The sequence below is a fragment of the Plecotus auritus genome (assembly GCF_963455305.1).
Source record: "Plecotus auritus genome assembly, chromosome: 7".
Taxonomy (NCBI): Eukaryota; Metazoa; Chordata; class Mammalia; order Chiroptera; family Vespertilionidae; genus Plecotus; species Plecotus auritus.
In genome coordinates, this window is record NC_137774.1 from 173814181 (window position 1) to 173885384 (window position 71204).

At 49.8% G+C, this 71204-nt stretch overlaps 3 protein-coding genes across 4 annotated transcripts in view; 2 read left to right on the forward strand and 1 right to left on the reverse strand.

Annotated features, from left to right (window-relative positions):
* Window positions 1-682: 682 nt before the first annotated feature.
* Window positions 683-24812, forward strand: SLC45A2 (solute carrier family 45 member 2; the record flags this gene model as incomplete). Its single annotated transcript, XM_080678671.1, has 7 exons — window positions 683-1082; window positions 2904-3080; window positions 8850-9175; window positions 17252-17395; window positions 18098-18221; window positions 22140-22354; window positions 24588-24812. The coding sequence occupies exons 1-7, from the start codon at window positions 698-700 to the stop codon at window positions 24810-24812; spliced, it is 1596 nt and encodes a 531-aa protein (XP_080534797.1). The 5' UTR covers window positions 683-697.
* A 4198-nt stretch (window positions 24813-29010) lies between these two features.
* Window positions 29011-30851, reverse strand: RXFP3 (relaxin family peptide receptor 3; the record flags this gene model as incomplete). The annotated part of the gene is made up of 1 exon (XM_080679332.1): window positions 29011-30851. The coding sequence occupies exon 1, from the start codon at window positions 30385-30387 to the stop codon at window positions 29011-29013; it is 1377 nt and encodes a 458-aa protein (XP_080535458.1). The 5' UTR covers window positions 30388-30851.
* Window positions 30852-47708: 16857 nt separating this feature from the next.
* Window positions 47709-71204, forward strand: part of ADAMTS12 (ADAM metallopeptidase with thrombospondin type 1 motif 12) — a gene marked incomplete at both ends in the record, with an annotated part of 199821 nt that continues 176325 nt past the window's right edge. For both annotated transcript variants that reach the window (XM_080682502.1, XM_080682503.1), the window contains 2 exons: window positions 47709-47835; window positions 57026-57387. In XM_080682502.1, coding sequence (XP_080538628.1) covers window positions 47709-47835; window positions 57026-57387 — 489 coding nt within the window. The remainder of the gene's footprint in view (window positions 47836-57025; window positions 57388-71204) is intronic.

The window sequence follows — 71204 nt, forward strand, 5'->3', positions numbered from 1 at the left end:
GGTCCCAGATTGGAGAGGGTACAGGCCGGGCAGAGGGACACCCCCTCCCGCCCCCTGTGCAAGAATTTTGTGCACTGGGCCACTAGTTGAATTATAAAATGCGTTGAGTGCAATGCAGGAAACCATCACAGTGCTGACAGCTAGTGATTTAGAGGAGAGGTACAGCCTTCTGGCGTTTTAAGTCTGTTAAGTGACTCTTCAGGTGTGCGTGCAGAAAACTTGTGCTCAGGAAAGAATATTTATATCTAGAAAAAGTTTTAAAAAGGTATTTTGACAACATCTGCATTTAGGTCTTTATTGTCTCAAAGCTGTGTGTGTGAGGTTGTAACAGAATGGGTGTGTATTGGGGAGAGAGAGAAGAAAGAGAGAGAAACAGAGAGGGAGAGAGACAGAGACAGTGGGAGAGAAAAACAGACAGAGGGAGAGGGAACAGTGCGAAGGAAGATTCCTTCAGGAAAACACCCTAAGGAGCCAGAGGGCTCAGGGCAGCTCAGCTCTGGCAGGCTTTCTAGGCCCCACCTCCCTTCCCTCTCATCATAACTTGTGATCTGAGAGGCATGAAAGAATCTGAGCCCTTCCCCCAGCCTAACCCTCTCTCTTGGCTGCTCAGCCAGGCTCCAAGTCAAAACCAGCTCACGAATCGGAGGGGCCACGCAGGAGGTGGCGGGCTTGCAGGCAGGTTCCTCACCCAGTGGCCATGGGCGGCAACAGTGGACAGCCGGGCACGCACACGTACACATCCCTAGCTGAGGATGGCCCCTTGGCCGCTGGGGAGCAGCCCAAAAGACCCACAGGCCGGCTCATCATGCACAGCATGGCCATGTTCGGCCGGGAGTTCTGCTACGCGGTGGAGGCGGCCTATGTGACCCCCGTCCTGCTCAGCGTGGGCCTGCCCAAGAGCCTGTACAGCATGGTGTGGCTCCTCAGCCCCATCCTGGGGTTTCTGCTGCAGCCCGTGGTGGGGTCGGCCAGTGACTACTGCCGGGCCGGGTGGGGCCGCCGCAGACCCTACATCCTCGCCCTGGGCGTCATGATGCTCTTGGGCATGGCTCTGTACCTCAACGGGGACACCGTGATATCAGGTCAGTGCGCTTCTCAAGGCGGGCAGGCGGGGAAAGGGCCCTCCTGTGCCACTCACTCAGTAGGGGTATTTGGATTTCTCTAGGGGACACTTAACAATGGCTCATCTCTCCTAGGTTTCCATGAACTTCCAACTTGGAATGACCCAAGTTCTGTGGTTGGGGAGATTTTACTTTTAGAAACATGAGAAGCATTGTTGTTGGCTTGGTGCCTGTGTGTGTGTGTGTATGTGTGTGTGTGTGTGTGTGTATTTTAAAACAGGATTAAATTTTTATCTACTTTATCAAGCTTAATATTTTCACATATTTATTAATTGCCACGGTTTTTGAGCCCATTACATATTGCTCAGGACTTTGTCAAATTAACCAGCTATAAATATTTGCAATAAATTACCTGTGTGTCCAAATAAGGGTTAATCCTGAGCAGAGGTTTATGCGGAGCTGCTTCGTGGGTGCAGACATCGGTCTGCAGCTCCAGGGGACATTTTGACCAATTCTGGACAAAAAAGACGTGATGGTGAGCACTTTTTCTAGCCACTAACCAACCACCAATTAATCAGTAATTAATCAGTAATTGGTGGTAGTAGATAAAATGTTGCACTGAAAAAAGGATCTTAAATGTAAAAATAGCACACATGTTTAGGCCTTTAACTCCCAGGCAAGCAGAATGTCTGATAATGAGGCAGGATAATTAGTTATCTTTCATATATATTTAAAAGAGGGCATAAGTACATAAATGTAGGGTATTTCTGGAAGAATCACAAGAAAACCCGGTAAGACTGTTGCCTCCAGGGAGGGGTACTGAAGGACTAGTGGTGAGAAATGGAGAATAGGCTTACTTTCATGCTATCATTTAAAAAACGTGTGCATATATTATGTGTTATTCTTAAAAAATTAACTGAAAGCAAGGAAAATTAAGATTGGATGAATGAAGTGTGGCATATCCATAGAATGAATATTATTTAGCTGTTAAAAATTGTGAAATTGATCTTCATTAATTGGAATGCGAAGGCAGGGAAAGAGCTGGTTATAAATGAGCATGTGCACATGGTCCCGTGAGCCAGTGCTTCTCAAAGCCTGGTCCTCCAACTGCAGCATCACTGGGGCTCTTGAGATGCAAATCCCCAGGCTCTACCTCAAACCTTCTGAGGAATCATGGGAGAACCATGGAGAATCATGGGAGATGGAGTCCAACCATCCAATCCATTAACAAGTCATCCAAGCGCTGGTTAAGTGTGCTAAAGTTTAAAAAGCACTGCATTAAGGCACAAATGTACACCTCTCTCTGTATGCGTGTAAGTGCATAAAGGGACGTGTGAAGGAGGGCCATCACTGGCGCTAGGATCTGAGGTATTTCCCCAGATTTTCTATATCGTTGAAATGGTTTATTATAAGCATGCACAATTTTTAAAACCGCTCAAAAGAGTTATGATTCAGATACCATAAAAGTCACCATTTTAAAGTGTACAATGAAGTACTTTTTAGTATATTGTCAAGGTTCTGCAACCATCACCTTACCTAATCCCACAACATTTCATCATCCCACGAGGAAACCCAGTAAGCATTAGCAGTCACACCCCATTCTCTCCTCCCCACCAGTAAAGGCAACCACTCCTCAGCTTTCTGTCTCTATCGATTTGCCTTTTCTGGACCTTTACTGGAATAATTGTTAAAATCTAAACGAAATAGTAAAGTTTTTATGTGGAAAACAAAACAAAATGAAAGCAAAGGGAGATCATGTGATGACAAGAAGTTTGGGTGGGAATAAAAACGCGAGTCATTTCAAGCCAAGATTTCGGTGCCCCATGTTTATTTCTCTTTTAGCGTTGATTGCTGACCCACGGAGGAAGCTGGTCTGGGCCATCACCATCACCATGATGGGTGTGGTTCTCTTTGACTTCGCTGCGGACTTCATTGATGGGCCCATCAAAGCCTACTTGTTTGATGTCTGCTCTCACCAGGACAAGGAGCGGGGCCTCCACTACCACGCCCTCTTCACAGGTAGGGAATATTCCAGAAAGTCTCTTCTCCAGCTCCCAGACAGAGAGGCCCTTCCACTGAAGCCATCCCGTTGAGTTTTTCTGAATGAATGGATCACTTGATGGAATGCTCCCGTCACGCGGGGCTCTGCTCTCAGTGTATTTCTCTAAACAAAGTCAGCTTGTGACCAGGCTGCGGAGTTTTGCAAAGGAAGTTTACATAAGAGCTTTCTGAAGAGCCATCTGTGGAGACTTTACAACCGAAATGAAAAGAGGCCTTGTGCACCTTCCATTTTGGTTGCTTAAAAAAAAAAAAAAATCAGTAATGTAGCATCAGCATTACTTCAGAGCTTGTTAAAAATGCAGTTTCCTGCCCCCCCCCCCCCTTTCAGTGACTTTGATTCCGTGGGTTTGGGGTAGGGGCCCAAAACGTGCATTTTTAATAAGTACCCCAGAGGAATCTGTGGCAAGTATCCCAAGAACCACGTTTGAAAAACAGAAATAGAAACAAACCAAGCAAATAAAAAACCCCTAGGAGATTTCTTAGTTCTATAAAGCACCAGCATTTCCTTGACCTCCTGGTTTGAAAGAAGCCATGGCAGGAGGGCCGTGGGGCTATTCCAGGGCTGTTCCCGGGGCTGTTGCGGGCCTCCTGTGGCTGCTGTTGGTCATTCACTTAGAGCTGTGCTACTAACACTCAGCATGCATTTATGGGACTGCTCTGGGGCTAGGGTCCTACCTGAGGCTGCAGCACCATCCCGGCCCGGGAGGATTTTTATATCTAGAGGGTCAGGGAGACTCTACCAGTCTACCTTATTTGATCAACTTCCTAGCCCAGCCAATCTATCTATTTCTTATTTTGCTATACTTTCTCTCCTCTCATGGCCAGGTAGGTCCCAATGAGAAGCAGGATCTCGTGTTCTGTTGTTTATGTCTCCATAGCCAAGAGCAGTGCCCACACATGGAAGCCATTGGGTCCATATTTGTTGTCGGAGCACATGTTTGAATGGCAAACACTGGAGGACTGGGGCTGCCCAAGATGGAGTGCAGTTCCTCTCGCTTCGGGGGAGGAGGGGGAGCAGGAGTCCATTCCTGTCTGTCACTGGCCCTGACCATCCTCTCCACAGCATAGAGATTCAACTGCGTGCTCCTCATTTAACTCCCGTAATTCCTTCCGCTCTATCATAATGCGCTGAAATCAATTACAGCAAAGCCATGGGAGACTTCTTGGCTTTTGAACACGACACATTGAGAAGTATATTGCTCTAATATTTGGCAATGTGGCTCACTTCCCAGTTTATGACAGTGTTAGTCTAGGCCAGTGGTCGGCAAACTCATTAGTCAACAGAGCCAAATATCAACAGTACAACGATAGAAATTTCTTTTGAGAGCCAAATTTTTTAAACTTAAACTTCTTCTAACGCCACTTCTTCCAAATAGACTCGCCCAGGCCATGGTATTTTGTGGAAGAGCCACACTCAAGGGGCCAAAGAGCCGCATGTGGCTCTCGAGCCGCAGTTTGCCGACCACGGGTCTAGGCCAAACAACCTCTGCTTTGCTGCCTCTGATATTCGAAGATTGAACCTCTATGTTTTGATTACTTTCTCAAGGCTAACACATGATAGTGTTTCTATGAGTTTGAGAAAATATTTGGAGGTTTTCTGCTGATATTAGCATAAGGTGTAGTCTCATCAAATAAGTATAATTTTGATGTATTACCTTGTTTCGGGATCTTACTACATCTGATCTGAGCTTTGTATTTATCCCTTAACTGTTTTCCAGCCTCTCACTTCCTCCTGTTTTAATTGAACCAATACATAGCTTCCAGATTCATTTTCCTAAAAGACATATCTGACTGGGGCTCAGTGACCCGCCCAGCGACCGGCAGTGGCTTCCCAGTCACCTACTGCAGAATCAACAAATTACTAGACAGGGTTCAAAGCTCCCCACCACCTGTTGCCATCCTGCTCTTCACGCTTTGCTTCCCACTACTCCGTCCACATTCTCTGTGCTCTAGACAATTCCCCGATATGCTCCTGGGGCACAGGCCTGGTCTGTTTTACTTGCCGCGTCCCTCCCGCTCCCAGCACCGCCTGGCATATCACCGGTGCTCAAAATAAATATTAATGGAACAAAGGAGGAGTCTGCCCTTTCCCTTTCAGCTCCTGTGTTTTTACTCACATTGAAACTTCCTTCCCCCTTTTCTGCCAATGGACATTAAAGTGGCTTGGAAACTTGCACCCACTTCCTAGGGAGAAGACTCCTCCCTCTGTCCTAAATGTCAGGCAAACTCAATTTCTAACTTGGTCAGGGACTTCACCCACCAAATAACCAAAGGACGGAGGTTTATCAAGTGGATGAACATAAAGGTATCACGAGGTGGATGTCTCTCACAGGAAGAGAAGGTGGAGGTGACAGTTCTAACAGTTCACCTCCGACATGCCCAGATTCACCTCCTCTTGGGGCCCATGTGGGCTGTTTGGGCTGTCATAACAGAATGCCACACAATGTTAGTTATTAATGTTCTGGCAAAGGATCTCAGGCCTGGAGCAAGGAACCATTTAAAAGGATTCAATGCCAGATGTTAATATGTATTTTGTTTCCTCCAGACCCACCAGGCTTGCAGTAGTTTTATTGGTAATGATTCCGTGAGGAACCGGCCCCATAAACATCTTTGGAAGCAGAAGGGGTAATTTGTGAGGCTCAGCCTCTTTGAACTTGTCTGTTTCTCAGTACTTTAGAGTATGCATGAGGTTGGCTCTGGTCTGAGTTTGACGGCTGGACCCCTTGTGGGCCCTTCTTTGTAAAGGCTGTTATCTAATGTGGCAGCAGATGTCCTTTGGATGCTCCAGCTGATGGCCTGGTGATGGATTCCAGGGTCCCGAGGAGGTTGATGTTGTCAATAGAGATAAACACTGTCGGCTATAGATGTGAGAGTTGGTGTTAGCCTTTGTTGGGGCTAAAATGACTGGGATTTTTATAAAGACTATCTTTGAAGATAAAATCCTTAGTTTAAGGAGTGGAAGCAAACAGGAAAGCCTCCAATTAATCCCCAAAGCCCCCTTCCGGCTTTTATCATGTCTGACAGTGTGAATAAAGCTTAAATATTTGGATGATTTCCCCAATCGTCCACTAGTCCTTCAGGGCATGTTCTGTTGGAACTTTTAGCTGCATCCCGCAGTAGCTTTGGAACAAACAAAACAGGGTGGCCTCTTTTGTCTTCCCGCCCCATCCCCGCTTACCCAGTCTGGCCCCAAAGAGAACGGAGGATGGGAAATTCTAAGCTATTTGTAGCAGGTGTCAGGTTTTACCTGACTGATTATTAATGAGTGAACCGACAGGGAAGACATAAAGAACACTTTTCCCAAGTTCTTGCACTGTGTGTGTGTGTGTGTGTGTGAGGTGATTTTGCCCAACGGTAGACGAAAGAAAGTGTTCTGAGCACGTTTTAGGTAGGTGAGGCTAAGCTATGATCCATATCATATCAACTTATTACATTTTCAATCCACGATGGCTTATTGGGAGGTAACCCCCATTGTAAGTCAAGGAGCATCTTCAGTCATTCTCTTTTGCTTCTGGGTGAGGCTTCAGAGTTAGGGCTTCTGTAGGAAGTCAGCTGCTCACTGGGTTTTGGTCTTGGTTCCGCCACTGTGTGTGCTAGTGTTTTACGGTATTGTCGTGCTAACCCTCAGGAAAGTCAGACAAGCAGGATCACCGCCCCCTTCCCCCCAGCAGGATGCCATCATCACATGATGAGAAAGCACACAGGTGGGAATGGAAACCGGGCATAATTCCAAACCCCTTCTTTTCACGCTGTCACCCGTCACTTAACCACCGTAGCCTGTGGCTTTCTCATCTAATTCAACTTCCTGAGCTCCAGACATCCTTCTACCTCTAGAGCTTTTGGATTCATCGATGTAGTGAACTTTTATAAACTTCATTGCTAATTAAGAGGAATCTTGTGATAGTTATTAATAGTCAACATCATCTTGTTACCATGAACTAAGCACCAAAAATAAACTCTTCAGAACTTCTCCATTTAAGTCCCCAGCTCACAGTTCTAAGTTCTTATTTATTACAGGTTTTTTAAAATAGTTGTTTACTTATCTGCTTCTCCTACTTGGAATTGCCTTCTTATTTATGGTCATATCCTCGGAAACTAGTAGAGTCTTTTACATATTTTTTAGTGCTCAGTAAATGTTTACTGAACCTTACACAACCTGTAGACACAAAACTGGACTAGGGAATCCTCCAATTATAGAACTCAACTGACCTAATAGAAATCCATAGCTGCATATTTATATGCATGATCTAGTCACCATTCCATTGAACAGTGGATGATTTATTTTACATATCAATTCTTTCAAATGGGCAGGTGTCTTCTAGTCTACATTTCCTCTGCCCAGTGGAACAATAAATTTGAAGGAGAGAAGAAGAATAGAAGGATTAAGTGACATTATAACTACCACTGATCTGGTTGCAAATGAGAAATAGTTTGAAAAAAGGAATGTGTAAGTTTTTCATAGTGTTAATTAAGGTCAGAGGTTCTCAACTGGGGGTTATTTTGCCCGTAGGGGACATTAGGTCATGTCTGAAGACATTTTTGATTGTCATAACTGGTGGGGAGGGTTGGAGAGGTTGTTACTGACAGATGGTGGGGAGAGGCCAGAGAGGCTGCTAACACCTTAAAATGCACACCACAGCCCTGTACAGCAGAATTATCCAGCAGCAAATGTCAGTAGTGCCAAGACTAAGAAACCCTAATTTAGATAGACCCTTGAATAATGCTTTGCACTTAATACATTCTTGATTGACTTGCTTGGCTTATCACATGACCTCTGACACCCTGGGCATACCCACAATTGGGTAAAGAGAGTCATTGTCTCACGGTGACCTAGAGGTGCCACAAATCCCAGAACTGCCGTCTGAATCAGCAACAGATTGTGGCTGCCTCAAGGACCTCCCCTTCCTCTCCGATCCTGGGCACCTACCACCTACAACAGATCACCATATGTGTCATTTAGCTGTTTATGTATATGCCAATCAGCAATAACTATATCATATGCTCCTGTTAGTAGAGAACGCCTGTTTTACTGCATTGCCCATCATTGGCCACAATTTCCCATAATTCCACATTAATACACTTTGGTACTCAGGGCATGGCAATGATACTTTATGTCTGTAATTCAGTGGTTAAGCAGTTGGTCATCTGTCAATATCCTCTATGGCAAATTGCAACTAACCAGAATGTGAAGTGACCAGACTTGTCCCCTCTCCCACCATTCTTTGACCTTTGCAAACTTTCATCACCTTAGAAAGCTATTTAATAGGTAAATGACAATAGAAATAATTCTTTATATTGCTGTCAGAAAGCAGTTTTCTTTGGGGCTCTTTCCGGCCAGGTATTTCAGTTTTTAAGTGTAAGAGTATAGTTTGGAAAGGCCACAAGAATTCTGACAGTGGCAATATTTACCATGCCCTTGGCTAAGCCTGCACCGTTTTCTAGTTATGACTCTACTAGTAGGTTACTCTTTCATTCTCATCCCCGTATTCTGAGTGAAGAAGTCCAAGGTCACAGCACGTACATGCGAGAGCTGAGTCGGGAGCCGCCCAACCCTTCCCATTTGCAGGTGTCTTGTCCTCTCCCTGTGACCTCTGCAGTCACAACCAGGCGCCTGTGCTGTCCTCAGGGGGCATCCCCCCCTCCCCTCCCGAAGGGAAGGGCCCTGGCAGCAGGGAAAGGGAAGTTGGTTTGCCAAATATGCTAACACAGCTCTCGCTTGCTTTCTAGGTTTTGGAGGTGCCCTAGGTTACCTTTTGGGTGCCATCGACTGGGCCCACCTGAAACTGGGAAGAGTGCTGGGCACAGAGTTCCAGGTCATGTTCTTCTTCTCCGCCTTGGTCCTCACTCTGTGTTTCATCATCCACCTGTGCAGTATCCCCGAAGCCCCACTTCGAGACGCTGCAAAGGACATTCTCCAGCAGCAAGTCCCGCCGGACCCTCCATTGTCATCAGACAACACGTACGAGTATGGGTCTATTGAGAAGGTTAAAAACGGTTATGTACCCTCAGAGCTGACGATGCAGGGGGAAAAAAGCAAAAATCCTGCTGAACAGGTAACGATGCAAATTCTTTTTTCTTTATTTGAGGAAACATATTCTTGTTCTTGCCAGTCTCATTGTGTTTTATTATTATTATTATTATTATGCTTTGTCTTTGTTTTGTTTATTTGATATGAAGGGTTTTGTGAAGTGTAATTGGATCTCCAAGCCCTCACTAGCTATTATCTTCTATCCTTAGAACTGAAACTTGGGACTTCAAAGAAAAGTGTGCGCATTTTTCTCTTTTCAGAACATCTAACAGGGAAGATGAAGCCACGTGCAAAATGCCAGACTGTACATATGAGGCCATGGAAGTATCTTCAGTTCTTGCATTAGGGCTGTAAATGTGTTTCTGCGAGTGACAGTGTCCCAGCGTTGGTAACTGTTGAATTTGTATTTCATGAGCTGATTAGATATTCCTGTTAGTCCACTCCCAGTGAACTGCTCAATGAATTAATTAGCTTAAAATTTTTAAAGAAAACTCTATAAAATGCCAGAGAAATGGAACCAGGTTAAGATGAAAAAAAAAAATGGTCAAGGGGAAGAGACTAGACCTATATTGACCAACTAGAGTAGCTAGTGGTCCATGAGGCTATTCAAATTAAAATTCATTAAAATGAGATAAAATGAAAGCTTCCGTTCGTTAGTTACATTAGCCACATTTCGAACGCTCCATAGGCCCTCGGGGCTAGTAGCTGCTGTATAGAATGCTGCAGAGATAGAACGTGTCCTTCACTTAGCAAGCTCTGTATCCTCCTTCAAGCTGGGTTTGAATACCAACACTGTGCGGTGCCAGCACGGCCAAGGGTGACCCTGAGTGGGGGCGGCTGAAAGGCTTAGAAAAGACAGACAAGAGAATGAAAGCTGGGTCTCGGTGGGACGCTGCTTCCCGAGAGACAGCGACGACGCCCACAAGCCATGTCTTTATTTTATAGCAGATGCCACAAGGCAAAGGAAGGGCGTGATCCAGATGTTTACAACATTCTCGTGGGTTTCAATCCTACTCAGCTACATGCACCTGAACTCTGTCAAGCCCACCTCACTCAGGCACGTGGGGCCACGTGTTCAGACCATAGGTTCAAGCTTACAACTACAGCTGTTGCTTATAATTATGCTGGGTGGTCCCTGCCCTCCAAGCTGGGACTTGCACATGGCCATGAGAGGACTGTGCCCTCTTATCAGTCCAAGGCTTGAACCTGTCCAAACACTGTAGCCGCTCCCCACACAACACCTCAGAGACAGAGAACAAAGGATTCCCTTACTGGTAAAGAGGTTGTGGAAGACCTGACTGTAAATCCTGGCTCCCGCAGCTGCCTGACCTGTGCTCTCCATTCAGAAAATAACTGTCAGCTCTTGCTGTGGGTAGCCTAATGATGGGGAGCATAGGTGTTCAAAGCCCGCCTCTTCCACCTCTGTAATGTCTGACCTTGGCATTTACATTTAGCTAAAATGAGAAAGGAGTTTTACCTACCTACAAGGGTTTTGTGCAGATAATATGAGCTTATCCATGCAAAGTTACTTAGAATGGTTCCTCCCACATAGTAAGGTGTTAGGTATCGATGCTGTATAAGCCTGGTCAGATGCTAAGTGCCCTCAGCACAAGTAGGGAACAGACTAGATCTGCACTCGCACAGAATTTCCAAGCACGCTCAGTGAGTCTCCTTCTCCTCTCCTCCACGAGCTCAACTTCTCTTGCTGGGGCAGGAGCTTTGGGACAATCAGGTTAGGATTTCAGTTGGGGCTCCTGAGGGAGTCATTATATAGGAGACCCTCATTAAGTTACACAAGATATAAGTTCATTTCTCTCTCTTATTAAGGCCCAGCTGGATGGATTGGGCTATCCTACTGATTCCACCAGGGACCTGGACCCTTCTGTTTTGTTGCTTGCATTTTGAACATGGAGCTTTTATCTCAAGGTCCAAGATGGCTTCTGTTATCATTATCACGTCTACATTTCTGCCAGCAGGGAGGAAGAAAGGCACACAACTCAAAAGTTGCAATCATCACTTCTGCTTACGTACTGTTGACCAGAACTTAGTCAGTGGCCACACCAAACTACAAGTAGCATGGAGACTATAGCCATGACTTGGAAGCCATACGCTTAATGAAACTTCCGTTACTCCTAAGAAACGGAACAGGTATTGCCAACTGTTAGTCTCTGAGTTCACTAGCTCCTACTCCCAGCAGCTGCCTGACCGTGTAACCTAACCTCGCAGAGCGCAGCGTCTTCATCTGTGAAGTGAAGAGAATGCGCTCCCCTTGCAGGGGGCTTCTAAGGGTTAAATAAAATCAAGCAGGTGAGAACGCCTAGCTCAGGGCTTTACCCATAGGGAAGTGTTATATGCCTGTTTCCTTTTTCTAAAGCACCACAAATTCAGAACGGAAACTAGGCAGGTTTGGAATGTTGGAGCAGACAGAATTTGGGGGCCATATTTTAATAACTAAAAGGAATGAGAAAGTGAATTGATAGATATGTTCAAATGAATGCAGTTTTATTATCCGCGTGCCTTCCCTTGTCTTGCCCTCTTTGAGAATCCCTACTCATTTCCTGGTGACTCTGCAGCGCATTCCACAATCCCTTGAGTCCAGAGCTTCCTCACTGGTCCCCTGTATCCTGATGTGGAGTCTTCACGTGAAGTTATTTCACTTCTGTCTTATTTGCTGACTCGCCTGTGTTTTCCTTACCGTGTGGTGAGGGAACTCCCTGAGGGAGGGCAGGGTGGCCTCGGTCCATTTCCTCATTCTTTTTTCTTTTAAATTGATCTTTCAACTATAGTTGACATTCAACATCACTGTATTCGTTTCAGGATACCACATAGTGATTGACATGGATATACCCTAGGAAGCCATCACCCTGTTCCAAAGCACAGCGCAGAGAACAGAGTCATTTTCTCATTCTTGGCATTTACCTCAGTGCCTGGCACACAGGAAGCTGGCAGCAAATATTCTGGCAGTTGTTTGTTGAATGAATGTAGCAGAAATGGCCGTCTGAAATATGGGTCTTGCTGGAATTTGTTTGGGTGAATAATGAGAATTGTCAAAATCGGCCCAGTTGTGTACACAGATCGTTCTTCAGCAGCTGTTAACCAAAGTCTACCCCAGCAGAACATCAGGATGGACCCTGTCCCTGCCTCAGAGTTGTCACCTATCAAAGTGCAACTACATGTTGTCTGACCTTAATAAATGCATAATTTTGAATAATTTTCAATTTCTAGAAAAGTAGCAGAGAGTAGAGAGAGCTCCTGTCTACTCTTCACCAGCTTCTCCCTAATGTTAGCATCTTATGTAACCATTTGTCAAAACTAAGATGTTACCGCTGGTACAATGCTATTAAGTAAAGAGAAGACATTTCTGTTTCATCGGTTTTTCCATTAATGACATTTTCTGTTCCAGGATCCAATCTAGGACGCCACACTGCATTTAGCTAAGTGATTTATCATGCTTGAAGCTGTGTTTTCTTTCAGCGGTATTTCAAGGAGATATATTTGCTACTTATAGTCAGTAGAAAACCTCATTTCCATCTATTCAATTACGTATTTGGATAAGAGCGGTGAGTCTTAGCAGCTAGTTATAAAAGCCTGCAAATAGTTTTCTCAAGAGTAAGTGCTTTGTTCTACTTGTTAGTTTAGTATTTTCCCAAAATGAATACAAAAGTAAATTTCAGCATTGCTTGGGTTTGAACTGGCAAACTTTTTACTTGCGTGAGGTCTTACCAAAGAGGCCTTGCATCTGCACACAACTGTGTCGGCGTTGGGTGTACCAGCCTGCCTGCTACCGTGCCTCCCTGATAGGGGAACGCAATGGAAGGGACTAACCTGGCCATCCCATTCCACCAACAGCTCCTCTTTTAGCATGAGCGTAGTGGTTTCCATCATAGGAAGAACACAGGGAGGAACTGAAGGCTATTGGGATGAGGCCTTCGCTTTATCTTGACCACACAGCAAACAGAGGAAACGTGAGAGTCTCGGTCTCTTGAGACCTGGCGAGTCCACCTTTCCCCACCCCAGGCTGCCCCAGGGACCATGGATCCCCCTGCCCACTCATTGCTAACAGACCAGGACTCTGGGGTTCCCAGTTAGACTGGAGCCCCCGCGTGTAGTTCTGTCAGGCAACATGAGAATCATGGGATATCTATGTTTTTGAGCAATGATTTAAAACACTAGAGGCCCGGTGCATGAAAATTCGTGCACTGGGGGAGGGGGGTCCCTCAGCCCGACCTGCCCCCTCTCACAGTCTGGAAGCCCTCAGGGGATGTCCTACTGATGGCTTAGGCCCGCTTCCATCGGGAACTGGGCCTAAGCTGCAGTCTGGCCTCCCTCTGCAGGAGGTGACCAGGCCGATCAGGGGAAGGTGCTGCCCCCATCACCCCACTGCTGCTGCCACTGCTGGCCACCGCCACGGCTGCCTGCCCTCAGCCCTCGCAGCCATCATGGCTTTGTCTGGAAGGATGTCCAGAAGGACGTTCAGCTGTCTGGTCTAATTAGCATATTATGCTTTTATTATTATACATAATATATTTGTAACACACACACACACACACACACACACACACACACACACAACCTCTATTTTGAGAAAAGCTACACAATACAGAGGAAAAAAAATAGGAAGGATATACACTGTATACCCCAAATGTTAACTGAAGTTATTTTCTCTGACTGATGGGCTAACAGGTAGTTTCAATTTTCTTTTCTAAACCCTTGTGGAGATTCAAACATTTCTATAACGGACAACTATTACTTTGAAAGTGAAGAAAAAATGTCATAGTTTAAGGAACAAAACAGGACAGGGTTTTGCTAAAGATAAGTAGCCATTACCCCACTTGTTGCCCTGTTGATTAACTCCGACTCAGAGTGAGGATCCAATGAAACAAGTGAGCAGGAGCTTTTTGAATGGCCTAAAGCCCTCCACACTAGTAAGAAAGCACATGCGTCAAATATCATTAACTTTCTAGTATGTTCCACACACACAACACTGTAGGCTCTGATTGGTTTTGTTATTTGCTTTAAGGAACAAAATGAGAAACCAGATTCTAAATACAGAGCAACGTATCTTAAGCCCAAAGCCAAGCATCCGACTCCTCATTGCAAATGCGCATCTTGGGAGCCTCCAAGCTGAGCAATGGGAGACTCCACCACGTCGGGGCCATGGCCCTGGCCGTCACTGTGTGTCAAAGCCATCACTTCCCAAGATGAGGGCGGCTGTGCAATTTGTGAACCGGGAAATGTTTTCTTTTAATGATGAGAGGCCTGAATGATTTCTGAGTTCAAACCATAGCATTCACCGGCAATGCCTCCATGCCGTCACTACCCCCTTCACTGTCTCAGTGGTCTCCTTTGGAGTGGACTCTTGTGAGGTTCTCTTCCCCACCGATGGCTCTGTGCCTTTCCACTTAGGAATCCATCCCACCCCATCTCCAGTGGACATGGGCACACAATACGTGCAAGACACGAACTCCCAGGGGCTCAGACCACTGAAAGGGCTTTGCCAAGGGAGCTGATGAGTCAGAGAACAAGAAGCCAGCTGAATTCTCATTCTGAGTTGAAATACTAAAGGAGCTTTGAATATGTATATTCCCATCTTTTGCAGAAATATTAGACACAGTCTGAAAGCTCATATTTGTTTTTGGAAGAAGGGAAATATTAGGCTAACAATGAAAGCAGGCTGAAAAGCATGTATAAGGCAGAAGCACAAATGAATATTTGGAATGAGGTGGAATACTTGCTGGCCAGATACACTTTATAAAATTTTGCATTTTGGGAAGACTGGAAGGAAAGTGAAGATAAATCAGTTAGTTGTGTCTCAGTCTATACCTTTAGCTGCTTCTTCCTGTGGTCAAGGAAAAGGTAGTAATTCAGCCTTGAGTTTCTGCTGTGCTCACCATTTATTTTGACAGACACCATATTTCACATTCAGAAAGCAGTTATTTTTCCTAAGTCCAAGGGAAGGTCTATACTTTTAAATATTGAGTAAATATAAGCAAATCAGTTTAGTCATGTCAGTAGACTAAATACTATAAAATTTATGAATTAAAAAAAGCAACTTATACAACAAACCTATCATGAGTAAATGCAATTTTCTGCAACAAGGAACTAAAAGCATTATCATTATAAGGTCAAGAGCTATAAACACAGATGCGGTTACAGTTAAAACAGAAAATCTCAGGAGACCATCTTATAAATAAACTAGAGGCCCGGTGCACGGATTCATGCACATTGATAGGAAATTAATTAGAAGGTGGCTGGTGGGATGGGACTGGGTGAGAGAGGCTGGACACGCCCTCCAGTCAACCTCCCATAGTCCCTCCCTGGCTGGCCACACCTGGGGTGGCACCATGGCTCGAAGGGCTCTGCAGAGTGAGCAGGGTCCCTCCAGCAGGTGGGGGTCCCTCGGCCTGGCCTGCAGGGATCGGGCCCAAACTGGCTCTCCAACATCCCCCGAGGGGTCCCGGATTGCGAGAGGGCGGTTCTTGGGTCACACACCCCAGAATCGGGCTCCCTCCTCTCTGATTACAGGTACGTCACCCAAGAACTGCAGCTGCCAAGTCGCTGCAGCTCGGCAGCTCCTGTGTTGAGCATCTGCCCCCTGGTGGTCATTGAGCATCATAGCTACCAGTCAGATGGTCAGGCGGTCAGATGGTTGCTTAGGCTTTTATATATATAGACTAGCCAAGACCCAATTTCATTGTGTCAAGCTTCAAATAAATAAAAACCTGACAAGAAAGACCCCAGCACGGTTTATGTCTATAATCTCAGGGTCTTCAGGGCAGCTGACTGCTTAGTATTTCTGAGGTTTCTTTCTTCTCTTATATGACAAGATGTGAAAGGCTATTTTATTCTTTGTATTTCAAAACAGCTGTGCCAATAGTTTAATTTTTTTTTATTCTCTCAAGGCTTCTTCTGACCAAAAAATTTGGAGCCTTTGGTTTTTACAGAATAGTCATCTAAATTAAAGAGTTTTGGGCATATGTATCCCAAAATTGCGCATGTATGTATGTGTGTGTTTGTTCTACAGAGGTCTCACTTCTGACCCAACATGGGGCTTAATTTGCATGTGTTGGCTGGTGGTGGGATCTTTGGAAATAAACTGGTAGGAGGTACCTGGCCAAGAGCAGGGAGCCAGTTGGCTCTCTGTATTTGTTTTCTGTTGCTACATAACAAATTAACATAAATTTAGCAGCTTAAAACCACACCAGCATACTCTCTCACAGTTCTATACCTTAGAAGTCTGGGTGGGCTCAACTGGATTCTCTGCCCAGGGCCTCCCAAGGCTAAAATAAAGTGTCAGTGTGAGCTGTATTCTTAACTTAGATGCTCAACTGGGGAAGAATAGGCTTCTGAGCTCATTCAGGTAGAATCTAGTTCCTTGTGGTTGTAGGACTGAGGTCCCTGTTATCTTGCTGACTGTTGGCTAGGAGTTACTCTCATCCCCTAGAGGCTACTCTCAGAGTTTTTCTACATGGCTCCCTTTATCTTTAAAACTAGCACTTTTCCTGCTTTGAACTCTGACTTCCCCTTCTGCTCCCAGCCGGAAAAAAACTCCCTGCTTTTTAAAGGGCTCATGTGATTTGGTTAGGGTCACCCAGATAATCTCCCTTTTGATGAACTCAAAGTCAACTGATTAGTAACCTTAATTATATCTGCAAATTCCCTTTGGTATCTAAAGAATACACAATCACAAGACAACACCAGGAGATAGACATCGTGGGCCTCTTAGAATTATCTACCACATTTTCAGAGTCAGGAAATCTGAGCATTATGGCAGTCTGTGAGCTTTGTCCTCATGCAGTTGTTCTGTCATTCAAAGATAGGATGCTAGATGTCTCTTGCATGTTAGCCCAAAGCAAGCTCTATTTTCAGTCCCTGTCCCCTCAGGTCCTCAAAGCCACATTCTGGGACTGAAACTGCTAAGCATCTACACATACTTAATATCTCCTAGAGACCACTCTATGGAAATCTTAGTGCCATGCCCAGAAAGTGCGACCCTGTGTGATGGTGGACTGACAGAGATGTAATATGGCTGTGTGCTCTGGCTCCCACAGCTGGCTGCGTGTCTGCACACAAGGTCACACCTGCTTTATGTTTATTCCAGGTTCAGAGGACAATGACCATGAAGTCACTGCTGAGGGCACTGGTGAATATGCCTTCCCACTACCGCTGCCTTTGCATCAGCCATCTCATTGGATGGACCGCCTTCCTGTCCAACATGCTGTTTTTCACAGATTTCATGGGCCGGGTAATGAACATGTCTGTATACATACTCACTGACTTGCACATCAATCTTTCAGTCAGTACCTGTGGGCCTTCTTTGGGGCTAGCCTCTAAGATGGGCACATGAGAGTGTAGGAAAGAGTACTTTTAAGGGGCTGTCTTATAGACAGGTTCTAGGGGCAAGTTACGACACCCTAGACACCTGGAGGATACTATGGACCAGTACTTGATCAAAACAGCAAATAAGAGAAAATCGGTGTGAGCTGTAGCAGTCATGGCAAGCTTAATGAAGGGGGTGCAGTATGAGCTGGACCTTGAAGGGTGAATAAGAGTTGGAGAAAGAGAGGAGAGGGAAAAAATACTCCCAGCAGGAATAGGAATGGCATTTGTGGAGATGAGTCAGAAGCCTATTGGCTGTACCAGAAGTGGTGGGCAGGCTAGCCTACGTTGGGTGGGGCCAGAAGTTGGGTGGAAGGAGGGACATAAGTGATCCCGAGAGATGTTGTTTAGACTTGATGCAGGCGTGTTAAGGCTTCCTAAAGGTCCTTGCGTAGGGGTGTGAACGGATGAAATGGGGGCTGTGGTCACGGGAGGATGAGCTCTGTGCCCTAGGAAGCGGCCCTTGGGCAGGGCCATGTTGCTCCCTAGGGGTGGAGGAACAGGGTATAGGAAGAGGGGTCCCTACCACCCTGCATTAGGAGCTCAACAGCCCGAATCTCTCTTTCAGATCGTGTACCATGGGAATCCCTACAGTGCACACAACTCCACCGAGTTTCTCATCTACGAAAGAGGGGTTGAGGTCGGATGCTGGGGCTTGTGCATCAACGCAGTGTTTTCCTCCCTCTATTCTTGTAAGTCTCCTCCTCCTATGGCGTCTCCTAAGGGCTCTGGTCCAGCAGAACGTTGGATTTTATATTTCTATATTTATTTATTTATTTATTTATTTATTTATTTATTTATTTATTTACTTATTTACTTACTTATTTTGCTTTTTAAAATACCAGATTCTTGATAAATATATGGAGAGCCGGGAAAACTATTCCTTTAGAAAGGACCACATGAAATCCTTTTTCATAGGGGATTCTAGCTGTCATTTTCCTCAGTGATTACTCTGTCTTTATAATCAGTGTGTCCCTGATCAAGGTCTCCTGGAAAATAAAAGGAAATCTTGTGAACAAGATGTGAAGTGTTGGATGGAGCAGGGGTGGAGTCCAGCAGAGTCTTAATTACCAACAAGCCTGGGTTCCACTGGCGTGAGATCATGGTGGAGTTTCATAGATAACGCTTATCAGATTTGTAGATGGCACAAAATAGGATGGATGGGTAATATGCTAGGTGACAAAATGAACCTGTAAAATGACCTTAGCTCAGACGAGCTGGGTGGTATGTTACAGGAGCACTGTTCCATATTGAGGACAACGGCTTCCTTCCCAGGTCCCAGCTTCCCATGGGGTTTGGAGCCTATTAACCCCCCTCCTCCCCTCTTCCTCCTCCTCCCCCCTCACAGTTTCAGCTGTGAGGACACTGTAAACAGAGGCATTTCTGCGATGGGTTTTAAATTAGTCCAAACTGCTGTGCTCCAATGCTGGGCATCACACAGGCTCCTTTTGTGCTGGCTAATGGGAATGGAAATCTCCAAGAGGGTATACACTGAATCAAGTGAAAACTCCGATCAATAAAAATATATGCAGGCCCCCATTTGGAGTGGGAATTTGGGAGCTCCTCTGGCATTGAAGGGAGAGTAGCTTGTCCCCTATGCAGAGCTCTAGGCTATGGACAGGCCCTGGGGACAGCAGGGGCCCAGATCAGGTAGGAGAGGGTTGGCGATGGGGGCAATGCCTGTTACCACGCTCAGGGCATCATTCTGTCACTGACTTGTGCTTCTTGTGGGGGAATGGGGTGCAGGTATGTAAAGACCCCTAGTCTGGAGTTCAGCCTTTTACTAGCCTCGGCATAGCAGGAAACCTGCTTTGAGGTCAAGAACCTCTCTTCAAAACGTAGCACAACTGGGACAGGGCACCTCACATAAACATATAAGGAATTCATGAGCCCAAGTAGCATAAAACCATAGAGTTGGTTACCTGTAGATGTGCTATAACCAAATAGTGGTGGCATAAAGCTAACATTTCCCACACACACCTTCTTTTTCCCCTCGGAGTATGTGAACTAAGAGAATTCCAGGGGGAAGATTTTAAGCACTGAAAATAGAATCAGGGAGTGATAGATACAGGGTCTCACAATCCATCTCAGTCCCTATGTGCTTTCCAGAGGTGGGGGACTATTCACTACTCCCCTCATTCTTGTAAGAGGAACACATTTTCCACAAGTAACCACCATTTTAATTTTGTGTCAACTTTAACCTTTTTTAAAAATCAGATAATTCCTACTAGGTATTATTAGTCTAGTGTGAGTTACTGTATGAATTTCATGGCATTTGAAATTTTAAAAGCATATTATCTGTAGGCCCTTTCTATTTATAATCCCTATACAAAATAAACTATTACTTGAATAGTTTGCCAAAGTTATATGAAACATATAAAGTGTTATGTAAAAATCTATAGGATTCCTATCGTTGTAAATTAGAACTAAAATTTTATGTATAAAATACCAAGCAGCCCTACCTAAGGATCTTCAGGGGCTCTCATGTCCATAGGATAAAGTCAAAGTCCTGCACTTGGCATTCCAGGAGTGAGGCTTGGCTCCCACTGTGACCTCCGTCACTCCCACACAGATTAACTAGCCTCGTGACGCACCACAAAGACCTTCTCATCTCCGTGCATTTGCTACTGCTTTTTGTTTCTTTTTCTAAATGAACCGCTCTTCCTAGCTCCCCACCTAGGAAACTCCTAATGATGCTGTTAAACCCAGCTCACATGTGACCTCCTCCGTGAAATCGTTCACATCTTTCCCCTGCACCCCAACCCACCCTAGGCAGAATCAGTCATTTCCTTCAGTTCCAGAGCATACACACAATCCTCTATTTGGGGCTCATCATAAAACGTCAGATGCAAATCCAGAATTTCTATCAGGATGGAGCTTGGCCGGGCAGCCTGGCTGCTGCAGTGGGGACCGGGGTATGGTGGGTGATAAGTGGCTTGTTTTCAAGCTCATTGCATAGCAAGCACTCTTAGGTCAATGAGAATAGCAACAGTGAGTATCACAATATAGCCCATTGTTCATATCATATACTGCTATTCATAGCTGCTGCTTAAACCCGTCATTTACCTTCCGACCCCACCAGAGGCACAGTGCTCCCTACCAGGTGTCAGGCCCAGCAGACCCAGGTACCAGCTTGGCCCTTTTACTTACTGATTCCTCTTCCTGAGTAGAGCATTTTGTGCCAGACTTACAGTCTTTGTACTGAAGTTGCTCATGTTTCCAAAGATCTCTTGATCCTTCTCTGCCTTCTCCCTTGGATAAAGAACATTCCCCTAATGAATATTAATGGTATCTGTGAGGCACTGAGGCACCTTAGGTGACTTTTTCTGCATAGATACAATCATTAAGCAAACAGTAACAGACATGGCTCTATACTGCTGTCATTGTCAGCCTTGACAACAGTCCTCCAGGGATGGTACAAATTCAACAGGGGAAGCAATGCCACACTTGTCCTTTTCAGAGCTCCGTCCTCCATGGATGACCTACAACCATGTTCAGTTTTATAATTGATTCAAATGTAATGAAGATTAAGGTTATTGTCTATGCAATTGTAAGTCCAATAATTTTTTGGAAAGATATGGAAATCTCACTCTTGAATAGGCTCATTTCAAGTATCTATCATTGATCCCCTGGGTCCATGTGTTCCATTATAGAGGGGCAGGGGAAAGATAGGAATGTATGTATTAAAGACAACTGATTGAAAAAAGGAAAATGAACATTTTTAGGGATTTTCCATGGTGGGAAACAATGTAAAACATTCTAAAGCAGAATTTTCAAATTTTAAAAATGAACTGTACCACAGTACCTTCATGGGCAAGCCAAGTTTACCTGCTGGGATGGAACCCAAGAGTCAATGAAATAACAACAGCCACCACTAACTGAATGTCTTCTGTGTGCTCAGCATTGGGCGGGGAGAGTTCACGGACATTTTATCTCGTTCGATGCTGACAGCAATCCCAAAGAAAGACTTTATTAGTCCCCCTTTTCAGATGAGGAAGCTGAGGTTCTGAGAAGTTAAGGAAGTTGTCCACAGAGAGTGGGGGAGCCGGCGATGAATTGGCAAGTCAGGGGAGGTGTGTGCAGACAATGCACGTCTTCTGCTTCCTTCTCAGGTACAAAAGCATCAGGAGGGGTGAGGGAGCGGAATGACCTGGATCATTCTGGAAAATCTGGCAGTTTTCACTTCCTCCAACCTGATTTTGGGCCGTGGGGCCAAGGACGGCCTGGGTTGGTATTTAGGTCCTGTTAGGCTAGACCCTGGTGAATCAGAATGGCCCCCACTTTTCTTCCCTGTCCTGCAGTCCCAGGTCCATGGCCAGGGCCAACATTGCCGCCCCTCTTCTGTGTCCCGCTGTCTGCTGAACAGTGCCTGGTCCTTCTGTGGGAAAGGAAGTCAACCTCGCAAGCAATTTCCAGGGTTTTATTCAGGGTTAAAAACTGATTTCACAAGCCCGCCGTTGTCAAGCGCAGATGAGGAGGTTCTTTTGTTCGAGACTCAGTATCAGAAAAAAGGCTCCTAAGAAAAGTGAATCTTCAAAAGAAGGGATTGTGTGAAATGATCAGTGTTGCGAGGCACTGCCCGCTGTAATTTCTCCCTCTTCCTCCCACAGACTTCCAGAAAGCTCTGGTGTCCTACATTGGATTAAAGGGTCTTTACTTCGTGGGGTATCTGCTGTTCGGCCTGGGGACGGGACTTATCGGGCTCTTCCCGAATGTCTACTCCACCCTGGCACTGTGCGCCTCCTTTGGCGTGATGTCCAGCACCCTGTACACCGTGCCCTTTAACCTCATGGCCGAGTACCACCGCGAGGAGCAGGAGGAGCAGGTGCGTGGCGTACCTCTGCGCCGGTGACTCCAGGCTCACCTGAAAACGGGGGGATTTGGTAGGAAAGTATAAGGCAGAGCTGGAAAATAAGGATTCTTGAAACAGCAGCACTAAAATACCAGCCAGATGTAATGATGGTCTGAGCAGGCCATGGCCACCTGCCCAGCCCACCCCTCCTCCTCCTCACTCTGAAGCCCTGTCACCCAGAGACAAGGAAAGGGAAACCCGGGCTTTCTGACAGCTGCCTCACGTGTCCCGCGCACCTGGGGCATTTCGGGGTCCCCAGCCGCTGCAGAAGTGTATGGTGGGGTTTCTGGGTTATTGGTTGAGGGCAGGACGTTCCTAGGCAACAGTTTCCTTGGAAGTCCCGATGGTGGTACGCAGGCCCTGTGTGCGTGGAGGGAAGCTGGTCCCAGGCGGTCACTCCCACCAGCTGCCCGAGGGAGGCCAGAGAGCAAGGCCCTAACCCGCCCTAAGAGGACACTAGGTTGGGGATTTCTGCTCTAAGATGATCACATCTTCTTACCAACATATGCAACTTGTTCCCCATGGAAGTAGGCTTACAGTTTCTTAGCTGGAGCCGTGATGTAAACGCTGGAGGTAAGACGGAGTTTGACCCAGCCTAGCCTGAAACTGCAGTCCCTGAAGGCGCGCCCATGTGATGCAGCGCGGGCTGTCTCTTGCTTTATGTGACCTGGCGAATGCCGCCGCAGGCAGAGAGCACCGGAGTTAAAACCTTTCAAACCAGCGTTCCGCTGCCTCATCCCCTGGTGAACATGTCCCCAATGTTTCAGTGCCGGCGGGGTCCCTATTAAAGAGGCAGCTGCCATGAGGGACTGTCCCTCCGAGGAGAGTGGTCCGTGGTTCTAGGGCAGAAATGCAAAGCTTTGCACTCGGAGAAACCCGTCACGTCCTGCCTCCGCCACTTGGCAGCTGCGTGACACGGGGTGTTGTTCACTGGTTTATGAAATACTACTTAAAGGCAGGTCACCGAGGAGACATAGACACATGGTCCAACAATCCCAGGGATACACAGAGAGTGCACCCCTCCCTCCACTCTTTTCCTGCCTCCCCTCGCCCCTACATGTAACCACGCTTAGGTTCTTGTTTATATTTCCAGTACTTTTAAATGAAAATTAAGCAATATGAATCTGTTTTCTTCTTTTCCCTTTATATTTGAAGGATAATATGCATTTGGGGGGCACAATGTTTTTTTTGTGTTATTTTAATAGTATAGGAATTATCTAACTCTCAGAGCCTCAGTTTTCTAATCAATCAAATGGGAATAATATGCCCACCTTATGGGGTTGTTAGCTGTTAAATGGAATAAGATAGTATAGATAATCTGCCTAGCATACTGCCTGCCTAGCACCTGCAAAGACTAAAAAAAAACCCGATATTATTATTATTATTATTATTATTATTCTCATGGGGATCATGATAACATGTACATCTGGGAGGTGGTAGAGTATGAAACGAAGTAACATGTGAAAGAACCTTACACAGCACCTAGCACATGACAGACACCCAGTAGATGGCAGATTATGAAATGATTCAGACCAAATATCAAATATTAATCAAGTATTAATATACTAACCTAATCAACCATATTCTGAAAGGCTGAATTCCTTTTTTATGTTGCTTCTCCTTATGTATATCTGTGATTCAATATCCTCCTAAAAATGTTTGCATTTGTAGCACTGATGAAGGAGAGAGTGGGGCAATGTATTGTTTTCACTACATCGTATTAACTGACTTTTAGGAAGAGAGGATTTTACGTCTATTAACCATTTAACTGCCATGGGTGTTAATGGTGGAATGTAGGACTTTCCGGCAGCCTTAGGGGAGACGGTGAAGATTCTTGGCCACCTTAAACCAGGGCTTGGCAAACGACATCCGTCTCCTTGCCAAATGTGGTCAGCCACCTGCTTTTGTACAGCCGGGGAACAAAGAATTCTTTAAAACATTTTAAGTGATTTTTATAAAAAATCAACAGAAAGGTAACATTCGGTGACAAGTGAAAATGACACGAAACTCAAGCACCCGTGTCCGTGAAGTTGTGCTGGAACGCAACCGGGCTAAGCGCTGCAGCCGCTTTCCCTCGGCCCCCGCAGAGGGTTGAGGGGTTGCAGCCCCGCTGGAGCATTGGCCATCTGGGTCTTACAGAAAGGCTGCCAGCATCTGCCCTGGCGCGTTCCGCGTCCATCACACGCTGTCCGTGTCTCCCTTGCAGAAGCAGAAGGCCCGGGCAGGGGCCCCGGACAGCGGCGGCCGCGGGCAGGGCCTGGACTGCGCCACCCTCACCTGCATGGTCCAGCTGGCCCAGATCCTGGTCGGAGGGGGCCTGGGCTTTCTGGTCAACATGGCCGGGAGCGTGGTCGTGGTGGTGATCTCGGCCTCTCTGGTGGCACTGATGGGCTGTTGCTTTGTGGCTCTCTTTGTGCGATACGTGCAGTAGGTCAATAAAGAGACATTGTCCCTCACCTCAGACGCAGGAAATCGGTCTCTCCTTCGGCTCCGCAGCTCTGGGGTCTGCCGGCAGCAAGCTCGGTGCTCTGACTGCGGCTGCAGTAACGTGCCCGCCCCCACTCTCACCCAGCTCCTGCACAGCAGCCCCCACATTGCAGGCACCGTTTGTCGCAGGAGAGACTGGATTACCTCTCCATCCACTGGTGGCCCAGGGTACGCGCAGGCGAGGCACCCACACGCCCCTGTCTCACTGTGACTCAGGGCAGGGTGGAGAGGTGGGCTGTTCCCCATGGGGCCTCTCAGGTCTTGGGGAAACCTGGGAAGCAGATGAATTTACACACGACTCCTGGATTTATTCTAGGGTGTGTGTGTGTGTGTGTGTGTTTTAAGGAATTTATTTTTATTGTTGGGAGTATTACAGATTGGGGGTCATGTGTTTTTTTTTTTAATCAAATTCACCAGTACTCGAAATATTGCTGGTGATTTATCTTATGACATTAACCTACCCCTATTTAATTCATATGAAACTCGCTCGTTTGGATTCATGTTAACTTAGGACATCCTGGGCAAGTCTGCCTGCACAGCTCCTGCTGGAGGACTCGCCGCCTCCGGGCAGCTCCTGAGGGCACAGCGGAATAGATCTCTCTAGTCTGCACCTGTCCCATCCCTTGGAGACCCTGGGAAAGCCTTTTGCAAACAGCCTCCCTCTCCTGCGGGCTCTTGTCCAAGCCAGGCTTCTCCTCCAGCCCCTCCCCTCCCCCGCTGCCCACGGTCCAGGGCGGCAGCAGCCTTGAGAGACGGCATTGGCGGCTGCCTGGACAGACCAGGGCTGTAGGGCTGGGCTGGCGAGTCCTGGCTTTGCTGCTCATCAGCAAACCACTGACTGCCCCCAAGGCACTTGCTCATCTGCACGTTGGGGGTGATGATTCCGATCTCGGGGAGTTGTGGCCATTAATAACACGTGACACTTGGAGCGTGCTGCTGCCCCTCTGAACGCTCCGCCCGTGCTAACACAGCAGCCTGGGAGCGGGCGTGTGGCCAACCTCCAGTTCGCAGCAGAGGGAACCGAGGCGAACAGGCAGTCTGTACCTTATCGGCAGCTGCGCAGCTCGTTCGTGGCCGAGCTGGGCTTTGAAACCAGGCACTCTGTTTCTGCTCTTTCCTCTCAGAGCCTGGAGGATGGCAAGTGGCCTGCACTGGATGAATGACAGCTACTGTCACTATTGATGAAGGCTCCCATCCTGATGGCCCAGGCCTTGATCCGCCCTTCTGTCCTAAGTGCTTGTCTGCACAGCTCCAGCTGTGCCTGCGCAGGGCAGGATGGAGACTGGCCCGATGGCTTTTACAGGTTAAAAAACATCCGCGGTTCCTTTCCCTGCCTCACCTTGGGGCCCGGTAGTGTAGTCATGGCCTCAGATGAGCTCCTAACTTACCAAAACCTGAGTGCTGGCGGGAATTGGAGAAAGGAAATGAGCTGCTTGTGGGAACAGACGCTGGGATGTGCCCCATTGCTCCCGTTCACAGGTGTGTGGGAGGATGGATGGCTTCAGTGGCGTGGGCGGCCCCTTTGGGGCAGTGATGCTGAGGAGAGGAAGTGTGCTCTATGGAAAGTTTGGGGTTCTCTTTCACACCCCTGCAGGGCCCAGAGCAAGGGCCTGAGTCCACAGCCCACCCCTTCTCCTTGCACCCCTAGCTCTGTCCAGCACCCCGAGAGCCCCGGTGTGCACTTTGGCATCGGGACATCCATAGCCTTCCCACCCCCCACCCCCGTACCACACCTGCAAACAGCCACCCTCAGCCAGCCCTCACGCCCCAGGGTGCAGAGACTCAGTGCTGTGGTCACCCCGTGGGGGGTGGACTGGGAAGGGACCCACCAAGGCCTTGTAGATCGTCTCAGGCCATTTCCACGGGGATTCTGAGGTCCAGGTGCTGGAGCGTAATCTAGAATGCAGGTGGGGCCCAGGCGCCAGGTGGCCGTGTGGCTTCATTGCCACGGGGGGAGGGGTGTCGGTGGAGGGGAGGCGAGAGCGGAGTCCTCTAGTAATCAAACCCCAGGTCTAAGGGCAGTACTGACGAGTACCAGCCTCAGAGCATAGCCAGAGAGCGGACCCCTAGTCATGGTGCGGCAGCCTCCCCCTCCCTCCCAGCTTCCCCAGTGGCCTCAAACCGCAGCTCCCAGCTCACCCTCTCCTCTGGCTGCTGCTCAGGCTTCCAGGTGGCGGCTGCAATGGTCTTGATTGCCTCCTTTTCTGATTGCCTCCTTTTCGGCTTAAGAGCCACTCTCTGCTGCTACTGGGTTATCACTCCTGTGGGGGGCAGTGCTGGGTGAGGGCATCCGGGACAGCCCTGTGATCTGGCCACTTCCAGTCCATGTGTGGGGGTGGGGTGGGGGCTTACACCAAAGTGGGCACCCCCTTCCCGCCGCTCCCACTTGCTACCTGCAGGACATACGGCAGGAAGCCAGCACCAGGCACTCAAGCCGTTTACTGCATTTTCTCCAGGTCCCCGATTATTTGCACACCGAGGGGGGCTGTCTTCCCCACCCCGAGCCTGCTGGTGTTCCCCTCAGCCTCTGAGCCCGGCTCTCCTCTCCACAGGTTCCGCTCACAGTCTGCCACCAACCAGGCCCCTGCGTGCTGTTGGTACATTCACTCCCAAGTGAACTCATTCTTTTGGGCGAGTCACGTGTCCAACTACTCTGTCTTCCCCAGTCTTCCTTCCTCTCGCTCCCCATCACATCATCCCACTTAGAGAAGCAAGGCCATGACTGACTGAGAAGAGCCTGGGGGGGAACACTCCGAGGACCCCACGTGGCCCAGCACTGGGCACTACAAAAGCAACAGCAACAAGCTGCTTTTCTCGTTGTGCCTGCCCGGCCCGGGCCTCTGCAAGGAATGGAAATGGCATCATTTCCGGTGGAAATGGCATCATTTCCGGGATTCGGTATGTATTTCCTCACCGTTCTCCAAGGGCTGTTCTGGTGCTGGTCTGAAGATTTTGACATGAATGACTGGCCAGCTGGGAGGGTGTGCCATAGCCAAAGGCCATCTTTCCTGGACCCCCAAGAAGTCAAAATTAGTCACCTCTGGCCAAGCACAGGACATGGGCTTTATTACACAGGAAGCTGTTTTCCGATGGACACTGAGTGGGCTGCCGGGATGAGGAAGGGAGCTAGAGCATTCCCCCCCCCCCCCCCCCCCGTCTCTCTCTCACACACACACACACACACACACACACACACACACACACTTCAATATTCAAAGTCCCCACGCCCAGCAGCATTTCTACTCAGACCTCCTCAAGTGGCTCCTGGGCACAGCTCCCCGTCTTCAGGGCACTGATTGGGGGGCACAGTGTCTGCAGGCACCCAAGGGGCTCTCAGGAGAACCCGGAACCCAGGCTTCCTAGGGCAGCGCACTCACCTCCTGCTGTTGCTAGGTGAGCACGTGAGCCCCCTTTTCCTTTAGAGGCAGTAGCCTGAGATGGTCTCCATGCAGCCCCCCCAGTCGCACTGCCTGCATGCCTTCCCTCCGGCCCCGTGACCCACTCCCCAGCCAATGGCTCTGCTCCATGGATACAATGGAGGGCAGAGGTCCAGCAGAGCCGTGATGGGGTGATAAAGGGTATCACAGCCCCCCCGGGGTGCCTCTCATGTGCTTTTCTCCTGGGGCGGCGATTGTCACTCCTTTCTCCCAACGGGAAAAGTTTCTCATCCCCAAACTCTATGCTGCCCTCAAAGCCACGCAGATCAGACCTTCGTCCCCGTGGCAGCCTCCTGGCCCGGCCAGAGGAGAGGTGTTGGGGGTGGCGCCCCTGGCTGGATGCGCCTAGAGGACCCTTTCAAGGGCTCCCGAAAAGTCGCTGGAATAAATGCGCTCGATTGTCTGCTCCATTTGGTTGAGCCCCATTTCCTCGCGCCCCAAGCTCTCCGCAGTCCTGATGCCTTCTCCGCTGCGGGGAGCCCCACCCTGCCCAGCGCTGGCCACATGAGGCGAGGAGAGGTGCCTGTGGAAGGGGCGGAGGTCGGTGGCCCCCCCCACCCCAGAGGCTGACCTGGGCCCCCCCCCTCCCCCGCCAGATTCCTCTCCACCTGGCTTGGAAGCCTCCCCCCCCCCCCCCGAAGCCAGCCCCTCCCCCCGCCCCCAGCATCCCCGCCCCCCGCCCTCTCTCCTCGCCCTGCGCCCGGGTCAGCAGGCAGAGCTGCTGGGCAGCGGGTCCTGGCGCCCGCCGCTGTGCACCACCACGCCCGGCGGGTAGTAGCGCGGGTCGGGCTCCGCGGGCGGACGGAGGGGCGCCAGGGTCGGCAGCGCCTGGTCCTCGGGCTCCGGCTTGGTGGAGGCGGTGAAGGGGCGCATGCTGGTGAGCGAAGGCGCCCCGAGGCGCCCCAGCAGGGCCTTGAGCGACTGGCGGCAGTCGCGGCGCGCCAGGCAGTAGAGCACGGGGTTGAGGCAGCTGTTGGCGTGGGCCAGGCACACGCTGGCGGGGAAGGCGTACGCCTGGCACAGGAAGAACGCCCGGCTGAAGGGCGCCGCGCCCAGCTTGACGAGGACGCCCCAGGCGGTGAGCGCCTGGTTGGGCAGCCAGCACAGGAAGAAGGCGAGGACCAGGATGGTCACGGATTTGGTGACCTTGGACCGTCTCCGGGCGCTGGCGGCTGCCAGGCCTCCCCCGGCCGCCGGGGTCCCTGCCGGGGTCCCCGCCACGCGGCGGTCGGCGATGAAGCGCACCAGCAGCAGGTAGCAGAGGCTGGTGACGCCCAGCGGCAGCAGGAAGCCCAGCAGCACCTTCTGCAGCTGGTAGAGGCCCAGCCAGAACTGCCTGTCGCCGCCCGGCCCCCCGTCCGGGAAGCGCACCAGGCACAGCTCCTCGCCCATCACCCGGACCGTGGTGGCGAAGAGGGCGTTGGGCAGCGAGGCCAGCACGGCCGCGGCCCAGATCAGCGCGCACAGCGCCTGGGCCGACGAGCAGCCGCGGTCCCCGCCGCCGCCGCAGCCGCCCCGGCCGTGGCCTCGGCTCCCGTGGCTCTTGAGGGCCGAGGCCACGGAGCGGTAGCGCGCCACGCTCATGGAGGTGAGGAAGAAGACGCTGGCGTACATGTTCACGGACGTCACGAGGGACACGATCTTACACATGGCCTTGCCGAAGGGCCACTTGAAGTCCAGCGCGTTCTCCACCGCCCAGAAGGGCAGGGTGAGCACGAACTGGAGGTCCGTCAGCGCCAGGTTGGTCACGAAGAGGTGGATGGGGGACGCGCGCCAGCCCCGCTTGCTCTGCATCAGGTAGAGCACCAGCAGGTTGCCCACCAGCCCCAGCGCGCAGACCACCCAGTACACCGCGCTCAGGAGGATGCGCACCCGCGCCTCGGCGTCCGCCTGCCCCGACCCCCCGCCGCCGCCGCCTGGGGGGTGCCCGGGCGCCGCGCCTTCCGGAGACTCCAGCCCGAACTCCCACCACAGATCCTGGCGCAGCAGCGACGCGTTGGCGCTCGCGTTGGCCTCCCGCAGAAGGTCCGGGATCAGCTGGGCGAGTCCTGCGAGCTCTTCCCCGCCCGCCGCCGCGTTCATGGGGGCCCCCGTGGCAGCAGCCGCAGACCCAAAGGGCGTCCGGATCGCCCGGGGTTCCGACACGGGGCGAGGGCGCAGGGCGGGCAGGGAGCTTTCGGAGCAGCAGCTCAAGACAGCGCCTCGGAGCTGGTGCGCGCGGACCTGGGCGCCGGAGATGCGCTCGGCGTCTGCTCCGGAGGGAGTAGCAGAGCAGAGGACCGCGGCTCCTCAGGCAAGCGGCTGGCGCCCGACGGTTCTGGGGAGGCTCCGGGGTCCCCGCTGTCACTGGGGCGCTAGCGCACCACCCATGCCGTTATTGGGGGCCCGCTCCTTCGCTTTCAAATACCTTTGTGGGTTTCTTCTGCAGCTTGGAGGGGGTTTCTGTCCTTTGGGAGAAAAGGAGACACGGGAGAGATCCGTCTCCCTCGCTCTGACTCTCCGGAGGTCTGTCGATGTCGCCTTCGCTGCCCCGCGTCTCCGCTGTCCTCAACTCCCCGCGAGTTGCCCACCGCGCGCCAGAGTGGTACGGGCTCCCGCAAAGCCAGGCTGCGGGCTCCCAAGGAGCATGCGTGAACCCCAGGGAGTGCGGGGGCGCTTTCCGAGGTGCTGAACTTGGCCGCGCCCGCCCCGGGGAGGACAGGGAGGTGGGCAGCAGGCAGAGCCCTCCCGCCCGCTCCCCCTTTCTTGTTACTAAGTTTCCGGAGGAAATGTCATAACCTTTTACTCCCCGTTGTTGTTGGAGACCGTCTGCTTTGCTTTGCGACCCCCCCCCTTTTTTTTTTACTGCCAAACGTGTCTATTGGAATGTTTTCCTTCCTCGCTCCCACTTTATCTTTGAAATTTGATGAAGTGTGGTTCTGAACGTGCACGATCGGCTCTCCTGCCCATTTTTTTTTTTTAAAGAACGGCTATGGCTTCTTTTCATGCCCAGACCCCAAACCAGAGGGTGGACTCTTTTTTTTTTTTAAATATATTTTATTGATATTTTTACAGAGAGGAAGGGAGAGGGATAGAGAGTTAGAAACATCGATGAGAGAGAAACATCAATCAGCTGCCTCCTGCACACCTCCCACTGGGGATGTGCCCGCAACCAAGGTACATGCCCTTGACCGGAATCGAACCTGGGACCTTTCAGTCCGCAGGCCGACGCTCTATCCACTGAGCCAAACCGGTTTCAGCCAGAGGGTGGACTCTTGCTGAATACACAACAGATGCAAGCTTCACTTGGCTTTCTTCAGTGAGCCGGCCACTTGAATTGCTGTCTGAGGTTGTCAGGGTTTCCAAAGGATCTTCCCATAGTCACAGTCTGGGTTCAAGTGTTACCCTCTGCTGCGGTATATTCTGAGAACGGAAGCCGAGGAGAGCATAAAACCAATGGGTGGGTCGAATTCACAGACATTGGATACTACCCGTCCGGCTCTCAGCCCAACGTTCTTCAACAAACGCTTTCCTCACGTACACCCGCCCTCTCTTTGCCTTGATGTAGTTGAAACAGGATCACAAAGAGCTGCTCTGGGTCACCAGCTCCCTCTTTCCACTACTATCATGATAAGGACTCTTTGCCAAGGTTTTCCAGGCCAAAGGAAGTAAATTCTAAGGGATCTTCTATGTCCCTCTGGGCAAAGGGAACTAGTGTACATCACTTGAATTACTTCCCAAATTGGGGTTGATGTCAATGACAGCTGACACGTTTTGGGATGGACTTAGGAAAACTTGAAATGTTTTCCTTACGGTCTGGAACTAAATTGAGACGAAAGTATCTTAAACATAACTGTCCTTAGTCCTGATTCTCGACTTTACTGACAGATGAAGAGGCTGTGACTTTGAAGCAGAGGAGAAAGGGAAAAAAAAACTTAGTGGAAAAGGAACTTAGTGCCCAAAGCCTGTGAAGGGAAAAGGAAACAATTTTGATTCCAAAGCAAGAGAGCACTTTGGAGTGAACACGCTTCTTGTAGACGCTGAGCTGCTTAACTTTCCCACTAGGGGGCGCCAGGGCTTTAGCAAAAGCAAAACCAAAAAACCACTCCCTCGAACAATTCCGATGTGGACAAGTGCAGCTCTGCCGGGATTGTTACTTTCAATCACCGGTCTGCTTCTGTGGACACCTCTTAGCTCCTTTTTGATAGTCTCACCTTCAAGACCACTTTTCACTTCATCTTTTAGCAGCTATTTCTCATTAAACCCCTCCCCCTCTCTTCTATTTCCAGGCGCTGTTGCAAAACAAGGAAGCAGAGGGCATCCTGTTAAGCCCTTTACCCAGTTCCCTGACATGCATTTTCGTGGTTTTCAAATATTCTGAGGACAGGTGCGGAGCAGGTGACATCAAAGTCAGCTGGGGCTGGCAGCCTCCTCCCAGCCCCAAAGCAGCCCCAGGGCGTCTGATTCTCAGTGGAATTGGAAAGGGGCCCGAGACTCTGCATTTTAAGCACATTATTCCAGGTGAGACTGATGTCCCGCCCCCTCCCAAGTTTGGAAACATCTGAACTTTTATTCCTTTTCTAACGCTTCATGTAGAAAAAATGAAGAGCCAGAGAAGAATTAGTGTCCAATGATGGCCTATCACACCCTGGGATGGGAAGCAAAGGAAGAGAAGGGTGGGTTTGCTGAATTTCACTAAAATCAATTTTAAGCCCAGCAGGTGACATTTTCTTCACTGTTGGGCGAAGGGGGCCATGTGCTCCTGAGGTCTGCCAGGCCGGGCGTGCTAGCCAGAACCACCGGACGGAGTCCTCAGGAGACGCTCTTCCCAAGTGTGACCCTCAGAGAGCGCTGCTGGGATGCAGATAGTCCTCCATAATGATGACCGGAGGTCCTATTAGGTGCAAAGCCAAGTATTAGGTGTTTGGAGATATAACAACAACAACAACAAAGATATAATATGAATAATAATAGAAGCAATGATAACCATTCACATTACACATCTACTTTCCCCGGGTTGCTGTAACAAATGATCACAAATGGGATGATTTAAAACAACAGAAATGTATTGTTTCAACATTCCAGAGGCTAGAAGTCAGAAATCAAGGTGTTGGTGGGGTTGCTTTCTTCTGGAGGATCTGAGGAAGAAAGCGGTTCGTGCCTTCCTTAACTTCTGATGGTTCTAAGGCAAATCCTTGGTTTGTAGCTGAGTCACTCCCATCTCTGTCTCTGTCTTCAGGTAATAGTTTCGTGTGTGTGTGTGTGTGTGTGTGTGTGTGTGTGTGTGTGTGTTTTCTCTCTTTATAAGGACACCAATCATTGAATTGGGGTTTGTTTCATTCAGTGTGACTTCATCTTAATTATATCTGAAAGACCCTCATTCCAAACAAGGTCAGGTCCACAGGTATGGGGCTAGCACTTGAACATGCCTTTTGGAGGACACAATTCTACCTATTACAAACGACAGCTGGATGCACTGTGCAAAACGCTTTATCGGCATCATCTTACCTGGTGCTCACACCAGTGAGGCTGGTACTAGTAATATCCCAAATCTGATCCCCAGCCCTTAATCCTGGGAGTGCCAGAATCTTATCCTAACCGCTACTTGGCAGTTCTACCTGGCTGCTGATTTCTCATCAGATTCCTCAATCTTAATAAATGGCACAACTGTTCACTTAGATGTTCAAGCTAAACTCAAGAGTAATTCTTCTCATGTTCAATATAACCCAGTCTAATAAGTCCTGTTAGCATCTCCTCAAGGACAAAAGCAAATCTCCCCAAACCGAAAAACTCCTAAATTCATTTGCTTCTCATTATTTCTCTGTGAAGTTACCTCTCAATAAATAACAATTTGTGTAAAACTTTATGATTTAAAACAACAAGTGCTTATTATCTCAGTTTCTATCGGGCGGGAATGCGGGTGCAGCACCGTGTCAAGGACTCACGGGCTCTCATGAGGTTGCAGCCAAGCTATCAGGTGGGGCTGTAGCTTTACCTGAATGAAGGCTTTAGTGGGAGGGTGAGGAAGCTGCCTTAACGCTCACACACATGATTGGTGGTTGGCCTTGATCTTTCTCCATGCGGAAGTCTCCGCAGGGCTAATTCACAATACAGCAGCTAGTTTCCAGCAGGGTGAGTGGTGCGCGAGAGAGAACACAGCATGAAAGGCATAGTCTTTTTATAACCTAACTAGTGGCCAGGTGCACGAAAATTCGTGCACTGGGGTCGGGTCCCTCAGCCTGGCCTGCCCCTCTCACAGTTCGGGAGCCCTCAGGAGATGTCCTACTGATTGATGGCTTAGGTCCACTTCCGAGGGGGGCAACTGGGCCAAACAGGGGAAGGCACCGCCCCCATCATCCCACTGCTGCTGCTGCCGCCGCTGCCGGCCGCCATGGCTGCCTGCCCTCAGCCCTCACAGCCCGCGGCTTTGTCTGGAAGGACGTTTGGCTGTCCGGTCTAATTAGCACATTATGCTTTTATTATTATAGATATCAGAAGCGTCACTCCCGCCATATTCTATTCTTCAGAGATGAGTCATCAGGTCCAGTCCACACTCAAACAGAGGGGACTTATACAATAATATGATGACTAGGAGGCAAGAGTCATTTGGGATCACCTTAAAGGCTCACAGTGGGGTGGCAAATTGTCCCGGACCCAACAGAAGACAGGATTTGAAGGGCTCCTCAGCTGAGTAGATATGTCAACAACTACACAGGGATGGGCAATGGGGATTGAAGGCCAAGCCTAGTCCGGTGGAGAGGAATGAGAAAATAGCCCAAGCTTTCAGGCAAAACCTCAGAAGGGTCATCTCCTAAGGGTAAGGTCTCTGCTCTATTCTCAGCAACCAAAAATATACACTTTCTTCAAGTACACATGGAACATCCACCAATACAAGCCACATGCTGGGCCAAAACCAGGTTTCAACAAATGTCAAAGGCTTGAAATCATACAGAACATGTGTTTTGAGCACACTGAATGAAAGTAGAAATCAATGAAAGAATGATAAACTAGAAGTCCTCGAATGTTTCAGAATTAAGCACTCATTTTTGAGCAACCCATGATTAAAGAAGAACTAACATTTATAGAATGTTGTAGATTATACGATTATATTTTAAAGTAAATCATAATAAAAATATCACATACCAAATTTTGTGGGATGCAATTAAAACAGTACTTAGAGGGGAAATTTATGGCCATAAGTGCTTTTTTAAAAAAGAAAAGAAAAGAAAGAAAGAAAACAAACTGATAAATCTCAGAGAGGGGGTGTAGGCGTGGGAAGACATTAACCAAAGAACTTATATGCATTGCCCATGCACACAGACAATAGGGTGGTAAGGGCCTGGGGTGGGTGGGAACCAGGTGGAGGGGGGCAGCTGGGGAACAAAGAAGGGGGATGGCTTCTACATCTGTAATACTCTCAACAGTGAAGATTTAAAAAATAAATACATACATAAAATTTAAAATAGAAGCATTAAACATCAGTGTTCTGAGCTTCCAACTGAAGATACTAGAGAAAGAGAAATAAATTAATTTCAAAGAAAGAAGAATGGACATATTAAACATAAGAGCAGAAATACGTAGAGGGCCCCTGCTATGCCAGGGATTAACCTTCTAGCTGCTAAATGATAGAGAAATGAGGGGAGGGGGTCTCAAGCAGCCCAGGGTGGCCTTATCAGGAGGATTGGGGCAGAGGTTAGCCAATAGAAATGGAGATATATAAATATTTTTTAAAACTTCTGTTACACTCACGCACACCAGCTGAATAAGAATATGGGGTCTTTCAAATTGATCCCACCGTCTATTGTACCACAATTATCAACATCTCTTCACCGGCTGCACTATCCCTTCTGCCAAAAGGCACTACCGTCAGCCCACCGTCTTCCCCTAGAAGCAAGCTCCCTTCCCTCTTTTTTGTCCACCGTGTTCCCTTTGCCTAAACGGCCATTTCTCTTTTATCCCTGTTGTCTGACTGGTGATCTGATTGTCCTGCAAGGCTCAGCCCACACATCATTTCCTTTTTGGAAGATTTTGTTATTCCTAATATTTCCTAGAGAGAATTAGTCATCCTTTCTGGTTCCCACAGGACGGTGTATGAACATTCATTATAGCGCGATGACTGTCTCAGACAGACGATAATAAACATCTACCCTCCTCTAAGCCTCCTGAGAGCTAGGTTCCACGTTTCATCCGCTTTGCATCCTCAGTTTCTGACACAGCGCCTGGAAAGTTGTGTGCAGCTTGAATCCATGAATGAGTCATCAATTCCATCCCTTTACTAACCCTTCAGCAATCAGAGAGCAGTCCCCCATTGGAATACCCTGTCATAAACTGTAAACTCGGCTCAAATGCTCTCCCAGCCCTCCTCCCCATGTTCCACACACTCACAACTTGACAATTAAGTGGTTAACAGGAACTTGATTCATCAGAACATATTAAAACAAGTCTGGGTTAGTTGATAGCTTTCTGAGAGCAAACAAGGTCACATTTTATTATTTTTCTAAATCAAATTAAACCTGGCTTACTTAACGCTCCCCTAAGTTGGAGAGAAGTCAAGAGTAGTCGACTTTGGAGACTTGCTGCTCTTCACTGAGGCTGTACCTAGGCTCAAGCAGTCCCAAGGAGAGAGGGAGGGCCCGGTCCTCATGCCACGCTGGCACCCCGCTGCTCGGCCAGGTCTGAGTGGCCTAACAGAGAGGGCACCTCCATGGCCAGTGTTGTTTTTCGTGCTGAGCTCAGCTCTGGATCCTCTGTTCAGTATCTCAAGGTTATGGCCCTGATGCCACAAGACATCAGATAGTCGTCTTTGATCTGGGATGCTCCGAACCCCTCTGACCTCTCCAGCCTTCCTTCCTGTCCTGTTCCTAAGGTGCTCCATCTTCTGGGCTGAGCACGTCCTTCTTTAATGATTGAAACTCTGCTTCTTTCACTGTTGAGAGAAAAGGCAACCAGATCACCCCAGGGCCTACCAAACAGTGGTTCTCACAATGTGGCCCCGGCCAGCAGCAGCAGCCCCTGGGAGCTTGTTAGACATGCAAGTTCTCAGGCCACACCCGTACCTGCTGAGTCAGGAACTCTGGGGAGGGGGCCCAGAAATCCAGGGTGCAGCAAGCCCTCCAGGTGATCCTGATGAACTAAAGTGTGAGAACCACTGTCCTAAAACAAAGAAGTAGCTCTCCCCCAACTCCTACTGTGAAGCACGTTTACAAAGAAACTGTTAGCCACTCTTCCCCTTAGAGAAAGCTCAGGTAACAAGACCACAAGAATGAAGAATGCGAGAGGAGGGAGAGAGTGCGGGGAAGACTGGCTACTGTTCCCTTCTAAGATTCTGAGTGCCTGCCTGTCGGAGGGAAAAAACAAAACAGAGAAACACTCCCGCCGCAGAATAAGGGATCGATGCTGTTTCTTTAGCTGCCTCAGCATCCCCTGAGGGGCTCAGAGACATTCTGTGGGGTCTTCCCCTCAGAATTCTGATCGAAGAGGTCTGGAGTGAGATCCAGATGTTATTTTGGCGAAGTTCCCAGGTTATTCTTACCTGTGGCCGAGGCTGCAACCCCTTGCCCCAGATTCCCTGTTGTCATGCTTGTTTGTTTGTTCTGAGGATGGCACTGGTCACCTTACCTGCCTGTGAACGCTTATGACGATCAGGGATGAAATGAGAGCGTCCGGTCCGAAGTTCTCCCAAGTGCCTCATATTCAGCAAGGGCTGGCATTTGAACTCCTTCCTTTCCTTGCCCCACTTACTCGGGATCAGCGGAGCCGTCCTAGTGTTCCCACACAGGTCAGACATGGATGCTGGTGAGAAATGTTTTTGACTATCTGACCACTCCCATCCCCGTTGGAAGTGGGCCAGGCTGATCTTGGTCCCCTCCCCACCACCTCTTTAGCAGGTTTCAAAGAAGCTTGTCTGTCTCATAGAAAATTCTGCCGTGCACATTTATTTGTAAGCAGAAACAAGAGAACTATACAACCCTTTCTGTAAACTTAATTTCGTGTAGTTTCTACATCTTCAGGCGCACTCACATTTTCTTCGGCAGTGTCCGATAAACTATCGGTACTGTGTAGTGTGGATTTCCTCTCAGACATTGTTTTTTTAAACCCTAGAAGTTTGACTTGGGTCTTTTTTTATATCTCTCTTCAACATGCTCTTCTGAAACCTATAAAATGTAATCATTATAACTTAAAAAGTACCCTCGGCTACTAATTCTCTCTGAACTGACTCTTCTCATTCTGAACCGCATTTCCTTGCTTCTTTGCATGCCTGCCTCTGTTCTGATTATATGACACACAGGGTGAATTCGGCCACGTGTGCTCGATCGTTTTGTTCTCTTCCAACATCCTTGCACTTGGTTAGGGGCCATATTTAAGTTACTTGTGAGCAGTTTGGTCCTTTCGAAAGCGAGACCAGGACAGTATTTACTGCAGGTTGATTTTGCCCACTTCCAAGTGATATGGATTTTTTGGTCTGGAACCCGGATTCTTTGTGTGCCGGAGTGGGAGAATGAATCCACAGACAGAAGGTGGTCTAGCAAAGGTGGAGATTTATTGAAGAACAAGTACAGGCTTCCACGTGGGGAGGGGGAAGGGTCCCACTGAGTCCCTTTTCCCTGCGGCTTATAAAGGCTGCAGATCCTGGTGCCTTGATATCCCGTCTGATTGGTCACTATTCCCTTACACTGGTTACTATAGTAACTGCTGGGCTCAAAGGTCAACCTCACATGGGACAACCCCGCTCCCCCCCGCCCCCCGCCGCCCCTCCTTCCTTATTGTTTTCCTATTCCCTTTGGGCTCTCTTCTTCTTCCGGATGAAGGGCTTCCTTCGCTGTATTTTGTAAATATACTAGCAGACCTTTTGCTGTTCCCAGCGCCCTCATTCTATGGAAATAAACCTTCTGCTGCTCTGCAGCCCTGTGCTTCTTCCATCGTCCCCTTAATTTCTAAAATTTCCTAAAACCTGTCTTTTTCACCCCCCCAAATTCCTGTTTCACAGGGTTTTTCCCAGTGGCCCCGTGGGAGAGCAATCGGCTCCTGGCCTCTGTCACCCCTGGCACTGCCCTGGCCTCTGTCACCCCTGGCACTGCCCTGGCCTCTGTCATCCCTGGCACTGCCCTGGCCTCTGTCACCCCTGGCACTGCCCTGGCCTCTGTCACCCCTGGCACTGCCCTGGCCTCTGTCATCCCTGGCACTGCCCACCTGAAGCTTTCCTGTGCCTTCTCTTTGCTCCTGTCAGAGCTGTTCCCACGCAGGGCCGAGCAGCACTCCAGGAAAGGCTCGAGGGGGTCCGCTGCAATTTCTTTCTTTTTTTTAAAAAATATATTTTATTGATTTCTTACAGAGAGGAAGGGAGAGGGAGAGAGAGTCAGAAACATCGATGGGAGAGAAACATCGATCAGCTGCCTCCTGCACACCTCCTACTGGGGATGTGCCCGCAACCAAGGTACATGCCCTTGACCGGAATCAAACCCGGGACCTTTCAGTCCGCAGGCCGACGCTCTACCCACTGAGCCACACCGGCCAGGGCTCACTGCAATTTCTGAAACGCTCTCCCTGCAGCTGCCTCCTGTCGGGGCAGGTCTCCCCTCTTTCATAATCCACCCTGCAAACTCCTGGCGACGCTGGCCTAACTGTCTCCTCAATGCAGACACACCAGTGAGTGTCTGGGGTCCCTCTCCCCGCTCTACAACCTGGAGACTCTCTAGGCCAGCCGTGGGCAAACTACGGCCTGCGGGCCGGATCTGGCCCGTTCGGCTGTTCTATCAGGCCCGCGGAGCTGAAAGAGCGGAGGGTTCTCTTGCTCTCCCCTCCGCTCCTTTACTTTGAATTTATATTAGTTCACACAAACACTCCATCCACGCTTTTGTTCCGGCCCTCCGGTCCAGTTTAAGAACCCATTGTGGCCCTCGAGTCAAAAAGTTTGCCCACCCCTGCCTAGGCAGTAGGCTGAGGAAGGGTAGGGCTGGCATCACTCGTTTGCCTTCTCAGGGAGTGTCGTCTGCTGTGTGAAAGCCATTGTTCCGCCTGTTTCACCCATCATTTTTGTAGTTATTTAAGCTGAAAGGGCAAACTGCACTTCTGTTATTCCATCGAGGTTGACAATGGAAGGCTCTCTGGCTAGATCAGGGCTGGGCAAACTTTTTGACTCGAGGGCCACCATGGGTTCTTAAACTGGACCGGAGGGCCGGAACAAAAGCATGGATGGAGTGTTTGTGTGAACTAATATAAATTCAAAGTAAAGGAGCGGAGGGGAGAGCAAGAGAACCGGATAGAACAGCCGGATCTGGCCTGCGGGCCGTAGTTTGCCCACGGCTGGTAGATACTCCTATCCTGTTTGTACAAGGTTGGGGAGTGTCTCTACAAAATCTTCATCAAGCCACATCGCTTCCGTATTCCAGCGAAGGAACCTCTGGTGTTCACCCCGGATAAAAACAGTTAACGTCGTTTTAGCTGACGCGTGGTGCGAGCTTTTGATAAACCGTTGCCTAGCTGTCCTCAAGGTTCCTATTCTTTTTTCCTAGGGTGTGAGTTAACAGTAACACACGCTAATATTGTTGATAATAAAGTATTTTGAAGTACATTATCCATATCATATCCCTCCCCTTCATGAAACTGTGCAGGCCTGGGGTTTGGGTCTCTCCTGTCAAATGCTCCCCAGTGTAGTACCTGCCATTGGACCCTTTTCCTTGTCTATTTTCCAAGATAAAATGCTGGAGCCAGAACCAGGTGCAGAGAGGGGGTCAGGGCAGAACCAGGTGCAGAGAGGGGGTCAGGGCACTGCCATCCCCCCCCCCGCCCCCGGCAGTGGTCAGTGCCCACCTCTGCTGAGATGCACACGGAGTTTCTGTTGTGACAAGTGTCCCTTAGGTGAATGTCAGCGAACCTCTTCTTGCTGAAGTGACTGGCGATTTAAACAGCTACATTCGCCTTCGGCAAATCTGCAGAGGAGTGTATTTTATCCCCGAGGGCAACGAGAGGAGGGAACAGTCTCATCCTAAAACCAGAATCTATTCCCCAAGGCCAGGTGGAGTTAGGAACAGAGGGGTATCTCCTTGGCCTCAAAGTAGGTCATTCCCAGAACATTCCCCACCAGGTCACCCACCGACGTCCATCCTCTGATCAAATATTCATTTTTAGCGTTTTTCCTTGAGAGAAATGCAAACATGAATAAAACATGGTCCCTGCGCCTACAGTTTGTAATCAAGTGGAAAACCAATCGTAACCAATCACAAGACTCATTAACCTCAGCCTTCTTGCCCGACAGGCAGCAGCTGGCCACGCTCTAATCACCGCTTGAGCGTTTGATGGCTTCGCTTCTTTCTAGAGTCCTTCACAGTCATCTCTCTGCCTTACACGCGATCGCATGTGATCAGTCAACATAGCCCTTGTACTTACTTTTCTCACATCAGGTTTCACAGACTCCATCACTCTATCTGTCTACAAATCCTTCCCGCCCCGCCCCGCCCCCCCAACACACACACCTTTGAAAGGTGAGTCACGACACCTGGATTTGATCACGGCCTCTGCCTTACGGCAGGGAGCAGGGAGCTGAGCCAAGGCAGCCCTTGGCTCTGGGAGGCCTGTCAGGAGACCTGGTGAAGAGCAAGCAGGACAGCCAAACAGGTAACTAACATGTGTGTTGGGGTGTCCTCTGCAACACTCCGAGGGGCTATGAAGCTGCCAAGGAGGCGGTCCTGGCAGGCAGCGTTTGGGAAGCTGGCCCAGGTGGGTGAGGTGTTAGCAGAGGCCTCCAGCCCTCGGCCCTGTCCCCTGGGCCCAGGAGAGCCTGGCGCTCCGTGCGCTGAGGAATCAAAGGGCCGCCAGCCTCCCTCTCCCGGCTGCAGCGATAACCCAGCCGCCTGGACGCCTGTTGAGACTCTGCAAAACCATAAAGAGAGCTTTATCTTAATCCAGGGTCAGCGGCAGAGCCGTTTTTAACATTATTTTGATGTGTGTGTTTTAGAGTTACTCTGTCTTGAAGAGAGACACACACCATCCACTGAAATGCAATTGCTGGAGCACAGAGGGGCCCTGCTTCCTCGGCTGTGAGAAAAGATCCTTAACATGAACTAGTAGTAGTCACACACCCACCTGACTTTAGGCTGCGTGTCCAAGTCTTCTCTCCATCAACTTCCCAATGGTCAGCAGAGAAATTAGTGGCAAGGTGAATGAAGAGCCCGATTGGGGAGGATCCACACGATAGAATACTACGCAGAGGTGAAAAGGAGCGAAGGGTGGACAAAGCATCCATGGATCGCAGAAAATGAAGTGAGGGGAAGGAGGCAGACAAAAGCGAGTACATGCCATATGACTCCATCTACATAACATTCTAGAAATGCTAACTCCTTTCTTGTGACAGAAAGCAGGACAGGGGCTACCTGTGGTTGGGGTGATGCTGGGAGGGGCAGGAGGAAAGTTCTGGTTGGACACACACACACACACACACACACACTCACACACTCACACATATGCACACGCACAGACACGCTATTGTAATGGTGTCACAGTGCCAATATGTCAACACATAAAATTGTAACTTTAAACATGTGCAGTTTATTGCATGCCTGTTATACCTCAATGGTGCTAGGAAAAGAGCGGGTACTATTATGCTGTATTCTTTTTGCTATCGGAATGAATCTCCTTTCTCCCTTCAAAATTCCTTGGGGCACAGCTGCTGTTCTGCCCTCAACGACCCCAGGAGGATACCAAAGAGCAGAGAGAAACATCAGGGCATTGGCAGGACCCCTGCCACTCAGCTGGTCTCCTCCCGTAGGACCAGACCAGGACCCCTGCCACTCAGCTGGTTTCCTCCCCTAGGACCAGACCAGGACCCCTGCCACTCAGCTGGTCTCCTCCCCTAGGACCAGACCAGGACCCCTGCCACTCAGCTGGTCTCCTCCCCTAGGACCACACCAGGACCCCTGCCACTCAGCTGGTCTCCTCCTCTAGGACCAGACCAGGACCCCTGCCACTCAGCTGGTCTCCTCCCCTAGGACCAGACCAGGACCCCTGTCACTCAGCTGGTCTCCTCCTCCTGGACCAGACCAGGACCCCTGTCACTCAGCTGGTTTCCTCCCGTAGGGCCAGACCAGGACCCCTGCCACTCAGCTGGTCTCCTCCCCCAGGACCAGACCAGGACCCCTGCCACTCAGCTGGTCTCCTCCCCCAGGACCAGACCAGGACCCCTGCCACTCAGCTGGTCTCCTCCCCCAGGACCAGACCAGGACCCCTGCCACTCAGCTGGTCTCCTCCCCCAGGACCACACCAGGACCCCTGCCACTCAGCTGGTCTCCTCCCCTAGGACCACACCAGGACCCCTGCCACTCAGCTGGTCTCCTCCCATAGGACCACACCAGGACCCCTGCCACTCAGCTGGTCTCCTCCCATAGGACCACACCAGGACCCCTGCCACTCAGCTGGTCTCCTCCCCTAGGACCACACCAGGACCCCTGCCACTCAGCTGGTCTCCTCCCCTAGGACCAGACCAGGACCCCTGCCACTCAGCTGGTCTCCTCCCATAGGACCAGACCAGGACCCCTGCCACTCAGCTGGTCTCCTCCCCTAGGACCAGACCAGGACCCCTGCCACTCAGCTGGTCTCCTCCCCTAGGACCAGACCAGGACCCCTGCCACTCAGCTGGTCTCCTCCCCTAGGACCAGACCAGGACCCCTGCCACTCAGCTGGTCTCCTCCCCCAGGACCACACCAGGACCCCTGCCACTCAGCTGGTCTCCTCCCCCAGGACCAGACCAGGACCCCTGCCGCTCAGCTGGTCTCCTCCCCTAGGACCAGACCAGGACCCCTGCCGCTCAGCTGGTCTCCTCCCCCAGGACCAGACCAGGACCCCTGCCACTCAGCTGGTCTCCTCCCCTAGGACCAGACCAGGACCCCTGCCACTCAGCTGGTCTCCTCCCCTAGGACCAGACCAGGACCCCTGCCACTCAGCTGGTCTCCTCCCATAGGACCAGACCAGGACCCCTGCCACTCAGCTGGTCTCCTCCCATAGGACCAGACCAGGACCCTTGTCACACTCAGCTGGTCTCCTCCCATAGGACCAGACCAGGACCCCTGCCACTCAGCTCATCTCCTCCAGGAGGAGAACCCCAGCCAGGCTACTCACAGGCTCTGGCTGAGCTCAGTGGGCTAAGAAGGTATAAGGAGTGGAGTAAACTAGGGTTGTGGACATTCCTTGGTACTTTCATCCCTTCCTGACACCACCTTCCAGGGGAGAATCTCTCACCAGGGCGGATTTCATGGACAATGACCAAGCTGCATCACCTAGTGAGTGGAGTTAGCATTCTCTCTCTCTTTCATCTTTTTCCTTCTATGCAGTTGAGTATGTGGAACCAGGACTCCTTTCCCGCCCTTGGCTCTAGTTTGAGCTAGTGAATCACTCCTTAAAAGTAGTCCCCGTAGGTAAAACAGGAGCTTGCCCTCCCAGTCCTCCCTGTCCTTAGCCTATTGTTCTCACTGTTCTTATCACTCTCTAGCTCACCTATTGTATATTTACTTGTTTGTTTCTCTCTATTCTTCTGTCTCCCACACCCATGCTAGAGCATATGCAAGCATGAGGAAGGAGATTTTGACTGTGTTATTCATTGCTACCTTCCTAATGTGTGGGTATTAGTAGGCAGTCAACAAATAGTGTTGACTGAGAGAATGAAGTATTCTCTTTTTTGCTAAGGCAGTAAGCACTCAGTTTCCCTGATACATTTCCTCCCCAATTTCTTCCTCTCCTTGGGAACAATAGACACACTCGTCCTAAATTCAGATTCGATCTTTAAGGCCGACTAAAATATAGGGACTGGTGGCCATGGGGTCCAGGACCAACATAGGACCGGTCTGATAATGGCGACACCCACAGCTGTCAGCCTAGGAGCTCAGAGACCACCAGACAGGAGCTCTTCACTGTCTGCTGACTTCTCATGATCACGCTTCTCTCATTTCCACTCCTACAGCATCTCCGCCGAGTGTTCAATTATTTTAAAGAATGAGAACAGACGGTTATACTTGGTGATTTTTTTAAAATTTAGAAACCATCTCAAACTTACAGCAAAGTGGGAAGGAAGTTAAAAAACAGAAGAACGTTTTGTGTTCCGAATCATTGGAGAGTAAATTGTCAACTAGAGGGCCCGCCGCTCCAAACACCGTCACGTGTACCTCTAACAAACAAGGACCGTCTCCCACAGAACCACAGCCTCGCCATCGGGACTGGCAGGGAGCCCGTAGGGCCATGCAATCCCCTCTCCCCTTTCAAGTTTCCAACGAATCGTTCCAGCAATGTCCTTCGTGACAAAGGACCCGATTCAGAGCTGTGCTGCGTTTGGTTGTCCTATCTCCTCGGTCTCCTTTCATCTGGAGTCGCTTTCCAGTTTTCCTTTGACTTTCGTGGCCTTTGGGAGAGAGAAGGCCAGTTGTATTGTGGCCTCTCCCTCAGCTCCCATTTGCCTGATGCTTCCTCGCTCTGAGATTCAGGCTGGGTATTGCCGGCAGAGATTTCACGAGGTGACGCTGTCCTTCTCCTTGAAGCCTATCGGGTAGCACACCCTTTTGATGTCCTGCATGACTGATCTCCTTGCCTTTCCCAGCCGTTCTATGACTGGCCCGCGATGACATCACATAAGATGTCCTGTTACACGTTGGGGAATAAGGGCCAGATGGAATTCAGGTTGCGGATCAGCTCACTTTAAGATGATGCATTTCATCCCTGATGCGTTATGTCAACCAGGAGATCGGCCTGGTGGGTCCTGGTGGCCCAGGGTAACCACAGGCGTCCTTTATAAGTGGAAAGGGAGGGAAAAGAGATAGTGACAGGGGGATGTGACACAAAAGGCTCAACGGGCCATTGCTGGTTTTGACAATGAGGGGAGAGGGCCATGCGCCAAGGAGTGCAGGCAGACCCTCTAGGAGGTGGAACAGGTGAGAAAAGGGATTCTCCCCAGCGTCTCAGAAAGGAACACAGTGCTAACACCTCCTGGATTTTAGCCCAGTGAGCCCCGTCTCAGATGCCTGACCTCCGGAACTGTAAGATCATACATTTGTGGTGTTTGAAGCTGCCAAGTGTATGGGACTTTGGAATGGCAACCATGGGGAGCTAGCACAGCCCCTGGAAGTGCAGGGGTGCGTATGTGTCCGGTCTGAAGTTCCGCAGCCTCTCCACCCAGGCCTGTGAGGACCACCCTGGCTGCTCCCCCTCCCCTCCCCCCTTAAATCAAGGTAACTAGCCCCTTTCTGGTTGGATGAGCTGACATCCCCAACCTCTGTCTGGATACATGTGGTTGGCTGGGAGCCATGGAGAACCAACATGGGGCCAAATTCCACCGGAATGGAGTAAGGGGGCCTGTTGAAGTCCAGAGGTGCAAAATCTTGGCTGGATTATCGCAGTGAATTCTCAGGAAGCCTGGCAAGCTCCCTGGTTTGTGGCATTCTCTCAGCGATGTGAAGTGTAAGCCTCTGAAGGGCCACCCCTCCCGGGGCAGCCTGTTGGGGTGCCCTGAGAGAGACCGTCACCTCCTGGGGCTGACTCACCTCCTCCCCTCCCCTCCCCTCCCCTCCCCTCCCCTCCCCTCCCCTCCCCTCCCCTGGTGTGCATTGAGGAGGCTGGAGGTGGGCTAGGAAGGGTGGGTAACAGAGGCAGGAAGCCCAGAGAGACCTGGTCCCCTCACCTTCTGTAGCAGGAAGGGACCAGTCCAAGGTCAAGCCAGCAGACGCGCGCAGACCGACTCCCTTTGTGTGACTTGGCAGAGAGAAAAGTTATCTATTACTTTTTCCCATGGGAGTCCTAGCTCGCCCTGCACGGGAGCCCCAGAAATGTGTGACCAGCCAAGGAGTCTCCGTGGAGTGAGGGTGTTGGGAAAAGTTCGGGAACAGGGAGGAGGGAGCAGGACAGGGGGCAGCACTGAGCTGGGGGCGGGGCGGGGCAGGGGGCGCCGGCCGTCTCTGCGCTCCAGTCTTCCGCCTGCGTTTTGGCCCGGCGCGGGGGCTGGCCTGGGGCCTCTCCCGGAGTCCCGCCCAGGGTGGCTCTCGCGGGGCTCCCCTATTTGGCCGGCCGGCCCGGGCTCTGGGCGGGGCGGGGCGGAGGAGCGGGGGTGGGAGTCCCGGAGGAAGATGCGCAGAGCCCGCTGCGAGGCGGGGTCGGGAGGGAGAGGGGTGGGGACCTGGGGTGGGCTGCGCCCTCCCACCCCCAGCCATTGCACACCCAGCGCCAAACAGACGCTGTCAGCTGCAAGCACTCCCCTTTCTGGAGGCGGGAGGGGGGTCAAGGTAACTAGCCCCTTTCTGCTGGAAAAAGCGAAGGGAGACCTGGGCAGCCTGGCCGCTGCTTGCCCCCACTCCTGGGCCATGCGCGCCGGCGCCTCCCCACGGGGCCACGGGAGCAGTTCCTCCAGCTGAGAGCTCACCCCTGGCGACTCTGCTGCTCCCCACAACTGAACCATGCCATGTGCCCAGAGGAGCCGGCTCGCGCACCTCTGGGTGCTGGCTCAGCTCCTGAGCCTTGGGGGCCCGGGCTATGGGGCATACGCGCAGCCCGGCCAGGTGCGCTTCCGCGACCGGAGGCAAGGTGGGTGGCTTTTCTTTATTTCCTTTGAAACCCGGGGTGATCGTGCCGTGGGTGAGGAGTTGGTGGCTCCCTTTCCCTTCCCCCACGCGCTGAACTAACTCTGCTGAGTTGTAAGGAAATCCGAGCCCGGAGTTCAGGAACTAGAGGTTCTCGGACGTCAGCGTTTTTGGTGAGGTTTCCTTCATTCTCCCCAAAAGGTGAGTGTCCCCACCTCTCTGCACGGATGCTGCCGCAGCCAGGACTCCGGAGGTAGCGGGCAACCCCCCACCTCCCTCCTTTGTGTCCCCTGAAGCTGCCTGGTTCAGCGCCCCAGTTTTCAGACTCTGAACATGGAAAGTGACTTTTCATAAAAGTTCCAGCTGGCCCCGGGCAGACATTGCTTTTTACAACTCTGGAGCGGGAAGGGGAAGTGCGATTCCGCCCCCTGCTGCGGGAGTCGGCTGTGTTTTGGTTTCCTGGAAAGATGTGGAGCTGTGTTTTAAAAATAACAGTCCTTTTGGGGAAACTTGATGCTCTAGGGGCCCACCTTGCTCTGCCCCACCTGCCTGGTCACAGGGCTGCGCCTCGGGCGGAGTCTCCGAAGCCCCGGATGCCCTAGAAAGTGCTGGGCAGCTGTGACAGACCATTCGTGGTGGTGGGTATCATCGGTCATTCTTTTTGACCTTTTTGACCTCACGCCCTGGAAGGCTGGTCCTGTTGCCTCTGTTGGCTCATTGGACTTGCCGGTCGGAGACACTCTCCTGTTCGGCGGGGAGTTTGTGGTGGCGGGGGAGAACAGAGTAGAGGGTTCTGGGCACCCCGTGTCAGCCCACTGACCGCCCACCCCGCCCCCTGGTGCAGGGACCATGGGCACTGTCTCCGTTTCACAGGCACGTGAAGCATGGAAAGCTTGTGGGCCTAGCGAGTGGTGGGGGAGGTCTGAACCCAGGGAGCCTGACCTGAGGCTGGCCTCCTACTGTCCGGCAGCATTGCCCAACGGCTGTGCTAGAGACAGCACACACATGCGGGACAGCACACACATGCGGGGACAGCACACACAGGCGGGGACAGCGCACACAGGGGGGGACAGCGCACACAGGCGGGGACAGCACAGAGCCCTGGGCTAGCATCCCTGACGCCCTGTGTCTGCTCACTATGCTCAAGTCCTGGGAGATTCCACAGCTCCCTGAGCCCCTCTGGTCCCAAGACCGCCGGGAGGGGGGGCACACATCCCCAGCCCACCCTTCTGAGGGTTTCCACGCAGGGGTTTCTGCCCACATCGCAGAGCCCAGAGCTGCTGGAGAGCTCACCTGCTGCGGGGTCGGGAGCCGCAGGGTCAGCCCCTGTGCTTTCCTTGGACGCTGGGCCCGCAGCGCTGGGCTCAGATGTCAGGCCGCCAGCACTGCCTGTGTAAACGGTCCGATACCATCTCCCACCCCGGTTTAAAATAGCAGCGTTTGTTGTTCTTTGCAGAACAGCTCCATTGTGAAGAGTCTCTCCTCAGTGGCAGCGCAAACAAAGCCCGGGGATTTGGAGATGGCTGGGTTCTAAGACACACATTCTCCCGGTTGGCTTTCAGCTCCGCCCGCCCCATCTCCTTCCAGGGCAAGCCGCTGGGTGTGGAGCCCAGGGCCTCGCTTCTCTGCCCTGGACCGTGGGAGATGTGGGAGATGGTCGTCCTCCCTGGCCACCTTGAGGGTTATGCGCGGAGAGTGTTTGGCATGGAAACAGCTGTAAAGTGCTCCGAGCTTCTTAGCGGTGTGTGCGTATTTTAGGTTTTAAAAATAATTTCGGATTTTAAAAGCCTCTTCCCCTACATAGTTGTCCTTAATCCTCATTTTACGCAAAGGAGACATTTCTGAGCAGCGCTCCATTTGGGACGGAGCTGAGAGAGCGACCGGTCATGCCGAGCTTCCTGGGAGTAGGATGGCCTGGGTTGGCTCCCCGCTGAGCTGCCTCCTGCTTCACCATTAGCCTGTCTCCCTGGACTCCCGCTGGAGCTCTGATGACAATGTTGAATTGCACCCACATTCTGAACGTTGAAACTTGCCAATTGCTTTAGTTATCGCTTCTCCCATCCTTCTTGTTTTTACAGGTGAGGAATGGGTGGTCTAGGTGGGTGGTCTGTTAGTCAATATGTACCCATTGAGCACCTACCCATCGCTGTTTCACCACACGGGTGAAGAGTCCCACAGTTAGAAACTCACTCAGACCCTAGGTAGCCAGTAAGGTTCTTTCTGGGCTAAGGGCCGGGCAGAGGCAGGATTTTAGACGGAGGAAGGCGTACAGAGATCAGTCCAGCCCTTCCGGGGACTAGAACCAGGCAGATTGGCAAACTGCTCAGCAGACTTTCTGCATGGCTCAGTTGTGCAGTGACTGCTCCAGGGTCCCCACCAAGGATCAGAACAACCAGAAATACTCCTCTTGCTCACAACACTCTTCTGCAGCCAATGCTGCCCCCTTGGGTGTGCTGTTCCCTGGACTGTTTACAAGTCCCCGGCCACTTCTGTGGCCTCTTTTTCTCCTGAGAGCTCCATGAAGTCAACAGGGGAGGCACTCGATCCCATGTTAGAGATGTGCTCTGGGCTGCACACACATGTGTGGGAACGCTCAGAGCGTTGCCGTGTTTCAACACAAATGTTAAGATCATGCACTCATACCATTTACAAAAAATAAATTCTGCGTGGAGAAAGTGATTTTGGACATTGAAGCCGAATTTTTGGACTGGGCAGGATGTCCCGGATTCTTTGTCTGCCGGAGTCGAAGAATGAATCCACGGACAGAAGGTTGTCTAGCAAAGGTGGAAATTTATTAAAGAACTAGAGGCCCTGTGCATGAAAATTCATGCACTGGAGGGGGGTCCCTCAGCCCGGCCTGCCCCCTCTCACAGTCCGGGAGCCCTTAGGGACGGGAGGCGACCCGGTGATCAGGGGAAGGCCCCCATCACACCTCTGCTGCTGCCACTGCCGGCAGCGCAAGCCTCGGCTGGCCCTGGTTACCTGAGCCTCAGGTGGCCCTGGTCGGCTGGGGGGCTGAGTGGACTGGGGGACTCCTGAGGCAGGTGCGCATGGCAAGGCCGGGCCCGCCTGCCACCCTGGCGGGGCTGAGGGAACTGGGCGCTGCCATCTTGTGGCTGTGGGTGCCGCCATCTTTGCGACGGAGTAAGGGTCAATTAGCATATTCCTTCTTTATTAGATAGGACAAGTACAGACTCCCGCGTGGGGAGGGAAAAGAGTCTCACAGCACAGACTCCCACGTAGGGAGGGGAAAGGGTCCCACTGAGTCCCTTTTCCCTGCGGCTTTAAAGGCTGCAGATCCTGGTGCCTTGATAGCCCCTCTGATTGGCCACTATTCCCTTGGACTGGTTACTACAGTAACTTCTGAGCTCAAAGGTCAACCTCACATGGGACATGTGAGGTTCTCCCCACCCCCCTTCCTTATTGTTTTCCTATTCCCTTTGGGCTTTCTTCTTCTCCTTCTGGATGAGGGCCTTCCTTCCCTTTATTTTGTAAATATAGACCATCTGCTGTTCCCAGCTCCCTCATTCTATGGAAATGTACCTGTGGCAGCTTTTCAGCTCCCTCATTCTATGGAAATATACCTTCTGCTGCTCTGCACTGTGCTTCTTCCATGGTCCGCTTAATTTCCAAAATTTCTAAAATTTCCTAAATCTGTCTTTTTCACCCCTAAAAATTCCCGTTTCAGACATTTTCTTAGTGTGGGAAGAGACCTCACAGTTTTGGTATTTTGTGTGTTAACAATAATGAACGAGGACGCTCTGCAGGTTAATCACGGGGCTGGCGAGCAGATCCAACCTTCTGTATTTTACAGCTGTGAAGGGACCAACGGGATTCTTCGTATTTCCTCACGCGTGGTTTTCTAGAATAAAAATACAATGGAAAGCTGTTAGCCATCTGTGGAGGATAAGTACGAAAATAAACTTCCCTCACAGGAATGTCATTGCCCTTTCCAGTAAGGACTCTTAGAAATTCAATTGCTCTCTAAGATAGAAATAAATATGAAGAATAACCACAGATTTAACCTAAAACGTATAAAAGCCGGCAGGTGCACATTCTCACCTCTCTCCTTCCTTTCTAAGCAGAGGCTAGGAGACCACTTGGCGTTTCCTATTTTCAAAAGTGCCAACAGGCTTCACTCACAGTTTCAGAAATGGTGGTTTCAAATTGAATTTTAGACACGGCAGGTCAGAGTAATCAGGGCTCGGAATTTATTTTCCTAAACCCCAGTGTGGGCCGTGATGTCCTTAGGGTGCGTCTTAGCCTCCCCCCAGCTCCATGCTGGAGCTCAGCGGTGGGCCCTTGAGGAGCCCTCGGGCCTCGGTTGGAGGGTGGGCTCTGGGGTCAGCTTGCCCAGCACAAATCCTCACCCTTGTTATTATTTTTAAAGTGGCGAGAATGGAAGCCAAGACAAGGGACACCATTAATAATACCTCCCCCGTAGAACTGTAAGCATTAGACAAGACCAAGTCGGTGTTGTCTTAATGCTGTGCTTGACCATAGAAATGGTAAGAGTTAGGAGCTGTGACTATTCCGGACATCTTATTTCTCCATCCCTATCGCATCCCCTCTGAACTCTGCTTTCTGTTGGCCAAGGTATAGCTACCTAATTTTACAAACTAGTGACATTCAACCAGTGTCTTTAATACCAATAATAGCTAGTGAGTGCTCCTTGTCAGGCACTGTTCTGAATTTATTTGCTATGTTAATACATTGGATGAGCACACCACCCGAGGAGGGAGACACTGTTATCATGACGAGGGCCAACACGAGGCAACTGTAGTGGGGCCACCCACATTAGCCATACTCCGTTCATGGCCTCCTGTTTCCATCCGTACCTGTGGGCTGACATGGCTGTGCTGCCTCCTTTGCAATAACATCAAGAGGCAAAGCCAGTCTTATCTCCCATTACTCTGCCCAGTAGAGTCAATTACTAGTTCCATTTATTGCTGAGCAGATAGAGGCCTCTTAAAGAAGTCAAGCAGTTCTTTGCTTGTTAGAGCATCATCACTGGGAGCTATTACCTCTACTCTGTTAAATCTCTGCCAAGTGCAGCTGCATATATGTACATGAAGTACTGTGGCAAGGACATGATTTTGAAATAGGAAGTACAAGATTTTAATCCAAGTACTATTGCATATTGCCTCTGTGTTCTCCCTTAGACTCAGTTTCTTTATGATATGGGGATAATGCTCTGTATCAAGGGGTTATTGTGAATACTGAATGAGATGGGACTTACGGTACCTGGCTTATAGCAAGTGCTCATTAAATGGCTACAATAATCTTACCTAATAATAGACAAACATGTAAATTGACCATATCTCTGCTACGCCCACAGCCAATCAGGAGTGAGTATGCAAATTAATCCAACAAAGATGGCAGGTTAATTTGCATATGCAGGCATGGAGCAGCTGGGCAGGGCAGGATGCCTGCCATGAGGGGGCGTGGGGGCGGAGGGAGCTACAGGAGTGGTGTTCCGGCTGGGAGCAAGGACTTGCAGGCTCCCGGGCGACCAGGAGCGAAGCCAGGGGAAGGAAGGCCTATTCTTGCACGAATCTTCGTGCAATGGGCCTCTAGTTATCATTATATTATTGTGAAGCCACCTTATGCTGGCTCTTTAAAAGACCCATTAGGTTAAAGGCAACTTGGTCAAAAGTTGTAAATTTGTTTGCTCTTTCTTTTTTTTTAATATATTTTATTGATTTTTTACAGAGAGGAAAGGAGAGGGATAGAGAGTTAGAAACATCGATGAGAGAGAAACATCGATCAGCTGCCTCCTGCACACCTACTACTGGGGATGTGCCCGCAACCAAGGTACATGCCCTTGACCGGAATCGAACCCGGGACCCTTGAGTCCACAGGCCAACGCTCTATCCACTGAGCCAAACCGGTTAGGGCTGTTTGCTCTTTCATTCTTTGGGAAATATGTGCTTTAGCTTTTCATTTATACTTTTAAAAATCATGTTTAATACTTTGAGTTTATCTTCAGAGACAAGCATTTTGTATCTTAAAGGGCACAAGATCCACTCCTGAGAGAGGGAGTCGGCATCTGGACATTGGCCACTGACAGGGGTCCACTGCACGGTGATACTATACGCAGCTGAATAAGACTCTCCTGCCTCTCACTTCCTCCCACTGCTCTAACCCTGGGGGAGCCAGAGACTTCACTACAAGCAGCAGAAGAGACGAGAAACACAGGAGACTCACCCACAGGAGCCCACTACATCGCCCCACCCAACCTGGCCTGTCCTCTGCGGAGCTCTGAACTTGGAAGGGTGGGAAGCTCTGATAGATGCTAAAGAGCCCAGATATCCCTGGGGGAGTGGGCGGGGCAGAGGACTAGGTCAGTTTGACCCCTAGTTCTTGGCATGGTAGCATCAATAATTTGTGCAAAACCCCTTTCTTGCTTTATTTATCTATGCATTTCCCCCCATTCCCCACGTCCATTCTTCCTCTAGAAAACCATTTTAATGGATTCCACATGTAGTTTTTGTTTGCGTATGCCCTGGCAAACTTTGCAGTGTTGTTTCTGCATGCACATAGTTTCCATGAATGTAAATGGCTCGGTATTAACTCGTTTTGTCTCGTATTTTTCATTGAGCACTGCTTGGAAGGTCTGCCCGTGTCACGACGTGGTCTGTTGTTCCTCACTGCTGTTGGGAGCCAGGGGTCTGGAGATTTTACACCTGAAAACTGAGACAGTTTGTTAGCACCGAAGAGGGAAACGCTGTGCTCTGTCCCAGATTTCATCCAAGGTGGAGATGAACCTCTCTACAAAGTGTGTTTGGAGGCAGTTGTCTGGGGGAAAAGGTCTTTTTTTTTTTTTTTAAATATATTTTATTGATATTTTACAGAGAGGAAGGGAGAGGGATAGAGAGCCAGAAACATCGATGGGAGAGAAACATCGATCAGCCGCCTCCTGCACACCTCCCACTGGGGATGTGCCCGCAACCAAGGCACATGCCCTTGACCGGAATCGAACCTGGGACCCTTCAGTCCGCAGGCCGGCGCTCTATCCACTGAGCCAAACCGGTTTTGGCTGGGGGAAAAGGTCTTGCTTGCATCATGGTACCTCGGCAGGTCCAGTTCTTCTAATCTACCAGCTGCAAATGTGTCCACCGCTCCATCCATGCTGGGTGGGGATAAACAGTACAATAAACCAAAGGCATTGTGGACGGAGGCTATTCTGGGAGCTACAGAAAGTAGGGACCTGGGGGTTGAGAGGAGGCAGAGAGAACTTCAACCAGGGACATCAGGAGAAAGAAGAGGGAGGATTGGAGTTGGGACTTCAAAGCATAAAGAGGAATAAACGGGATATTGATAGAGAAGGTGAACAACATAGTAAGGAGTTGGAGAAATGACATGAACAAAGTAATATAAGTTAGGAAGTACAAGAACAGCTGCGAGGTGGCCAGGAGGGAGGCCGCTCCCTCCCTCCCCTTCCTTCCTGATGGTTTTTCTTTTCTTTTTATCTATTTTTCACCTCAAGCAAAATATTAGTTTATCTTACTGTTAATGGTTTGCTTTAGGTAGTCTGAAATCCATAGTGATAATTACTCCCGAATAGATTCCTTGTTATTCTCCAACATCAAGATGAGGAAGCAGCGGCGGATCTGTGTGAGGAAATCAAGGTGCACGTGTTCCTGTGGTGGGAGGAGTGAGTGGTCCTGTGTCGCATTGTTAAAGTGGCAGTTTTCATATCTTGCACTCATGCCTCGGATCCTCATAGATTCACCTACCCTTTCATTTTGTATATTTTTTAAAAATAAAAAAGAAACACCCAAGATCCTGTAAGCTCCGCTATGGACCACTTTATGCTGTAACAGGTGTGAGGGTGTCAGAGTGTATAAGATGCTGCTGTGTTTTTGCATTTTTTTCTTCAACCTGACTTACCAGGACCTTCCCAAGGTGCTTAAACTCCTTACTAGACAGTGAGGTACCACCGTTTGTATTAGTGAACTCTAGACTTGAAATGCTCACGTTCATCTCACTGATCTTGCCTTCCTCCTAAAAGTATTCCCATGAATCCATTCGGCCTTAGTTTGTCTCTGGTGAAACATCTGCCATCCAGAGCTATGCCTTAGTGTCAGCTTCAATGGTCACGCCATCGCGGAGGGAGCCCCGTGTCAGTTGTTCCGGGAACTTAATGTTGACCGGGGGTGGGCAAACTTTTTGACTCGAGGGCCACAATGGGTTCTTAAACTGGACCGGAGGGCCGGAACAAAAGCATGGATGGAGTGTTTGTGTGAACTAATATAAATTCAAAGTAAACATCAATACATAAAAGGGTACGGTCTTTTTTTTTTTTAATTTCAATAGTTTTATTCATTTCAAACATTTTAACAAGAAGAATGTAAACACTAATTATTATAATTTGAAACTTCAAAAAATGGAGGAATCATAGCACAATAACATACCTTATATTGAAGATGGCAAAGGCAAAATAAAATTGCCTAACAAAGGAAAGGTACAAAAGCCTTTCAAATTAAACTTAAATATAATAAAATAATTTAAAACTAAAACAAATAGAAAAGAACAAAATGTGTAAACAGTAAATTAAACATTTTCTTTAGTGCAACTTCCAAATTATGCCCGGGACGTAGATGTAGATGGCAATGTAGACTGGGTTGAAAGGTTTTTGGTCTTTAAAACATCAACTTCAGTGGGAACAGTGTTGTTGGTCTCCTTTTTAGCTAATGCTCTGATCCTGTGCTCTCCAGGGGCGTGTCTCCCTACATCACCAGGGTAACATGTCTCCGCATTCCCAGGGTGATGTTGGGGGAAGCGTCCGCGGGCATTACAAGGAGCCTCTGGAAGATGGAGAGGTTGTTCCTTCTACTGAATGGGGATATAAATCCGCCCACTCAGAAGAAGGAGCTGTGGCCGTGTTTCCCGACGTTGCCATGTTAACACTGCTGCTGGTGAAGGAGCGGAGGGGAGAGCAAGAGAACCCTCCACTCTTTTGGCTCCGTGGGCCGGATAGAACAGCCGAAGGGGCCGGATCCGGCCCGAGGGCCATAGTTTGCCCACGGCTATGTTGACAGTATTTGTATGGTGGGAAGGATCTCGAAACTTCAACAGTGGAGTCTTGCAATCAACAAGCTAAAATCCAGGTTCCAGAGGGAGAGCATTGGCCGTGCTACAGATCCAGCAGGGATCTCTGTTTGATTCTGTCTCCTTTTTCCACCCCCCAGAGCATTTCATCAAGGCCCTGCCAGAATACCACGTGGTGGCACCCGTGCGCGTAGACGCTCAAGGGCATTTCCTGTCCTATGGCTTGCACCCTCCCTTCACCAGCAGCAGGAGGAAGAGGCACTTGGAGAGCCCAGAGGACTGGGTGTACTACCGAATTTCCCACGAGGAGGAGGACCTGGTTTTTAACTTGACGGTCAACCAGGAATTTCTTTCCAAAAGCTACATCGTGGAGAGAAGGTACGGGAACCTGTCCCATGTTAAGATGGTGGCTTCCTCCGGCCCCCCCTGCCATCTCCAGGGCACAGTCCTGCAGCGGGGCACCAGAATCGGGACTGCAGCCCTGAGTTCCTGTCATGGACTGGTGAGTACGTGGCTCCATCACCTCCCTCCTCTGTCCCCCGACCCCGAGCACCTTGACCTACACACTCACAACCGATGGGTTCACAGATGCGGTCAACACATGTGAATTGAACACTTAGGATGTGCATGATCGTGGCCTCTAAATGTGTTAAGGAAAAGGTGCGTAAAGTTAAAAGCCAGTAAATCTGGGGGATGGAGAGGAAGGGCCCTCGAGGACCAGGTGATTCCAGCCTGCAGCCAGGGTTGAGACCACTGCTCTCAATGGCTCCCAGGCTTGGGAGTAAGAACAATGGGACCTTCCCCATTGCAAATGGCCCTTGCAAGCCGGGAGAACCACCATGTGGGCACTTGCAGATTCAGATTTCAGATTCATACTAAATTCAGGAGCTCAAAGAAGCAAATTTTAATTAATGGAATTATATGGTAGTAGCCAAGATGATGGAAAATTTTAGATTCAAATCATTGAGTGATTTTTCCGGAAGAACCAGCCCACTGGGATTACTTGGGAGCCTTTCACACATAATTGGAGAATCAATGGATGTTTCTAAAAGAGGCACCAAGACAGAAGATGATTTGACTATGAGTGGTGGCTACATAATGCAATGTACAGATCATGTATCATAGTAATGTACCCTTGAAACCTATATGACCCTATTAACCGTTGTCACCCCAATACATTTAATTTAAAGAGGCACCAAAAGCCCAATGAGTTTCTTTCCTTTCTGTGAGGACACAAGCTGGCTGGCATCAAGTTCATTTGCTCACGTGCCATAATTCGCCCATGCCCGCCTAGAGTGGTCCTCGTCAAAGGGGTAATGGTTGGGCTGGTGTCTGATTTTTCCGGATCCCTTGTCTGGGTCCTGTTTCCAGGATATTCATTTTGCCTTTCATGGAGGGATGACCCACACTTAGACGCACAGGATGGCAGGCGTCGGGTAAGCTGGCGCTAAGTCTCCCGCCCTGAGTGGCATCTGGGAAGGCTTTCTGAGGGAGGAAGCACTGTCATGTGCAACGGGACATCTGCTCCTCATTCCTGTGGCTCAGGCGGGCACAGGGTGTGCTTCAGATGTGGTCAGCCTAATGTTAGAGGCTGTGTTCTCTGGGAGTTGTCTCTAATTGGAATTCTCTGTTGGAGCAGACTCAGATGGTTGCAAACTGAAGACCCAGAAAGATCACCCATGACAAGGTGTGGGATGACCATCTCCCTCCGTTTAATATCCTCTCACCTGGCTCTGTCCCCAACCCTGGAGGCTGCCTTCAGACTGAGTTAGCCCATGTCCCCAGCTTAGCAGCCCTTCCTCTGTCCATCTCAACCATTTTCATCACCTTTTTCCTCTCAGCACTTCTATAGCTTTCAAGTTACAGAATTTATTTCCTTATAAAAAATAGGTTTATTGATTTTTTATTTTATTTTATTTTATTTTTTAGAGAAAGAGGAAGGGAAGGAGAGAGAGAGAGAAACATTGTCTGGCTGCCTCCTGTATGTCCCCTACTGGGGATCGAGCCCACAACCCAAGCATGTGCCCTGACCGGGACTTGAACCAGCAACCTTTTGGTGCACAGGACGAAGCCCAATCCACTGAGCCACACCAGCCAGGGAAGAATTTATTTCTTTTGAACAGTTTAGTTGATTTGTTCCAGTCTCAGTTCTTTGAAGGAGAATCCGTGTTCTCTAATCAATTAGGCTCAGAAGTCATCCTCAGTGGGAATTGTGAACTGTGAGACTCTCAGTGGGTGGCTTTGGATTTGCTGTTACCAGGGGCCCTACAGGATTTGTTCTAAGTTAGTTTATTGTTCGGATTTCAGTTTAGATTTTTGTGCTTGGAGGATAGTTTAAAATGTTAGACTTCACCCTTTTGTGTGATACAGGATTGGGGTTTAGACATCTTATGGGGCCTCCCCTTTCACCAAGGGCTTGGTTTAGCTACCCACCACCCAGATTGTATATCTGAGTCTGAAAAAAATATTTGTAGTTTCTGATCACAGTCAGGGACAGTCTTCTCACTCATGCTTTATTAAAGTAAATACGGCTCTTGGCTCCGTCCAAAACCCAGCCTCAATTCCAACTCTTGCTGGGAACTCAGTCCTGACCCCTAACCTGAGGAACTGAGCGTGGCTCTCTCCAGGATATGCAGCCTCAGCTCCCACTCACTCTCCTTTCCATTCCCTCCTGGCATTCTGAGGCTTCCTTTCTTGTTTGGAGCTCAACTACGGATTACAGTATTTAAAGATATCATTCTTAGTGTGTGTTTATTTTAAGTTAAATGTTTTATTTGAAGTAGTTGTAGATTCACATGCAGATGCCAGAATTAAAAGGAAGGGATCCCAGGGACCCTTTGCCCACCTCCCCCACCCCCAGTGGTAACGTCCTGCAAAATTACTTTACAGTCAAGATGCCCAACATTTCCATCACAATCCCTCACGCTGTCCTTCTACGGTCACACCCATTTCCTTCCTGCCCCATCCTTCCTCAGGCTTACATTTTATATTTAAGTTTATGATCCACTTGAGTTAATTTTTATATAGGGTGTGAGACTTAAGTAGGGATTCATTCCCTCCCTCCCTCCCTCCCTCCCTCTCTCCCTCCCTCCCTCCCTCCTTTCCGTTTGCCTGTGGGTATCCAATTGCTCCAGCACCATTTTTAAAAAAGGCTACCTTCCTTTTTTAGGATTCCTTCTGCACTTGTGAAAAATCAGTTGGACATAGTTTTGTGAGTCTGTTTCTGAGTTTTATGTTTTACTCCACCAATAGAATCTTCATTTCTATAGCTATACAATTAGTCTTAAACTTAGGTAGACTGATTCCTCCCATTTTACTCTTCTTCTTCAAAAACTGTGTTAGTAATGCTAGTTCCTTTGCCTTTCCATGTAAATTTTAGAATAATCTGACTACAAAAATCTTGCTGGGATTTTGATAGGAATTGCATCAAACTTAGATATTAATTGGGGCGGGGGTGGGGATTGACATTTGCTGTGTTTAATCTTCCAATCCATGAACATAGTAGCTTTCTTCCAGTTCTGCCCGTGAGACCAGTGTAGGCTTCCTGGTGGAACTGGAAGGTCCATGCAGCTTGGTCCTCCCTCCTTCCCGAGGAGAGGGCTATATGGCCTCTGAGGGAAAAGGGATAAATCCCACACACATGGCATTTCTCACAGGACATTTCCCAGCAAGCAGTGAGAACCGCCACGTGGGCATTTTCAAATTCAGATTTCAGATTCACAGTAAGCACAGGAGCACAAAGAAGTGAATATTCACTAATGGAATTATGTGCCAGTGGCCAAGATGATGGAAAATTTTTAGATCCAAATTATTGAATGCTTTTGCCAGAAGAACCAATCCACGGGGTTTACTTTGGAGCCTTTCACACATAATTGGACAATTAATGGATGTTTATGAAAAAGGCACCGAATGCGTTTCTTTTCTTTCTGTGAGCACACAAGCTGGCTGGCTTCACGTTCATTTGCTCACGTGCCACGCTTCACCAGTGCCCACCTGGAGGGGTCCTCGTCAAAAGGATAATGGCTGGGCTGGTGTCTGCCAGTCGGAACCAAGTCCTGGCTCAGGGGGGAAAGGGCCCCTAGCCCAACGTGGAGCATCCTTTTTGTGGTTTGTCTGCCTAGATGTGCCTTTTATTTATTTTTTATTTTTTATTTTTTTAATATATTTTATTGATATTTTACAGAGAGGAAGGGAGAGGGATAGAAAGCTAGAAACATCGATGAGAGAGAAACATCGATCAGCTGCCTCCTGCACACCTCCTACTGGGGATGTGCCCGCAACCAAGGTACATGCCCTTGACCGGAATCGAACCCGGGACCCTTCAGTCCGCAGGCCGACGCTCTATCCACTGAGCCAAACCGGTTTCGGCTAGATGGGGTGCCTTTTCAAACTCATCTGTCTGAGGAGGCATCTTCTAGAATCTCATCTGTCTCCCTGCATGCTTTCTTGCAATTTGCACAAATGTTTGCTACCACAGTAGCCACGGAGGCCCTACCTGCAGGATTTGGCCTGGCTTTGTGGCCCCCAGGTGACAGTCACACGGGAACACCGAAATCCATCCCCAGGTTGTTTTCCCAAAGCCCTGAGGTATTCAGTTTCTTTTTTGTTTCTTTTTAAAATTAGAGTTGAGGTATAGGATAGTTCCAGGTGCACAACCCAGTGACTGGACATTTATATTGCTTACAAAGTGGTCATCCCGATAGGTCCCAGTGTCACATGGCACTGTGGAGGGTGGGCTGTCTGTGTGCGTTAGTAACAGGTCCTTCCCCGTTGCGCGGCAGCAAGAGGTGACCAGTTCCCTTTCCCAGCCTCGCCTTTGGGTCAAGGGGAAGGACGGGTGTGTGTCTGTTTCCTGAAACCACGGGGTCTCTGCTTCTGGTCTCCAGGGAACAGCTCGCTGAGCTGAACACAGGGAGGAGGCCTTCTCGAGAAGTCGCTTGGACACACGCTCTGGTCCTAGAAGCATGTGCAGAGGAGAAACGCGTCCATGCAGACCCCACATCTGCAGTGAACTTCCCTGCTGAGCTGCGTAGCCAACAGCCAGGCTTACGGCAACCCCTATTTCCTTGGGTGGCCACCTTCACATCGCACTGAAAATGTGAATTTTTGTCACCAAATGGAAGGTGTGCGCTGAATAAGAGCTTTAATCTTCTTTCTCTGAGGAACTTTAGGAAATAGCTTTGCAGCCTTTACCCAGCAAGCTCTCCGTTTTGGCCGCGAGATGCGATTACAATAATTTTAACTCTTTACATTGCATTAGGCCCGAATTTCTAAAAATGCGAGATTTAAGGGTCCCCTGCGTTTTGCTGTGTAAATGCCACAAATGAGATGAGTGACGTCTAGAAACGTGTGCCGTACGTACGATGGCGCCTCTGGAGAGGGGTGTATGTCGTACCACCACAGACGCCCTCAGCTCTTGGCCGGATGGCCAGTCCTGCTGGGTCCTGTTCGGACAGTGAGAGCATGTGACGGGTCTGCCCTCTTGCTGCTGAGCTCCAGCTGCAGCCGGGGCGGGTGGCTGGGGAGTGATCCGCTGGCAGAGCCGGTGGGAAGCTTTCCCGGGGGCTTCCAGGCCTCTCCCCGTCCCAGGAAACGCGCAGTGAGTCCAAGGGGGCCTCTGTGTGCCTGTTTGTTGTCCCTCCCCCGGGGGGAGGGAAAGAAATGCTCTGTGCATCTCCTAACGCTGCTCCCCAGCTGAGGAATGCGCCCTGACCCCTGACCTTTGCAGGGCAAGACCCATGCTCACTCAGACATGAGATGAGCGGGGCCTCTGGCTGGGGGGAGGTCCCCTCCCCGTTACTGCTTTGTGTTACAGGCTCATTAACACAGGGGTTCCCCCGCCCTCTCTGGCTTCTGCTTACTGTCCAGTTCATTGGGTTCATTTTGTGAGTTCCCAGCCTGATGGGCTGGAAGTGAGAGAGAGAACGGAAGAGCCTCTACTTAGAGGAGCAGCGTTACTTTCATTTTTTTAAAAAAATATATTTTATTAATTTTCTACAGAGAGAAAGGGAGAGGGATAGAGAGTTAGAAACATCAATGAGAGAGAAACATCGATCAGCTGCCTTCTGCACACCTCCTACTGGGGACGTGCCCGCAGCCAAGGTACATGCCCTTGACCGGAATCGAACCTGGGACCCTTGAGTCCGTAGGCCGACGCTCTAGCCACTGAGCCAAACCGGTTAGGGCTACTTTCTTTCTTTTGCTGGATCTTGTGCCGGGTTCTTGTCCCAGTACAAAGGGGTCAGCATTCTGGAGAAAGGGGCTGCGCGTAGATTCAAGAAGGAGTCCCAGGACGAAAGATAATTTTGAAAGGCGTTGGGGGTCAGAGGATCTTCAGCTAAAGGGAGCTGAAGACTCTTTCCTTCACCCAGGACCCTGCCTTTATTAACACGATTTATCCCAAGGCAAGGTGGAGATGATACACTTCAAAGGGTACGGTGTCACAACCTTTTGGTAAATCTCTTGTAATGATTGCATGCTGGAATTGGTTCCCGGCAATCTTGAATTAGGGACCTTCCCTGTGGTCCTGGGAGGGGCTGGAGAAGGAATGACCCTCGGCTGTTGTGGGAGACAGCCGGCCAGGGATCTGTGTGTTACTGGGCAAATTACTTAGCTTACAGTCCACACCAGCCGTGGGCAAACTACGGCCCGCGGGCCAGATCCGGCTGTTCTATCCGGTTCCCTTGCTCTCCCCTCCGCTCCTTTACTTTGAATTTATGTTAGTTCACACAAACACTCCATCCATGCTTTTGTTCCGGCCCTCCGGTCCAGTTTAAGAACCCATTGTGGCCCTCGAGTCAAAAAGTTTGCCCACCCCTGGTCCACACCAATGCGGCATAGAGATGCCACTGCCTTCGCCTGTATCTCTCTCCCGAAGTCGCTTCAGTGTGAATCTCATTTCTGTTTTCATGACAGACATTGAAGATTAGATGTCCAGAGTTTTCCATTATTGATGGCTTAATATTTCTCTTGTTTTTTTTGTTTTTTTTTTTGATGCAGCGTGAATTGTAGGTCCAGGGAGCTTAAATATCAGCTTTCAGAAAGATCGAATTCCTTTCAAAAATGTCTCCATTAACTGACAGATTTTAATAAGGACTTTGAGAAGTGAGAAAACAGGAGGTCTGGGTTTATGCTTTGGTAATTGAAACACTGTTTTGTGTTTTGTTTTTTTTTAAAAATCCATTTTCATTGATTTTTTTTACAGAGAGGAAGGGAGAGGGATAGAGAGCTAGAAACATCGATGAGAGAGAAACATCCATCAGCTGCCTCCTGCACACCCTCTACTGGCGACGTGCCCACAACCAAGCTACATGCCCTTGACCGGAATTGAACCTGGGGCCCTTCGGTCCATAGGCCGACGCTCCATCCACGGAACCAAACCGGTTAGGGTGAAACACTGTTTTACTTGTTTGTTGGAGACGACCTTGGAGTGTCACATGACTGGTTGTTTTTCTTACTTGGATGACATGCTTTGCCTCCTTGATTCTGTGATTTGAGGGGCCAGGGTCCTTGCTGCCAAGTGTGAGGCCCGTGGACCGGCAGCCTGGGCATCGCTGGTTAGAAATGCAGAATCTCAGGTTCTACCCCGATCTGTTCAATTGGAACCTAAGTTTTAACAAGATCCCCAGGTGGTTTGTATGTGCATTAAAATTTGAGAATCATTGGCCCATCAAACTCAGAGACACTAATTCCATCTGAATACACTGTTTTATGTGTTAAATCGCTTTGGCAAACACGGGGACGCTTAATGATGCTCGGAAACAGTAGTGGGGATGGTGCTGCTGTTCTCATCAGTGTGGGTGAAAGGGTGGACGAGGAATCTTAGGTGATGTGCTTCAGAAAAAGACCGAGGAGATCCACGGGACCTTGGGAGCCAAAGAAGGGAGGTTAGAGTGGCCAGATGTGCCCATTGTCATCATTGCTGCTCTTCTGTCCTCTGCAGTGTTTTGTTATGTTAGAATCCACGGACAGATCTTACCACGACAACTTCCGGCTGTTCTCAGGTTCGTTCCTTCTTATCTTGGGTGAGTGCGCTAAGCAACACCGTCTTGTTTCAGTTTCTTCATCCAAGCGCTTGAGAAGAGACAGGCTTTCTGGCCCCCGGGAGGCTGGCACGGACACTGTGTAGGCTTTCATTGCTACTCCCCAGGGGACGGAGCCTTGTGGATGCTAAGTTTGGGTTAGGAATGAGGAGACCTTGATGTTTACGAATTTTTCCTTCGGAGACTCCAAGTGTGGAGTTTTCCCAGGTGTTAACGGAACTCCAGGTATGAAAGGGCGATGGCAAAGCAAGAAAGGCTTCCTTCTCTGCTCTGTCCATGCTCAGGGCCCCGCACAGTGCACACACAGACAGTGCACCCACAGATAGTGCACCCACAGACAGTGCACCCACAGGCCACAGTGCACCCACAGACCACAGTGCACCCACAGACAATGCACCCACAGGCAGTGCACCACAGACAGTGCACCACAGACAGTGTACCCACAGACCACAGTGCACCCACAGGCCACAGTGCACCCACAGACAATGCACCCACAGGCAGTGCACCCACAGACACAGTGTACCACAGACAGTGTACCCACAGACCACAGTGCACCCACAGACCACAGTGCACCCACAGACAATGCACCCACAGGCAGTGCACCACAGACAGTGCACCACAGACAGTGCACCCACAGGCCACAGTGCACCCACAGACCACAGTGCACCCACTGACACAGTGCACCCACAGGCAGTGCACCCACAGACAGTGCACCCACTGACACAGTGCACCCACAGGCAGTGCACCCACAGACAGTGCACCCATAGACCACTGTGCACCCACAGGCAGTGCACCCACAGACAGTGCACCCACTGACACAGTGCACCCACAGACAGTGCACCACAGACAGTGCAACCATAGACCACTGTGCACCCACAGACAGTGCACCCACAGACAGGGTACCCACAGACACAGTGCACCCACAGGCAGTGCACCCACAGACAGTGCACCCATAGACCACTGTGCACCCACAGACACAGTACACCCACAGACAGTGCACCCACAGACAGTGCAACCATAGACCACTGTGCACCCACAGACAGTGCACCCACAGGCGGTGCACCACAGACAGTGCACCCACAGACCACTGTGTACCCACAAACAGTGCACCCACAGACACAGTACACCCACAGATAGTGCACCCACAGACAGTGCACCCACTGACACAGTGCACCCACAGGCAGTGCACCCACAGACAGTGCACCCATAGACCACTGTGCACCCACAGACAGTGCACCCACAGACACAGTACACCCACAGACAGTGCACCCACAGACAGTGCAACCATAGACCACTGTGCACCCACAGACAGTGCACCCACAGACAGTGCACCCACAGTCAGTGCACCCACAGACACAGTGCACCCACAGATAGTGCACCCACAGACAGTGCACCCACAGACACAGTGCACCCACAGGCAGTGCACCACAGACAGTGCACCACAGACAGTGCACCCACAGACTACTGTGCACCCACAAACAGTGCACCACAGACAGTGCACCCACAGGCGGTGCACCACAGACAGTGCACCCACAGACCACTGTGCACCCACAAACAGTGCACCCACTGACACAGTGCACCCACAGGCAGTGCACCCACAGACACAGTACACCCACAGACAGTGCACCCACAGACAGTGCAACCATAGACCACTGTGCACCCACAGACAGTGCACCCATAGATGGCAGGGACAGGAGACCAGGTCTGCTCTGGGCGGGGCCGCCTTACCCCACTACGCCCCGTGTCCTTGACTAAACACAGTGGGGGTTTAGAGAAGGAGTGCTTACGTTAGTCTTTCCACTTCCTCAGAAACCATGTCTTAGGTAACCCTGCAGTCGTCCTGTTTGCCTTCTTCATTGATTGTACCTGCTTATTTCCTTTTCCAACAGTCCAACGTGGAAAATCTCCCTCCAGACACGTGTTAAAAAACCACGACCGTCTGCGATTTCCCAGTGGTGTGTGCTGTTTGGTTTTCTTATTTCTCTCCTTGGGATATTTCAGGTGTTCATGTGAAATGAGGGACTTTTGTACGTCTGTGTTTCCCCACCGGAAATCAATTACAAAACATATTTAAATAAATAATGAAACGTGGCTCAACCCCGCCTGTGGATTAGCAGGGAAAGCACACTTGGAATTGGGGATAAACAGCTCACACTTAGGTTACCAGGCTCCGTTCTGACTTAGTCCTCACAAGATCAGGCATTACCATCGACCCCTGTGTGCAGGCAAGGGAACTGAAGCACACATACGTTAAGTGACCTTCCAAAGGCCGCACCCCCAGAGGTGGTGAAAACGTACACTTCCTGTTCCTGTGGTCTTAATCTCAGTGTTGTTGGGCCGGTTTTCAAATCACAGAAGGGTCAAGTTTGACAAGGCCTGTTTCAGGAGCTTCACTTTATGATGAGGGACCTGCCATCGAGGGAGGTTGGACTTGGAGATGAAGTAGCCCCTCAGATTAACGTCAGAGTTGCGATGTTCAAGTCCAGTTGCGATGTTCAAGTCCAGTTGTGTTTCAGTCAGAAGAAGAGGAAGTTACTCTAACCAGCTTGTTGTATCCCAGTGTTTGGTCAGTTATCTGGTCCAGGGACACATTCCTCCTAGGATCGGACCTTCCTTATTGGAAAGGAAGCTCTTCCTTCTTTCTTACTTCCTCCTGCACACTGTCCCTTCACCCCCTTGCCCGCCCTCTTCCCCATCTTTCCATTCTTTCTTTCTCCCTCTTACCTCTCCCCTGCTGCTTCTATTTCCCTAACCTCTTTATGTTCTATGATTCTTAGTCTGCTTTTAGCTTTCTTTTCCTTTGCTTGCCTTGTCTTCTAATACTATCATTTTCTATTTAAAATCTTTTTTTTATCCTCTGACCCCATTGAGTCTAAGATACTACTATATAATTGGCATGATTTCTGTGATTGAATATTTTTAGTCCTTTAAACTCTTGAAAGATTGCTTCATATTTTCTAAATTTGTGTAGCTTTTGCTCATCGTGGAAGTCTAGACACCCATGTGAGTTTCCATGAGGTGTTGGGGGAATTTCCATGTAAGCATTTCTGTGGGGATGTTGTGGAGAGTAATTAAAATGCAATGTCATTTCTTATGACAGTTCTCCCTTTTAAAAATGTGAGAGATGTTAAGCTGAACCACAGATCCTAATTTAGTTGTGACATTTAAAAAAAAAAAGGTATTTTTATTGATTCCAGAGAGGGAGAGAGAGATAGAAACATCAATGATGAGAATCATTAATCGGCTGCCTCCTACACGCCCCCTACTGGGGATTGAGCCCACAACCTGGGCATGTACCCTGACTGGGAATCAAACCTTGACCTCCTGGTTCATAGATAGATGCTCAACTACTGAACCACACTGGTGTTGTGACATTTCAATGTTCTTAGTTAATTATAGTTTTTGTATTGAACTCTTTATTGTGTACAACTTTTAAACTTCTTAAAAGTAAGTTTTCTGAAAGGCAAGCCTTGCTCAATAGGAAATCTGTTTCCCTGGAGAAAAGTTACAAGCGAGGTTTCTCTCAGTAATTAATTCTCAGCAGTGCTCTGCTTGTAGGAAGTGGTCACTGAGGAATGCTGTGATTGAATGCAGATGTTCACTGCCCTTGACCTCTCTCCTGATTGCCTTATTATCAAATCCACACACGCCTCTAAGCTTCTTTCTCAAAAGAATCATACCCTCCAAGAAGCACCAAGCAGAAAAGTTAGTGCAGATGCTGGGAGGGTAGCAGGAAGAGCTAAACCCAGGGATCCCATTCACCTGGAAACAGAGGCATTCCCTCCCCTACAGGCACAGGTTCCCACAAGAAATGGACGCTTTCCAAGAATTTTTTGTTGGACCCAAGTGGTCAGTTGTTGAAAGGAATTTGTTTGTTTGTGTGGGTGTGGTGAGCAGAGCTCTTATGATGACTTTCCTATAATGCATTGGCTGAATGCAACGGAAATGGGACCTCCCCTCCCCTGTCCACCCCCACATCAAGGTCCATCATAGCCCTGTTGCTTTGGTCTCCAAAGCATAGTTCAAGTCCTTCTCTTCTCCCCTTGTCCACTCCCCCTGTAGTCCATGTGCCCCCATCTCTTACCTGGTCTCATTCCTGGTCCCCTTGCCTCTGTGTGGTTCATTCCACGCAGAAAGCCAGGTTCACCTGACAAGAACATAAATTGGGACTTGTCTGTGCACTAATCCCATCCAGTGGTGACCCATCCTGTTTAGGACAAATCCAGATGCTGCAGGGGCCGGCACCACCTCTTCTGCAGGCTCTGGTTTTCCCATCTTCCCGCTGGTCCTCTGGCTTCAGCCGCACTGCCTGCTTTGAATGCATTTGGTTGCTGCTGTTTTGGGGGCAGAACATTCTTTTTTTTTTTTTTAATATATTTTATTGATATTTCACAGAGAGGAAGGGAGAGAGATAGAGAGCTAGAAACATCGATGAGAGAGAAACATCGATCAGCAGCCTCCTGCACACCTCCTACTGGGGATGTGCCCGCAACCAAGGTACATGCCCTTGACCGGAATCGAACCTGGGACCCTTCAGTCCGCAGGCCGACGCTCTATCCACTGAGCCAAACGGGTTTCAGCAGAACATTCTTAAGTTCACCTGGTTCCTTCCGGTGCTTCCATTCTGTGCTTACGTATCACCCCCTCTGAAAGTCAGCTGAGCACCCCATGTCAGGGCCTGCCCCATTCATTCACTCGGCTTTCTCACTTGGGAGAATGCTGTGAGATAGTTTAATGTAGTGAGGATGTGGACTTCAAGAAAGCAAAAAGCAAACCGGGAATATTTATATTTGTACTGAGCTTCTGTAGCTCGTATTTGGGTCTCTGCACAAACTGCCTAGATAGATAGTTAGATTGATTGATTGATAATGGGTGGATATATTTTATTTGATTATTAGAGGCCTGGTGCACGAAATTCTTGCACGGGTAAGGTGCCTAGGCCCAGGCAGGCAATCAGGGCCAATCTGTGGGGCAACTGGCAGGGCGATTGGGGCGGAGGGGGGGCCCTGCTGGCACCTGCCTTGGCCGGCCTGGGTCCTGCGGGCTGGGGGCAGCTCCTGTGTTGAGTGTCTGCCCCCTGGTGGTCAGTGTGCGTCATAGCAACTGGTCGTTCCACCAGTTGTTCCACCAGTCGTTCCACCGTTTGGTTGATTTGCATATTAGGCTTTTATTATATAGGAGGATACATTTTATCCAGGTGGGGGCAAAATCTTGCACTACTCTGTATTTCCCAATCCTGAGAATGTTGCACATGTTTAGTTTCTCCAAGCCTCAGTTATCGTAAGTCCAAAACGGGGAAAGTTAGTGTAAGGACCACACAGATCGTGCTTGACAATCCCTTACCTGGCACCGTGGCCTCTTAGTAAATGAACTAATTTGAGGGGCAGGCTGCATGGTCTTCTTTCATGATTCAGTGAATACTTATTGTGGGCCCCACGGGGGATGTAGTAGACTAGCCATGGTGCTTTGTGGAACTTCCGGTCCTGAGAGCTCACGAATGGGGCTCTGATGGTAGGCTGGGCTCCAGTCCTGGCTCGGCCACTTATGAACTGTACAGCCTTGGACAAGTTGCTCCCCTGAGTCTCATTTGTAAAAAATAGAATAGCCTTCATAGGTCGTCCTGGGAATGAAATGAAAGGGATAGTATTTGAAACATGTTCAGCAGCGTTCATGAGCCATGGAAAGTGCTGAAGAGACGGTGATCTGTCTTTATATTCCATTGCTCTTACTCTGGCAGGTGTTGCCACAAGGTCAAGTGATTTTTCTGCTTTTTTTTCTTGTCTCTCTTCCCCCCAAGTGCCACCTGGGACTTAACTGTTCCCAAGAATGAATCTCGTCGTCTTGAGTATCAGTAAGGCCTGTCAGCCTTTTATTGTGGCCTAAATATATATTTTTATGCAGGCATTTGAAAGAAGAATTCCTGGCCAACAGCAGCATATGTGTATGAAGAGTGGGAACATGGTGTTCTTATCCTCCGGGGAAATGGTGACATCTGTCCTGAATTTCTGTTTGCCCAGGGAATTGGGGTGAACCGTGTGTGTGTGTGTGTGTGTGTGTGTGTGTGTGTGTGTGTGTGTGTAGGGGGTGTGCTAAGAGGGGTGGATGTGGTGGATGGGCTTTACCCTTCGAATTCCTCCATGGGGTTTTGTGGAGAAGGGCAGGGTCCCGGCCCTCTGGAATGCAAGCCAAGAGTTCGTAGACGGTCAAGGGTTCCCGAGCGAGGAGTCAGTCATTCCCTGACACATACCTGGCAGTTGGCTCCGTGTTAAGTATGTGG